The sequence below is a fragment of a genome, unplaced genomic scaffold (genome assembly GCF_019419815.1).
Source record: "Pyrus x bretschneideri cultivar Hongxiangsu unplaced genomic scaffold, Pyrus_bretschneideri_v1 Contig53, whole genome shotgun sequence".
Taxonomy (NCBI): Eukaryota; Viridiplantae; Streptophyta; class Magnoliopsida; order Rosales; family Rosaceae; genus Pyrus; species Pyrus x bretschneideri.
This window is the reverse complement of record NW_025999791.1, coordinates 753387-810726: the sequence shown is the minus strand read 5'-3', so window position 1 is coordinate 810726 and position 57340 is coordinate 753387. Positions and strand designations below refer to the sequence as shown.

Sequence of the window (57340 nt, the reverse complement as noted above, 5' to 3'; positions counted from 1 at the left end):
CACAAATATGCATGCATCACAACAAAGATTTACAAGATCACATATTCATACTCAAATTCAGTAACCCTAGATGGAAACAGAAAAGACCTTGAAAAATTATGTAAATTGAATAAAAAAATTTACAATTAATTCGTCTTCAATTGAATGAATTCCTTATCCAGAAAAAAATAGGATGACTAGTTACAAGAAAATTGCTCAATTGGAAAGAAAGTTAGACCTAAATGGAAATATAGCAAATCGGGATTTTTCGTAATAATCTCATAAATATGTCTAATTCTAGATGGAAACAGAAAAGACCCTGAAAATTATGGTAAACTGTTGAATGTGCAAGGTCCTAAGTTGTTAAATGAGAGAAATATTAAGATGATTTCCAATTATTTTAGATCATTATGGTTGTGATAACTATTACTATTTTCTAAATAATTGAAATTATCCTAATAGAATTTGTTGATTATTTGCTGGTGATCTTTTGGAGTGAATTGGTTAGCAATCAAAGATGAGGTTATATGGTCAAAAGATGGGATTGCATTTGCATGCAGCGTGTGAAGCCACGGAGACTAAGTTCATGCAATTAAGGGTCAGTGTGTGATTGTTGTATTTTTTTTTTTTAACTACTTCTACTGTATTTTAAGAATAATCAACTATAAAATAAAGTAGATGAGCTTTTGGTTGTTGTATTTTGAAAGAGTTATGAGTAAGAAAAACAATACAAAATGTTTAGTAAATTTTAATGTAGAATTAATATAATTGTATACAATGCCAAAATAGACATAGTAGTAGGAGTAGGGGAGACAACATCAGTGGCGGGGACAATGGTGGTGGTGGTGGTGATGGTAGCAGCAATGGAGGAGGTATGGAGGTGGTGCTAATAGTGGGATATGGTGGTTGGGGTCTAGAGGTAACAATGGTGATAGGGGCGGTGGTATTTGGTGGTGGAAGTTGTGGTTGTGGTGGCAGTGGTCGCGATTGCGGTGGGTGGCAATGATGGTGGTGATAATGGTAATAGTGGCAGTTGTAGTTGTGGTGCCAATAGTGGTGGTTGTGGTTATGATTCTAGTGGTGGCAACAATGATGGTGGTGGTGGCGTTGCTGATGTAAGCTTAGTATTTGTATCGGTAGGTTGTAGCAGTCACTTTAATCTCTAAAGGATAAAAAGTGTGCGTGAGGCTAAATAATGTCATTTAAAAAAAAAGATATTACAACAATTGAAAATATTTATTAAAGGCTCAACTCCCCTTTTTATTAAAGCAACTTTTACAAGCGTTTGGGAATTGGTTAATTTACCTGATGAAAGAAAGCCTATCAATTGTAAGTGGGTACTTCGTAAGAAGTGCAAATCAAATGGTACCCTAGATAAGTTTAAGGCTCGACTTGTAGCTAAGGGTTATACTCAGAAACCCGGTATAGATTTTGTGGACACTTACTCTCCAGTTGCGAAGTTTACATCCATTCGTATCCTTATGGCAGTTGTTGCTAGAATGGATTTAGAACTTCATCAGTTAGATGTCAAAATAGTATTCTTAAATGGAGATTTGAAGGCAGACATCTATATGATTCAACACAAAAGATATCATGTCAAAGGACATGAAAACAAAGTCTATAAATCAAGAAAATCATTGTACAGCCTTAAACAATCATCAAGACAATGGTATTTAAAGTTCCACCAAGCCATTATGGAAATTGGCTATAAAATAAATCCATTGGATCATTGTGTTTACTCTTGAAAGTGCCAAGATAATTTTTGTATGTTGTCACTATATGTAGATAACATCTTACTTGCAGGTAACTCTATAGATATGATTGAAAAGATTAAGTCATATCTGGGATCCAAATGTGAAATGAAAGATATGGGAGAAGCATCTTACGTTCTAGGAAATAAAATTACTAAGGATAGAGATGCCAAAACACTCTATTAGATCAACAAAACTATCTAGATAAAATATTTAAAAGATTTAATATGCAAAATTGCAAGCTAGTTAGTACACCTGTTTGTAAATGAATGATGCTTTCCAAAAATATATGTCTAGTACAGAAGCAAGACATCATTGATATGCAAAATGCTCCATACGCCCAAGGAGTTGGAAGTTTGATGTATGTTATGACCAACACAAGACCTGACATATGTCATGCAGTTGGATTGGTAAGTAGATATCAATCTAACCCTAGAAAGCAACATTGGATAGCAGTAAAGAGAATTATTAGATATTTAAAAGGCAACCAAGGTATGAAACTTTGTTTCCGATTAAATGATTTGGATTTAGTTTGTTATTGTAATGTAGATTTTGCAGGCGACTTGGTTGACCGAAAGTCAACAAGTGGTAACATTGTCTTGTTTGGTGGAATGACTATTTCTTGGTTACGTAAGAAACAAGGTTGTGTTACAAAGTCTACCATGGAAGTAGAATATATATATCTTGTAGCATAACAGTAAGTACTGCAATATGGGCTAAACTATTTATCGATTATACCTAAAGAGCCCGTTAATGTGTTTTGTGATAATAAGTCCGCCATCTTTCTAATAAAGAGTGGAGCAAATAGTTCCAAAGGAAAGCACATTGATATTAAATATCACAATATACAAGATATAGTGGAGAGAGGAGAGGTAAAAGTCGACTACATACCCTTCGAAGAGATGGTGGCCGATCCAATGACTAAGGGATTGTCTCCGGAAAAATTTAGAGAGCATATGACTACAATGGGTTTGCAAAACATGTAGATGTGTTATAGTGTGAGATGTGCGGCAGGCATCGTTGTATGGTTTTAGGGACGCTTGAAACATGGACAAGTAGATGCGACTCTATCGGGTTCTTTAGTACTTGGTCGGTTAAAGATAGAGGGCACTAGCGAGGTAACCAGGTTATAATAAATCATCTTGAAGTAAAATTCGTAATAAGCTTCAAGAAATAATTTATATAACACTGTGGTGTATAGTGTAGGGCTAAGTCATCATTTGTAACCGGGTAGGGATTGTTTTTCCTAGTTACTTGGATATGATGCCATTTTACTAAAGTGTAAAATGTTATCAGATAAAGTGGAATAGTGCGCACTAGGTAAAGAAGTCACATATCTAATGTTACATTGAATTTCTTTATAAGTAATACTCTTGAGAAACAAATCAGAATAGGAAACCATTTATGTCATCATAATCAAGTGGGAGATGTTAGAATATGATTATGATAACATGGTTTTCACAGTATGTGTAATCATGTGTGAAGGTACACCATAACATTGGTGTACTAATATACATATGATTGTAGTGAAATAAGTTAATTAATTAATAAAAGAAATAATATAAATATTTATTTATTTAATTAATTAATTATAAAAGGATATGAACAGTTGTATTTCAACGTGAAAAGTTACAACTTCCCCTGAAGAATACAACCCTTCCATAAAGGTTATTTCCATCTCTATATATTTGTCAAATCCTTTTCTATCAGATTCATTCAATTCCATACTCATTCTTTGTTCATATCCTTCACACCATATTGTGATCGATAGTCTAAGCGACATCCATTTCCGATCTTGTGAATTACCCAATTTGTATCATGTTTTCCTCTCTTCCGCTTATGAATAAGTGCCTAGTGTTTATATGCAAAGAATTAGACTTGATTTGAATACCTAAGGCCAACTCCAACCGATTCAGCCATAGGGGCATAAGGCTAAAAATAGCTCGAAATGACACGAAAACTGTCTCCAATCAAGGGCTAGGCCAAAGGGCTTGTGGACCCCACCAGGCCAAAACCACCACATCAAGTTAGCAGGCTAGCCATCTCCAGCTAGCCCGATGAGCCCAGCCCACTTTTTTTTTTTTTTTAAGCCCAGCTCTTTTTTTTTTATGGACGAATGTTTTTTTTTTTTAATTTCTAATTGTTTTTTCCTACACCATTTTTCACATCCTTTTCACCATTCATACTATCTTACCTCATTTTATTTCAATTCTTTAGATTCTATTCTCTTCCAATAATTTTTCCTTTAATTTGTTCAATAATTTTCAAATGGCCACCTCTTTCAATAATCTTCCAATATGTCCAAAAATCTTATTTTAATATGGCAGATTAATTTAATTAACTATATTAATTCAATTAAAATAATAAATTATATTTGGCCTATGACCTTGTGGCCCCTCGGTTGGAGATGGTTTTTTGTCACTGTGCTATATTTGGCCTATGGCCTTTTGGCTCTTTCGGTTGGAGATGGTATGAAACATGGCCTGACATTGTTCATTAAAATGTAATTTCTTGGAGGGCTATAAGGCTAAAGAGAGCCCTCTGGCCCTTATTCGATTGGAGATGGCAAATCCGGCCAGAGGGTCACAGGGCTAAAAATAGCCCGAAATGACACGAAAACCGTCTCTAACTGAAGGCTAGGCCAAAAGGATTGTGGGTCCCATCGGGCCATAATTGTATAATCAGGCCAACCGGCAGGTCCGAACCAGCTAGCCAGCCTCGGGCCGGTCTAGAAATTCAAGTCCAACGACTACTTGGCACCAGCATGACGCCAACTAGCAATAGCTAACTGACGTCATTCTGCCACCAGGTAGCCGTTAGATTTGAATTTTTTTTTTCACAAAATTAAAAAAAAAAAAATCTAACTTTTTTTTTCTATAACTACCTAAGCCATTAAACAACATTAAAGAACACAATATCCACCCTAGTACTAGTTGGGGAAGTTATTCAAACTTAAACAACATTAAAAAAAACATTTAACAACATAAAACTTAAACACCTACTACATGCTTTTTTTGGCCCAAAGATGTGCAACAAGATCTTGTTGTAGGTACTTGTTTGTGGCACGTGAACATATCATCCGTAGGGTTTGTAACTGCTTGGACAAGTGTCGCCCACTTTGGGTAGATGTCATCTGCTAAGTATTAGCCCATATTATACTGAAGCTCGTTGATGTAGTAGTCAAGTTGAGATTATTTTCCCTCCATCAGGTTATTGAAGAGGGGTGAACGCCCAAGAACTGTAAAGTCATTTTGGGATCCTAGGACTCCAAAGAAAGCATGCAAGATCCTTATGTCAAACGAGGCAACCGCCCTTAACACAATAGTTGGCATTCTCGATCTTCTGCAAAAGCCTCATTGCCAATGCATGCAATCTAATGACTTTAACATGCCCGAAAAGCCACGGTCTTCAGCTTTGCCAAGGAGTCGATCCATATCTGCTTGATTTGGTTCACAAAGGTACTTCTCTTTGTAAAGCTGAATAATTGTGTAACAGAATTTAGCAAGATTATCAAGGCATGTAGACTCAGACATTCCGTATGTATCATCCATCACATCAGCTAGGGAAGCATTGGCCAGCATTTAGAGTGCAATAGTAACCTTCTAATGAGGTGAGAAACCAGAGCGGCCTGTTATGTCCAGTTTCTATCTAAAGTATGGATTGACATGCTGGACATCATGAAGTAAACACTCAAAGACATGACACCTCATCGGGAAGTGACGTCTGAAATCCTTTTCTATGTACATCGAGTTGGGGTTGAAGTAGTTGTTCATCAGAGTCTCATGCATTTGTAAGAGCAACCAGCAATAGAGCCACCCCATTGAGGTTGTTCTTCAGTTGGCTCACACTCTATGACCCCAACTATGGCTGCCATATATGATGTCTTGCGCCATGCTTCATCTTCTTCATTAGACTCCTCATCTTCTCGTCTCATCTACACCTATTTATCTTCCAATTTAGAAGTGGATGAGAACCCCCAGTTGGAATCCAAAGAGGATTCAAAGTTGAAATTCATTGCAAACTTGAATTGGAAAAGATATTGAAGAAGGCAAAGCTGAAGGTGTGTGAAGTATAGCCCAATATCCACCCTATTTATGGACATTGGAAGCTAAAGATAAAAAGTGTCACGCAGATAAAAATCCTATCTAAAATTTCCACAACCAATTACATCTCAAAATGTGACACTCGAAATCCTGTTTGAAAAATTATTGAGATTAGATATCGACAAGAAATCCAGAGAGTTACTTACATATCGACACATAACACTTGAAATCCGAGATGTAAAATTATTGAGATTCCATGTCGACAAGAAATCTGTCAAGTTACTCACATATTGACACGTTGACATGTGACACTTAAAATCCAAGACGTAAAATTATTAGGATTCCATATCGACAAGAAATTTGCAAAGTTACTCACATATCGACACGTGACACTCAAACAAGAAATCTGCAAAGTTACTCACTTTAGCAATACATGTCACTCGAAATCCTATCAGAAAAATTATTGATATTCCATCTCAAAAAATTATTAAGGAAGTTTAATTTAAGTAACCATATTAATTCAATTAAAATAATAAATTATGTTTGGCCTATGACCCTTTGGCTCCCCGATTGGAGAAGGTTTTTTGTCACATGGCTATATTTGGTCTATGACTCTTTGAACTCTCAGTTTGAGATGGTAAGAAATATTGCATGACACTGTTCATTAAAATATTAATTTTTTAGAGGGCTATAGGGCTAAAGGGAGCCCTCTGACCCTCCTTCGATTGGAGATGACCTAAGTGGAATATTAGATCAGCCCTGCTGCTTTGTGTGATATCCAACATGTGTATATATATACAATATGTATATATGTACATATACTATATATATATATATACACACACGCACACGGCACCATCACAATGCAATGATGCATTATTGCTTTGATTATTTATACTTTTTTTTCACACGGCACCATCATTGCCTTTTATATTTTATTTTTTTTCTGATTTTCCTCTGCACTTCACGGCTCTTCATCCATGATTTCGGAAGGAGAATTTTGGACGGGAAACTAGGCACGAACTCAGGCACAAACTTGACCTTCATTTTCTTCCTTCAATAAATTGGGCAAAAACTTGGCGACAAACCCAAGTTCTTCCGTAATCGATAGATTGCCTTTCCAGGAGCGAATATCCGACGCTAGAGCGTGTCCCCTTCCAGCAGCGTGGAATACCAAGTGCACCTGACAAATGGAATGGAATCGATAAATGGTGCTGGCTGGCTGGCTAATTTTGGCCAACCCGCTAGCCTGATGTCTGATTTTTGGCTGGGTCGAGTCAACAAGTTTGTTGGCCTAGTCCTCGATTAGAGACGGTTTTTGTGTTAAAACGGACTATATTTTGGCCAGGTTGGTTGGAGATAGCCTGAGACCATCTCCAATGGGATATGCCAAAGGGCTATAAGCCAATACACACCCCCTTTTGACACAAAACCCATATCCAATGAAGTGCTGGACCCAAAAAAATTAGGATCCACTGGGCCATAAATCAGCCAAATGGCTAGTGGACTAGCCAAAGAAAGCCAGCCAGCCCGAAATTTAAAAGCCCATTTCTACTCCAACGGTAACATGACATCATCCTAACCTCATGTAGCCGTTGGAATTTGATTTTTTTTTAAGACGAAATTTAAAAAAAAATTAAAAATTCTAATGTTATTTCCTATAAATACCTAAGCCATTTCTACACCATTTCATACTATCTTACCTCATTTTATTTTAATTCTTCACATTCTATTCTCTTACCTCTTCCAATAATCTTTCATTTAATTTTTTAAATAATTTTCAAATGGCCACATTTTCAACCAAAGGAAAGGCTTGGACTCGAAAAGAAGATGAAGCTCTTTGCAAGGGTTATAGATACGTCTCGGAAGATAGTGTCAATAGTATTTCTCAAACAAGTGAAGGCATTTGGACTCGTACATCCAAAAACTACTATGAGTTCTACGAAGGCACCACTCCACCGAACCCCAGAAATCACGAAAGTTGTTCTTCACGATGGAAAAGACATCTTCATCCAAGGTTGAATAAATGGCACAAGCCGTGATAACAGTTGAAAAGAGGCATGAAAGCGGAGCCAATCTATACAACAAAGTAAGTGTTTTCACAAGTTCTTTTAAATATTTAATTATATTACATTTAATTTCATAAATTAATTTCCTATAATATTTGTAATTATATTTTCTAGGAACGCCAAGCAGAGCAATTGTATATGGATGACAATATGAAAAAACCCTTTTGTATATGGATGACAACATGAAAAAACCCTTTACTCATCAAGGTTGTTGGGAAATTTGTAAAGGGTGGGTGTTATTTCAAGATCCACCACAAGAAAGATTTGGTCATATGCCAGTGTTCGGAAATGTTTCCTCAAATCAATTGGGGATGAAGATGTATCTCCTACCATTGAAGAAACAAGGCTAGAAAATTTGTCTCTAGGTCAATCTTCCATACCTAAGGCTATGAAATGAAACAAGGCTAGAAAATTGAAGGAAAATGGCAAGGAAAATGAGGAAATGGCCTCCTCATTGCGATTAATGGTGGAGCAAAATGTCATTGCCATGGAAGAAAATAAGCGTAAACACAAAGAACGGGTAAAACAAATACAAGAAGAGATGGATGATAGGATCATGGAAAAAGACAATGAATTATACTCCAATGAGTAAGGCATATTTTGATAGAAAAAAAGGGAAATTATAGCCCGATAGGAGTTGTTTACAATATCCGACTATAATCCAACAATGGCGGATGAAGATCATTATTATAATTAGTTATAGTCTTTAATATTTATGTTGTTGTAGTCTTTAAATTTAAGTTGTTGTAGTTTTAATATTTAAGTTGTGTACTCTTTAATATTTAAGTTGTTGTAGTCTTTAAATTTAAGAAGTTGTATTTCAATTAAATTGTGATATTTGAATTAATGTCTAAGTTGGTTAACATTAGGGCTGGTTCGGGTCGGGATCCCGAACCAAAACCCCCAACCCAAATCCCAACTCAAAACATTTCGAGATGAGATTTTATATCCCAAAACCTAACCAAAATATGCAATTCCTGAAATTCGGGATACCCAAAACTGTTTCTGGATTTCGGGTCACTTCAGGAGTGGGCCTTGAAGCCCAAAATGTTGGGCTTTTTAAACTTTTTGCAATTTTAAGCTCTTTAAACAGTGAGCCCACCCTTTTTTTCAGGAAAAAAAAAATTCACAATTGCAGGCTTGCAACCCCCTACCGGAAGCCCACCTGTTTCACAATCACCTGAATTCAATTAAATCAAAGTTCACCACAATCTCATCTCACAATTTCAATTTTCATATGAAGCAACAACTAACAAGTTAAGCTTAAGTTCACAATTGTCTACCAAACTAGTTAATTTAAAGTGCATGCAATCAAAATTAAATAAGTTAAGTTTTACAAGCCAAACTTCCGAAAGAATTTAGATTAAGTTACAAACCAAAAGCAAAACATAGTTTATAAGCAAAAAAGTGCATGCAACCAAAATGACGCTTAAGTAAGTTCATCCACTTTCGCCTCTTCGGCCCCTTCCCTTTGTTAATGAATGACCCCTTGTCGTAGATGGTGGACCCCTTCCTCTTATTGATAATTGAATCCTCTTTCCTCTTGGTGTAGATACTCATGAAATGGGTGGTTGCGGAGGTAGTGATGGGCGGCGTTGAACTTAAGGTGGTGGAAGAGGTGGCATTTCACTTTGTGTGGGATTCTTCTCACTTCCCAAATTAGGCAACTCTAAAACAATAAAACCAATAAAACACAAAATATATTTAGAAAGTGAATGTATAAATTATAAAACTATAAATAATGAATACTAAGAAAATAAAAACATGAAATCAAATACTTCATTTGCCCTTCTCCAAGTCTTCAAGTTCTTCGTAGAACATGAGGTCGTCAATTGTAGGCTTCTTGTAGAAGGACATTTCATTCCCCCTTAGCTAATCACTTGTACATACCAAAGCCTCAACCGTTCTAGGTGTTAGGGAAGCTCTAATGTGGCCCACCTTACTTTTTTTTCCGTTGACCCACCCTACTTGCTAATGTGGCCACCGAAGGCATCTGCCGTATGTCTAATTCAACACTATCCTCACCTTCTTCTTCCTCTATTTCTTCATCTATTTCTTCTAACCCTATATCAGTATCCATATCCGGATCATCATCATAATAATCTTCATAGTAATCCGTTCGAATGTATTGTAGCTTTCGTTTTACTAAAACCGAGATCCTAGGTGTACTAGTAGATTATGATTAGCTACCATTACTAGACCCGTCCATCCTAACAATGCACAATAATATATCACAACCACAGTTCATCATATATTTAATATTCGTATATCTCATATTCATATTAATCACTGAGCAATGAGCAATTGAGCATATATTAATCACTGAGCTATTGAACAATTGAGCATATGTTAATTACTGAGCAATGAGAAATTGAGCATATATTAATCACTGAGCAATGATTAAACATATAATTCATTCATTCACATAAATATAATCAAACACTGCAATTTCACTGATTCATTCACAAAAACATAAACATAATCAAACACAAAAACATGATCAAACATTGATTACAGATCCTATTTCCACCATTCCCTACAATTGCAGGTCTTATTTCTACCATCCCCTATAATTCGTGCGGGACTCTTAAAATTGCAGCCCACCCATCCCGTTACAATTCATGCAGGTCCTATTTCCAGTTTTCCACTATCCTCTATACTTTTATTCTACAAATTCGTGCACCCACCCACCCTAATCTTAATTTGAGCCTAATCCGATGAACCCACAACTTCGTGCACCCGTGACCCCAACCTTCCAAAGGCTTGCAGGTCTTGCACTGCACCCACCCTAATCTAAAACCCCCTATAATTCGTGCAGGTCCTATTTCCCCATCCCCTATAATTTTATTCTACAAATTCGTGCACCCATCCTCCCAAAGGCATGCAGGTCATGCACTACACCCACCCTAATCTAAAACCCACAATCCTCAAACTCTCACACATTCAACAAAATACTTAGAAATCAAGTTAATCAACATGAAATTTGACCCTAAACCCTAAAGAACAAAAGCCCAGTGAAAATCAGAAACCTGGATTTTGGGACTCGATTGGTGTCGAATTCGTGTCTTCCTGCGTCTTTGTGTGTGTGGCCGAATGAGCACTGTTGAAGTGGACGGAGGAGCGGCGTGACTCGATGGAGGAGTGGCTGGAGCAACGTTCGAACTAGTTTTTCGAGAGAGTGAGAGTGAGCAACTGAGAGAGAGTATGAGGAAGTGAGAGGAATACAAAAGACCTAACTCACAATGGACGGTTGGATTAGATCTTAACCAATCTAACGATCCAAGTAATTTCTAATTATAAATTAAAAATAAATATATATAATATTTGGTTCGGGATTACCTAACATTTCAAAGATGTGGCTAAATCTCAAGCCGAAACTTTCAGGATCGGTTTGATTTCGGGTACCGAATTTTTTGAGAAATTTGGTTCAGGCATTTTTCAGTCAAATTTTGGAACGAGTTTGAGACAGTTCAGGATTTTCGGGAAAAAATTCCACCCCTAGTTAACATGCAAGATAATGTCCAAATTGTGATCTTTGGTTAATGTCTAAGTTGAATTAATGTATTTCAATTAAATTGTGATCTTTAAGATTACGTAAAGATAATAAATATGGAGAGTTACTCACTTTAGCAACACGTGTCACTCGAAATTTTATCCAAAAAAATTATTGAGATTATATAATGATAAGAAATCTAGGGCTTATTCATTTAGCGACAAGTGGGACTCAAAATATGTCCAGAAACCTTATTTTAATAAGGTAGTTTAATTCAATTAACCAATAAATTAAAGAACAAAGTTAAAATAGTAAATTATTAAGAGGGCTAAAAAATAGCCTCCTTTGGTTGGAGATGGTAGATAAATATGGTTTGACACTATTCATTAAAAAATAATTTATTGCAGGACTATAATCTAGACGGAGGCTAAACATAACCCCTTCGGTTGGAGATGGCCTTACTCCTCCTCGTTTATGTTGCAGGTGCGCTAACCTGTGGCCTAAAGTCAAGTGAGTAAAGAGAAGTTGTTGGTGATTTTGGTTGCGATTTGTTTGACTGTTTTCAAACGATTGTGACCAATGAAAGAACCTGTCTTGGTCTAAGGTTCTTCATGCCTTAGGTGCCAGGACCTTAGAATGGGTGTTGTTTGTGAAAGTTGAGTGAACGAATTTAGTTGTTGATGTGATAAGATAAGATGTATGAGAAGGTGAATCGCATCAACCCAAACAAACTGGTCGAATGAACCAAATTGATAAGTAATTAAATTACAATACTCTAATTGCTAAAAAATAAAATGCGAGAAAGTAAATTTGCATTGAAATAAATTGCAAGATGCGAGAAAATAAATTAATCCAAGCGTGAGAAAATAAAAACTATGGTAAATTGCCAGACACGAGAAATTAAAAAATAACTTTGAGTGAGGAAATTGAAAACATTTTATAACAAGAGAGAACAAGCTACAGTATGAAAGGCTACATCTGGAAGGAGAAATAAAGACAAAAGCACGGGAAGAAAGTAAAGGAAAAAGTTTCTGTGTTTAGTCAGGGACCTCTAACAATGAACTGAGTGTAAGCTGTTCATAGTTGTCTGTTACGGTTCTACTCAACCTTGATTGTCTTCATCAGCCGTGATTTGTCTCTAAATTTATACATGTCTGACTTTGATACGATCTCCAAATTTCACGCTGAAGATTTGAATTCGAAAACTTTATTCATATGCTCCATTATAAACACTGATTTTGCTAACCTCTTTTTTAAAACACGAACGGTAAAAAGGTTGAACTGAGCCTATCTGACTCAAACACAATGCACGCTCACTCAACTCGAAGGCGACGCATACTCACTAGACTCGAAAGCGATGCTTTTAAAAATAGATACTGATGCTTTGTTCGATTTTGAATACCATCTAGAAAGGAATAGAATCAATAGATGCATAATGTTTGTCAGCAGAATGAACAATGATTTGACTTATTTGAGAGAAGGGTTCTGAAGCAGACCTTGCTCAGTGCATATGTATCGTTTCACTCATTCGAGTCGACAGAAGCATTATGATTTGTAATGGTTTTGCGGCCTTCGCATTCTAACAAATAGAGATTTATTCGGTGACTTGTCTGTATTTCTGCATTTGTCGATTTTGATACTCATCTTTCTGATTGTTTATGCTTTCAGGGCACATGCACAGAGGGGAGACTTGGCTCCTCAAGCATTGAGGAGGAACTCCTTAAAATACTTTCATGACTATTCATAGAATTTCTTGCTTATGATTGGAACGATTCATATTATAAATCACTCTACAAAGATCATCTCTACAACAAATCAATAAAACTAAGCCATTTAGTCATCAAACTGTATAAAATAGATAAACGGATTTGGTAAAAGCATCATGAATCATCTATCTGTTTGCTAAGATATATAATATGGACTGTTTCGATTATAAACATGAAGTTCTGTGAATAGGCCAATAAGTATTTTGAGGAGAAGCTCCTCCTAAACCTTAAAGCTCTTCTCATATGAAAATGCAAGAAAACATAAAAGATAAATGCTTGAATTCTGCCCTTGAAAGCGACCAAATCCAAACCAAACTTTAATTCTGAGAAATTTTGTACAAAAGTTCCTATATTAATTCTAAATAGAAGAAACAGATTTCCAATTCCAGAGACAATTGGAGGCTGTTTTCTGGAAATTAGGCTTGTAGGTTCCTCACCTGTTCAATACAATCAAACACTGCCATACATTACCTACAATCTCCTTTCCGACAAAGTATAAGCTTTGATGAAATGGATGGAGGAGCCCAAACGAAACATATTTCCCTCACGATAAATTGAAAAGAGAAAATGAAGTTCAAAAAAATTAAGTGGAGGAGAAGCAGCACCCACCCTTCCTAGAACCATCCCCATCTGGACCGGGAACAATAATTGCTGTTCCTTTTAGGAGACCTGATTCTCCGCCATCTAGGTCACTGGCAGCAAGTGTCTTCTTGCTCATTATCCGGTATATCTCCCTTAGGATCATCAAAAACGCAGTTTCAACGTTGGTGGCTTCAAGAGCGGATGTTTCCATAAAAAATAGGTTTTCTCTTTGAGCAAACTCCTGTGCATCCTCAGTTGGCACTGCTCGAAGACTCCCCAAGTCACATTTGTTGCCGATGAGCATTATAACGATGTTCTTATCGGCATGCCCCCTCAATTCCTCCAACCACCTAGCCATGTGATCAAACGATTGACGCTTGGTCATGTCATAAACCAACATTGCTCCTACTGCACCTCGGTAATATGCGCTCGTGACTGCTCTGTACCTGAAGAGGGACTAGAGGGGATGAGTTTAGGAGGGTATGACATTGCAAGTAAAATCAAACTCCCAAGGAAATGAGCACAAACTATATCTTCAAATGGAAATCAACACTATATTAAAGAAACCAAAAAAACAAGAGCGTCAAAGTTTTATTTCCTTTTCAAGTTCTCATCCCTTTCATTGTGAATGCAGCTTCATCTGTCATGAATTTCATAACTTCCACACAATCATAAGGTATGGATATATCCATTTGCAGTTGTCATTTAAGTGATCCCCCTTCATAAGAGATAAGCATAAATATGTTTCGTATTAACATCTACATCGAAATACAGTCACACCTGATAATAACAAGAAACCAATCCTAGATAAGCAAACAATGAGATCTAACTCAGTGATCATTCCATCCACACATAGTGGGTTAATAGAGTCCCAACAAAGAACAAGTGTGCAACTTGCATTTTTGAACATATAATGCATAAAATCGAAGACTTGATAAAGGAAACGTATGAACCAAGGGTTACTTACAAACCTCTAAATCTATACATATAAATTTGTATTCGCCCATTTCACTAATACTCTTTAGGGCATAATATCTGTCTCAGACTAGGTTTCGAATTTCCCAACATTGCAGCGAGATGAGTTTAACTTACATCCCTGCACTGTGCCTAAAGAATCATTCTATATCTTTAATTTTTTTTAACTCACAAAGTATTCATATTTTTCAGACCAAGGGCTAGACCAAATTTTTACAAATTTTTCGATCATCACACACTGCCTTGCATTTTTTTGGTCAATCGTAATTTTGTTTAAGAAAATTTAAGGTTGCCATTGAACAAAAAATCCAAAAACCTAGAAATGAGCATGCATTATGATTGGTAGAAAATAATCCCATTATAATTTTCCCATCAACATCTAAATTTCAAAAAAAAAAAGATCTTGTAGCTATAACAAAAATATTGATCATTAAGGCATGCAATGTCGCACCTTTCTTGGCCAGCCGTGTCCCAAATCTGCGCCTTGACGGTTTTCTGATCGAGAACAAGTGTTTTCGTTTGAAATTCGACCCCTATCGTGGCTTTCGAGTCCACACTGAATTCATTTCTAGCAAATCGCGCGAGCAGCTGTGTTTTCCCCACCGCCGAATCTCCAATCAACACCACTTTGAACACATAATCAATCTTCTGGTTATAATCTCCGTATAAATTCGACATCCTAGCCACAACCGGGCTCCCAACCGATTGATTCTCAACCCCACAGTTTGGAACATAAAATAATAAAATTACATGAATTGATGATGGTAAATTTTTCAGATCATTCATGTGGGTACATTTTATTGGATCCACTTGCAAATGAAAAGCTTGTGCTGGCTGCAGCAGCAGGGGTTGGGGTAGGTTGGGAAAATTAGAGAAAGAGAGGGGGAGAGAATGGGAATTGTGGTAAAATTAGGGTTTGAGAGGAAGAGGAGAGTTTGTTGGAGGGTGGACATTGGTGGTATTATCATTTGTGGAAGAAAGAGAGGAAGTGAGGAGGAAGAGGCGGGGAAACCATCGGCTAGTGCGGGTCCCATTAACGGTTTTTTAAGTTCATCATGGGGAGAAATTTTTAGTTGTCATGGGACACAGATGATACACCACGTGTTTTAATGTAAGTGGTGGAAAATTTTAATTTTTAAGTTATTAACCTTTTAACACACATATCACACCATTTATATAGAGACACGTGGTGTACCGTCTCATGTGACGGTCATACTGAAAAATCTCCCCACTATGAGAAGAGTTTAACACTTGCTGGTACAATAGTTTCGGTACAAGTGGCTGGATCTAGGTCGTTAGTTCAGTAAACTTTTTATTGTCAACATAGATTCTTCGAGTGCTTTATTGGTAGCACAGCTGGTGTAAGAGGTTAGGATTAGTAAAATGTACAAAGTTCGATTCTCTTCTAGATATTGCAATCGAAAAACATGATTGAGTTACATAATATTTCTTCTCATTTGTCAATCTAACTACAAGTTTTCCTGTTCTTCTCTCTTCGTGAGAGTTCTTCTCACCGTTGTGTGAGTGTTCTCTCTTCTTGTCAAACCTTGTTGTAGTTGCCGGGGCTAGCCGTTGCCAGGTTCGGTAGCATTCCACCCTTGTTCTCTCTTTTTTCTTTTTTCATTCTTTCCGGTTCCATTTGCTTCATTGTCCACCTGATTGCCATCTCGATTGTTGTTGTCTTTCAAATTCATTTCATCTTTCTAAACCCCCACATCAAATCCCTTTCTCCTCCACTCCTTGCGTCCATCCATGTCCATGTTTTTCATCAATCCTTCTCATTTCGATTCTCCCCTTTTCTTCAATCATCTTCCTATTTTGCTCCATACTTCATCGTTTCTACACCAAATCCGATCTACATACACTTCTCTTCACTATGCTTTGTTTTGGTGCTTTTGGAACGTGTGTAAAGCTGCGGCTGGGTGTTTGCACCAACACCTTCACTTTGTTTGCCTTCATTGACTCTATCAGTAATGGGTCACCTATTCCTATTGGCTTGCTTCTTTCCGTGGATGCAATTAAGGGGTGTTCGTTGCAGGATGCCATAATCCCCCTCTTCTTCACTTCTGGGGAGCTGATTTGTAGCAACCGTTGGGGATGTTGGCTAGCGGTGGTTGGGAGGCACTGTTCTGGCGGCATCGTTGGTAGCAGGAGGATAGGTTTGTTTTGGTGTGTTTCTATTTTTGGGTTTCAAAGTGTGTTCTGAGCCCTGTCTTTTTTTTCTTTGGGGTCCATATATTTTTGTTTTGTGATTTTCATGTAATTGGACCTTTTGTGTATATTTGCTTTATTATACTTTGTTGACTTTTGCCTTGAAATGCTATTTCTAGTTTACTAAAAAAAAAAGGGATTTTTTGAAATGAGTCCAAAGTAACTAAAAATTGGATCTATTTCAAAAGTCCAAAATCACTAAAAATTGGACCTATTTCAAAAGGTAGGTTATAAAATTGGACCTATTTCAAATTTTCCCAAAAAAAAAACACTACAAGTTTTCCTTTCCTCAAAAGACTAAAGGAAAAGCATAATTTATAAACAATATTTGGAAACTCAAAGTTTTAAAAGAAGTCCTCTTCATAATCTTTTATACTTGATTTATATAATAATCGGTCATTTAGTCAATAAGTGTAGCAAATAGATTGACGACTTATAATACTTTTACTGATTTAACATTATGTTTTTATACAATTCGATGACTAAACTGTCTCATATTTTATTATGTTTACTAAAATAATCTTTACATATTGAATTATAATATACACGGTTCTGATCATAAGCTCAAAATATCGTGAATCGAACACAAATTTTTTTTAGGAGGACTTTTTTAAAAGCTTGGGTAGTCATGTATTGGTAGTCATGTATTTTTCATAATATAATAAGATTCCAAATTTGGGAAAAATAGAAATCAACATCTTCCAACATAAATTACATTTCCCTCACAGGGCTCGCGACCCCCTTTATCGGGTAAAGTCCATGCTCAACAAATTGCAAGGTGGGCAATCTAGTAGTATGTTCTACTTATGAAATTAATTCTTAGAACTATGATCACTTTTGATGTCTATTACATTGGATGACTGATCAGATTCAATATCTCAACATTATAAATGCGAAAAACTTTCTAAATTTATAAGTTATCCTAATAAGATGACATGATCGAGAAAAATAAGTTTTTTTTTCATAAATAATCAACCTTCTACTTTCAATCGAATAAAATTCGAAAACCCGTCCCCCCTTAACATTGGTTGAATATAATGGAGTATACAGCTCTAAGCACCAAACGAGCCGATCGAGAGCAGAGTCATTACCTTCTTAAGTTCCGGCAAACATAACTGTTCCTTTGTCTCTTCCAAATAAGGACAAGCAAACTCTTCAAGTCCTATAAAGTCCTTTTCAAAACAGGATAAGGCTCAGTATAAAAAGGCAAAAGAAGTCTGTAACCAAATAAAGAGACATGCACCAGTAATTTAAGTTACGTCAACTTCCAGAATTTTGTAAGTTATTTCATTATTCATCTCATCACAATGATCTGAAATTTCCTTAATTACAGAAAATCACATATTTATAGTTGTTCTGGATGCAAAAACAACATATATTTTTTCATAAGTTCGATAGCTTATTGTGGCAAATCTCATATTAAATGCAACATCAGTATATATTTGTGAGCGACATAACGAGTTTAATATTTAATTGTCTATATTTATGTAAGATATACAATAAGAAACAATGTAATGAGTTTAAGCAACATAACGAGTTTGATATTTAATTGAATATTGATTTCACATAACGAAATGTCTAACTTAACTAACAAAACAAATATTGATTTCATGTTCCCGCTTTTTCTTCATGTACTCATCTTATTGTTTCAGTTCCGTAATTCTCGTTTGATCCACAAGCAAGAAAAAGAAGTGAAATGCATGGAAAAAAGGGGAGTGCGAAATGACTTACATAAAATGATATGCAAACAGAAAAATTGAAATCAAAGGATTTCATTATTCGAACATGTCCTGTACATTCTTGTTATGTTTATTTCACATATTAATTATGTGATAAGAACTCAAGCTGCTCGTTTAGGTTACAAGACCTGGTCCCCTCCAGGTTTGTGGTGGAAATTCTACCAACCTTCTACATCACACCCCATCAAAAACTACATTATCTAAACAGCTCCTTCTACCTATTGCTTTGGAGTTCTTTTTGGATATAATTTCTAGTTGAACTTCACTGCATAAAAGAGAATATATTATGTGGCTTCAAACTTTCAACCCACTTCCCCCATCACTTTCCTGATGATCTTATACAGAAAAGCACGTCAAACGACCTGATTCGACACCGGCTTCTGCATGTTTAAGCACTTGCAGTTTGCTCTAACATCGCTAAGCGTCTGCAAAATAATAAACTTTTGTGAGTAACAACTGATGATGCTTTTTCCACAGTGCAATATTTCTCGATTTAACTTGTTTGGTACCTTGAACTGTTTCTGAAGATCTTTAATATAATCAACTGCCAAATCGAGCATGTCTGCCGTGTTGGTTTGCTGCCAGGAATTTGAAAAAGTTGAATATCATGAGTTTCCGAACACAATTATTAGAGAATTGATTCGAGGCTAAAATGCTTATGTGACATTCTACCTTGTCCATGTTCGGGACGAGGTCTTGTAGTTTCCTCATTCGTTCACTGATCCGTGTTCTTCTCACCTGTAAACAAACTACCCCTTAGCGTCATCTATGTTCGAGCAAAAGACTAAAACGGAAAAACCACAATGAAGTTTCATGGTGGATGTACTAATTAAATGTATGAGGAACAAATGTGCTGACTAACAACAAATTTTAGCTGGCTGGCTACAGATAAAGGAAAATATTTACTCTTTCGGCAATGCTTCGAGGATGAGTGGCACAACCTCTCTTTGCTCTAACTTTGCAAGGTACAGAATCTTGAAGTTGCAAGAACTTTTCCATGGCAATTTCGGCTGAAGTTTTTGGTAAACTCAGGTGATGGGACAATACATGAAACCGGTTTTCAAGCTCTCCGTTCTAACCATGAAAGTTTCTTCAGAATGAGTTAAATATGCAACAAAAATTTGAGGAAATTCAAACAACATACACCAATTAAGTACCTGATCAACCGAAAATAATTTCCCATCATGATCTTGGTCTCTTCTCATGCCACCTAAATTCTCTGGAAAATTCGATGAGTCATTCCAAGTTCCAAATGGGAATCCTGTAACATAAAATCGAGGATCAGCGCTGCAATCTCCATTAGTACCATGCATTGTAACTTTTTAGTGGCAACATCATCTGCAATTTACTGGAAGATAATAATATATCTAGCCTTCTAATCCGAATCTATCAGCTGTTAATCCGGATCAATTTCAGATTTCCTCAGTAAGAAAACACAATATCTAGCTTAATTCGCTCCTCCGCAACATATTATATTTCGCGGTGCTCTTTCCAACTAAGTATGAAGTTAGAAAATCAAACACCCCATAGATTCCCATCTAACTTTTCAATACCAATCAAATCCTACACATCCATAGACGAAAGCAAACATTTTCAGAACAAGTTTGTTTGACTGACCAAACTCAAACTTCCACACTCCCCATTATTACAAATAGCCTATAAATAGTAATTAGTTTACAACTATCTAGAGAGAGAGAGAGAGAGAGAGAGAGAGGAACTCATTCTCTTTTTGGTAACCAAATTGCAAATGTGCTTCTCAAATCAATGTCTGTCTTATCTACTACCAAAAACCAAAATAAAAATCTCCAAAACTAACATACTCGGATATCGAATCTACGATGCGAACAATAGGAATCATACAATGATATGGTAAAAAAAATGAATGCAGCTTCAACGGTCAAAGTATTCAGAAACTAAAAAATGATAATCACCTTCGAATACCCGAGTTTTAATATATCTACTCGTAGTTTAGATTAGATTAGATTACGATATCGCTCAGATTAAAAAAGTCATAAGCTAATGAAAGACGGAAGAAAACACAATACCATTTTGAAGAGAGGTGTTGGAGAAAAGCCCAGCAGGGGAACTACTTTGTCTAACAAGATTTGAATTTGAATGAACTGACTTGTTGGCCGGAGTGTGATGACGCTCCATTGGACCGGAACCCGCCAACCCATATCCGCCATTAAACGAGCTCTGCCTCGGATAATGAGGGGGCAGCAGCCCAGAATACCCTCCCTGTGAGTTCATCCGGATCGCTGACACCGCCGCCTTCGTTGATGTCACCACGGATTTGTCGTCAAATTCTTGAAAACTCGACGGCCAGGAATCCGAGTCGTTGGTATGGCTGTAATTCGCGAATCTGGAGACCAATCTCTCGGACTCCGAAGAACCCTCAATTGGGTTTTTACTGTGAAGCCCCAAATCGCCGCCGTCGGCGAAATTGGCGAGGAGGGAGCGCGGAGCAGAGCGAAATCTGAGCAACCCAGAATTGTGTTGGTGGGTATTTGAATCCATGAATGGCGGTGCACTGCTTGCTACAGTGGAAATTTGAATTAATGAGGTCAAGGTAGAATTTGATGCTGGAGGACCATTATACATACGCTGCTGCTCTCAGTGCTCACGTAACTTTTCCTGGAAAATTCTGAGAATTGTTCTTCTTTTTTCTTTCACTTTCTCAGAGAAAATTTTTTAGCTTTGTTTTTAAGCAGAGTGGGATAAGATCTTGTGGAAGAAGCAACCGGAGGGAAAAAAGCTAAGCTTGACCAAACCGTAAGCCACTGCAACAGAGAGAGAGAAAGTAGCTAGAAGTAGAAGATAAACAGGGACCCCGTAATTAAATGGAACCTTGAGGTCTGTATTGCAATGGAAGTGGAGAGAAAAAGATGCAGACTTGCAGGTATTGTTGGGGCGAGAGAGAGAGATTGAGTGCAAGCCTCAAATTAGCTTTTCAAAGCACTGAAAGCAAGGAAGATATTAAGCTGAGGAGAGAGGGAGAGAGAGCTTGTTGCTTCGTCTTCTGGTCTGTGGTACGAGTGCGGCCAATGGAAAAGTACAGAGTGCTATCAATATCTGATCTCTCCACCTGACATTTGCTTTTGTTGCCTCTTTTAGTAGATTTGTACTTTAGTACTTACTATTTGTGGGTTTTCCTCCTCCCTTTTGTTTTTACATATCTTTTAGTTTTCATTTTGAAGAATGCAACAGTAATTTATACGCTCATTTTTTATTGATACACGTCCAATTCACAAAGAAAAATATATTAAAGGACAAAAGTAAATTTGATACGCAGAAGGAGAGATGTAGGGCTGGTTTGGTATTGCTGTGCTTTGAAAAAAAGCTGCTTCTGCTGTGCTGTGAAAATAAGCAGCTGTGAAATAAAGCAGCAGAGTGTTTGGTAAACTTTTTTGTAAAAGTGCTTTTGAAAAAAAAAAAGCAGTATTATAGTATTTGGTAAACTTTTATGTAAAACAGATGTGAAAAAAAGCCAGTTTTTCAAAGCTAGGTTTTGCAGCTTCTTGTTTTTGGCTTTTTTTCACCCAAAACTGTGAAAAAAAGCTGAAGCTGAATGTTTACCAAACACAAAAACAGCTCCCAGCTTTTTTTGATACCAGCTTTTTTCACAATCACCTCAGTACCAAACCAGGCCGTAGTGTGCTGGATTAATTTATCTTCAAACAGACATTTACACAGGTTCACAATACTTATTTTTTTAGGTTGTGTGTGGTAGCCAATAACCTTGAATTCTACCCCTTGTTTAATTTTTGTCCATGAACTCTCGTATTAGTTTTCCTCATTTTTTAACTTAACTATGCGTTGCATGAGTGTATAGTGGTCTTTTCATGCCAAAAAAAAAAAATATCTAAGTTATTTAAAAAAGAGAAAAGGATGGCTCATTAAGGTTAAAGATAAGTTCCTCCTCAAAATGCCTCATGAGATTCCCAAAATTTCATGCTTATTATCGAATCGTTCATATTATAAATCATTATATGAAAATCACCCCTGCAAAAAAATCAACTAAAACTAAGATATTTAGTCAATCATTAAGGAGTCTGATCATAAGTACAAAGTTTTGTGAACATATCACGAGGTATTTTAAGGAGAAATTCCTCCTCAATCCTCAATCCTCAATCCTTGAGGAGCCCAATCTCTCTTTAAAAAAATTATTTTCATGTTTTTGGATGAAATTCCTATTTTATCCCTCAACTTAACAAAAATTACGAAGTTAATGTAAATGACTACTAGTGCAACAAACGACATATTCAGATATGAGAGAATCTATTAGTAGATCATTCAGAGACGAAGACTAAACTCGTGATATAGATCAAAGACCTTTGCTGATATAGATCAAAGACCTTTGCTAGAATAGGATAGTGCGTACTTTTGTTATAAGGTGAATTAATTAACCAGATGTAAAAAATAGCTTAGAGAATATCGTTTCATTCACTCGTTTGTGTAAAAAGAACTGGTTTATATTTCTGACCATGTACAGTTTAATTATTTTAAAGCTCAATCCATGCTATTACACTTTATAAGAGAAAAAAAAAATCATATGTCACGAGATAGTTAAGTTTTATCATATGCTTAATGACCATAGATTCTTGCATGGGAAATCCTAAAATCAGTCAATGTGTGTGCTTGGCTAATATGGCTGACACACCCCGATAGGAATCAAGACGTGTTGGCCGTCACGTGAAGATGACGTAGCCAAAAGTGAAAGTGATGTAAGAAAATAGTGCATAAATTAAAACCGAAATTAGAACTTAATTAAACTAATTCAGTGAGTATGCAGTAGTGGTTACAACCCATAACTACAAATATTCAAAGCATAGATAACATAAGGGTAAAGTAGTCGAACGAGAGAAGTACTTATTACACAACTAGAGATAAGTTCCTACGTTAAGATGGAGATATGTCAGAACCACCAACTGTTCCTCGTATACCACATAGATAAATCAGCTAACTAGGACTTGGAGGGGCGAAAAACAGAAGGGTGAATGGGCACAAAAATAAGGGTTTATAAAATCCATTTATCTTTCAATCATACTAACCCCTCGTTGTAAAACAAGTATAATTTCCAAAATATCATACTACATATAAGTATGAAAATCAAATGCATGCCCAATGTAAGTCCAGAAGTATGCCACAGCAGATATTCTCAACAACAGTATAGACATGATTATGTGCTGTAAGCTATACTAACATGTCAGTCGGAGTCACCTAATGTGACATGTATGACTGCACCTATCGCTCATCAGTCATATGCTAACACACGAGTCGAAGTCACCTAATGTGACCTGTACGACAAGATTAGGTGTAATAATAATTGCTCTAGTGCTACGATCACGTGAAGACTAGAGCTATGCACGGGTCACCTATGAGTCGGAGTCACCTAATGTGACTTGTACGACAGGACTAGCACCTACTTAGATCCAAGATGAGCGTGTGGTACGGGAGGTGAACATACACGTGAAGGACTATCCTTAGCCCTGGGCAGGAGTATGAACACCGGGGTGTAGTAATGATGAGCAAACTATATGTAAGCATGCCATAATGATTCAACCATTCAATTCATCACATAACATTACCTGGACTTACCTGCGCGTCCTGCGTTCACATTAGCATTTCAAACCATTCACATTAATTACATGCAGGTAATATGCATATGGATATGCCATGATGCAATATAAAACTCAACCCATGTCATAGCATTTAGAAAAATGTATAATTCATGGCATAAATGCATAAAACCATTTAAAAACATTTATGTAAACTATGAGGTATATACATAATATACTAAAACAAAATGCCCACTCATTGGTTTGTCGTAGGGTCGTAGCCCCCTAGTCTTGCTTGTCCACATACGTCCTCAGGGTAAGTCTCCCCTATATGTGAAACAACTAATAAAAATTACTTAACTAACACATATATGAAAAACTAGGAAAAACGTCTCATAACTTGCTCAAACGGAAGGTTTGAATATACCAAAATGTTCTACTCGAAGTCACGGACCTACACGTAAAAACCACTCGCCGGCCAGAGGCCAGATGTGCCCTCACCCGCCGTCCAACCCACGACCACACGTGAGGCCACGCACAGGCACGTGCACTGTAGGTGACTGACGAAACAGAGGAATATTCCATCAGAATTGATGGAATATTCCATTAAATAGTAAAGGACGTTAATGGCGTTACCTGATGTTGTTAGAATATTTCATCAACTGAATATTCTCCTTCTTCTCCGGTCGCTCTCACCGTCCACTGCCGCCGACACCGCCATCTGCCACTTGAATTTTTGTCGGAAACTGGAAAGTTTTCAAATCTTTGTAACTTTGCCATTTCTTAACCATTTTTCACAATTTTTATATGGATTTGAAGCTCGTGACAAGGGGAACAAAATCATACCTTTTGAAAGTCAAAAAATGGTCGAAGATTGGCCTAAAAATAGCTCGATAGCTTCGGCCAAAAGTCAACCTCTTGAATTCGCTTGTTTCGACGCCAACGACTCGCCAAAACTAGTCTAGGACCCTTAAGGAGTTGCATAGAAGTTTTTTTGAGTCTGGAAACTTTGTAACTCAGCTGCGATCACGTCAACACAAAAACCACCGAGTCGGAGCTTCCGAGTTGCTCTGCGTTGACCACTCAAAACTCACCCAACGCACGATCTGAGGGTACGGTTAAGTTCTTGGTGACAAAAGGAGTCCAAATACGTGGTTTTCAGGTTCAATCTATGAAGAAATGGTGGTGGTCTTCTTTGTTGCAAAGAAGAGCGAGGTACGGGTTTGAGAGAGAATGAGATGAGAGAGAGAGAGAGAGAGAGAGAGAAGTGATGGTTTCTGATTAGGCAGAGAAACGGAGAGTATGATTGGGTGCCAGAAAGAGGGAAGAAAATTGATTGGTGAAAAACATAAGGCAGGGATCAAATTTTAAAGAAGTAAAAAGATAGGCTTTTACAGATTTCCCACAATAAAAGCAAATCAGAAAATCTATCCGGAATAGTGTTTCTAACACTGATAAAATTAACGTACACTCGTAACAGCATATATAGTTTAATTACAATAGCGAGAAAATAATTTAAAACTGAAATCACGTCCACATTACTTTGATAACAAGGGCAGAAATGACAATTCACATACTCGGGGAGAAATTACAAAGAAAATTAGGGTTGGATCGTCACAATAGCAATTAATAAAAATAATTGTCGAATGCTATCAACCTTCTTATATTGACTTTCTCCTACTCATCTTATATTGTTGAACGATGATTCAAATTGTCTATTTTCTAAGGAATCCTTTAAAGACAAATTAACTAAATTCAATATCAGTTAATAATCTAATGGGTATCCAACAAATAACTTAATGAACCATATGTTTCAATTAATCACTAATACAATAACAACGTTAATTAAACTGTTAAATGATTTTTAATTCGGTTGATTCTTCTCTTGTGGTTGTTAGTTTGTGAGGTATGGGAGAGATGGCTTTGGCATTTGGCATTTGGCATTTGGCATGGATAAAGGGCCATAACTATGACGTGAACATTAGTCCCGTGAGCACCAGATTCCGCGCTGCATCTGGTTCTTGTCGTCGTATTCAGTTTTGGCTTTGGCTTTGGGTTTTGCCTCTAAAATTGCAGACGCCGCCTTTCCGAAAATAAATCTGTTGTTTGATAAATGCATGCTCTCTCTTTCTTTTTCTTTCTTGTTTTATATCTTGGTGTTTGCTTAAAATATAATATACTGATTCCAAAGCTTGATGCTCATAGTTTGGAATGCTTTCCACATTGTTGATCATAAGATTTTTCGCTTATTATAAGTGAAAATAAGTGTCATTAAACTATTGTATTAAGTGATACTTCATTTCTACTTGACTTGGTAAAATCACTCATTAACAGTTAGATGTACCATAATGACATCTAAATATTATATATGACCATTAGTAGAAGATTGTATTAAGTACATGAATCTAGTGCAATTAGTTTCTAAAAATAAACAGAGATCTCAAACTCAACCTACATGAACTCAATGACTCATGTGAATGCGAAAATGGTAATTAGTTGTGAATTCAAAACGATGATACCTAATGTAAAACTATCGATGTGCTAAAAAAAAATGATGATACCTAATTATGAGTAGACAATTTATGGTAGCTTAGCTTTGTTATAGATGACTTAGCTCGTTGTATAATAGATATATATATATATATATATATCTTGTTTCTTGTTAAATAAAGAGTTGGAATTTATTCCTCTATGACAACAGAAGCATAAGCCACTCTTAGTATGAATAACATTCTCTCCTATGAAAAGTTTCCCCATGAATATCTTTTGAGAAATGCTAAGGGGACATTTTCAAAGTGGGACTCTATGGACTCTCTGTCACTTCACAATTTAAACTTAATTCTCAAGCCAATGTTGTTAAACATTATACAAAAAACATGAGGTGACAGAATTTCTAGAGAGTCCCACTTTTCAGAAAGTTTTCTTAGCATTTCTTATACCTTGTACACAACAATGTACTACGTGATGGTGTTATGAGTTAGACCACACAATAGGCTAATCTGAACTAATTGGTATCAAACTCATCATTTATGAGTCGAATCTAAAATTTCTCACTTACAAGTGAAAATGAATACCAATAAACCGTAGTATTTTGTAGCAGTATAGTAAGTTCCATCTGACTCTTTATTTTCCTTTTAGATTATAAATTCTCAATATTCTATCTATTATGTTGTCCCTTGTGAATCCTTTTGAGTTGAGTCGAGTCGAGTCCAATACAAGAATATTATCACATCATATATACCGTATTCCGATTATTGATTAAGCAAGAATTATTGTAAAAATAAAAGGCAATTATCAATCGAGATGGATACCCTAAATGGAATATATCCAATAAGTGCTTAGAAAAGTGACTAAACACCTAGAATTGGAAACAATTACATATACCTTGGGAAGTGTTATTGGCACTCTAAAAATCTCATTCTACACTCCTCACAAGTGTATTTTTCTTTCTAAATATAGAAAGTTTGGAGTGTAGATTGAGAATTTTGAAGTGCCAATAACAATTTCCTATATCTTATTCCACCAATAATATGATGAATATGAAAATTACATTTTCAATTTAGATATAGGTATCGAATTCTTTATTTTCACTAAAAGAGTCGTCAATTTTTAGATATTTCAAATAAGGGGATCAAATTTTTATGTTTGGTAAAAGAGTCGTCTAGTACAAATCTACTTGTTATTGTTTGTGCTTCCTCTTTTGAAGAAATTTTTTGCTATAAGTAGTGCAATCAGTTTCTTAAATTAGATAGAGTTAGCAAATTCGGTCTACGTTAAATAAATGACTTATGTGGATGCTAAAACGGTAATTAGCTGTGAGTTCAATATGATAATACCTAATTAAGAGTAGACAATTTGTGGTGGCTTAGTTTTGTTATAGCTGAGATGACTAGACTCACTGTATTATAGATATCTTGTTTCTTGTTAAAATAAGAAGTTGGAATTTATTCCTCTATGACGACAGAAGCATAAACCACTCTTAGAACATCTCCAATGGGAATCTACAAAGTTGTCATTACCACCGTATGTCCCTATATATGAGGACGATAAGACTTCCAACAAGGTAGTTGTTCCTATAGTATAAGAACTCACTGGAGTACCCCAAAAAATCCTCACATATGGGGACTCTATAAGGACCCCGTAGTGGTGCCCAAGGTTGATTTTGAGTGGGCAGAAACCTCACCCACGTGGGTTGCACATCAGCTTCTTTCACTCACTAGACAGTTGCGTCACGCATGACCCCACATCACCTTATTCTTTCTTCTTTTTTTTCAACCGATGGAAAACCAACGGTTTAGACAGATTCTTGGTTTTTTGTTTTTTGTTTTTGTTTTTTTTTTCTTCCTCCTTGGACAAATTTGCACATACAAAACAAATAACACCTTAGGTCAAGGCCAAGAGCCTCACGCGCCTCATGATGAATTAGGGGGGGGCTTTGGCCGAAGAACCTCCAATGCCAAAGTTAGAATTTTGAGGGATTTAGAGAATTTAGCAAGAGAATTGGAATTGAGTTTTGGAGAGAATGAAATAATATTTATAGGGGTGTGGCCGGCCCCTTAGGAGGAGGAGGACCGGCCACTTGGTTGGTATTTTGGGTGAGGTTCATGATTTGTAGCTAATTAGGAACAATTGAATAATAAATCAATTAATTAGCTAATTAATAGAATAATTTCCTAATTGATTAGCTAATTAATATAATAAAAGATGAATGATTAGGAGTTACCTTGTGGAGAGGATTTGATGAGGATCGATGAAATAAGTTTTGAATTGTTACCTATTTTGGGCACTTTTGACTTGGTTGAGAGATGATTGCCCACTGCTAGCGCGTAAGAATCTTGGTATGCCTCAAGGGTAATTTTGTCCTTTTTACCCAAAAATCCATGTGTCGCCTTGTGATTATTTTTGGCTCCACAATATTGTTTAGTCCGTACATTTAGAGATTATACTATAAGGACCTTTTATTGGAGACAATATTCTTTTATAGACTCGAATATTCTTTTGAAGTCGTTAAATAAGCCCTCAAAGGTGGTGGTAGAGTTTGGAGATGCTCTTACTATGAATTTTACTTATTCTTTCTACTTTTGTGAAGTTTTAGTTATTCCTAGATTGTTAATTGCTAGTTTCGCTTTTCGATATGGATTCATACTTGGTACGTAAAACTTTGCGTTTGAATTCAAGTGGTTTTCTATCAAGAGTTTACGATGAAAGCCCTTAAAACTTCTCTTAAACTGCTATATAGGAAGCAGAGGCTCTGCTAAAAATCACCAAGATAATGATAGAGAGAAAGAGAGGGAGCATCTTAGAAATATATTAAGCCTACTGAATAACATTATCTGCTATGAAAACTTCCCTCTGAATATTTTTACACAAGTAATGTTAGGGAAATTAAATTTCTAAACCAAATTTTGTAAATTAAATTATGTAAATGTTGATGATTGGATTATTACTTAAGTATTGATTAACGTGTTTATTTCCTATTGGTGGTGACATATTATTTTATTTAAAAATTTGATCTCCTTAACATTATTTTTTTTGCACAACAATGCATTTAGTAATGGGTTATGAGTTAGACCGCACAATAAGACAATCTTGATTAACTGATATCGAACTCATCATCTATAAGTTGAATTTAAAATATCTCACTTACAAGTTAAAATAGATATCAATAAATTGGAATATTAATTAGTAGTATCAATAAGTTCCAACTCACTCTTTATTTTCCTTTTGGGTTAGAAATTCTCAATATAATATCTATTAAGTTGTCCCTTGTGAATCTTTTTGAGTTGGATCGTGAACAATGCAAGAATATTATCACGTCATATATATCGTATTCTGATTATTGATTAAGCAAGAATTATTGTAAAAATAAAAGGCAATTATCAATCGAGATGGATACTCTATGTAAATTGGAATACATCCAAGAGCTTAGAAAAGGGACTAACCACCCAGAATTGCAAGCAACATTACATATATCTTATTCCACCAATGATATAATAAGTATATGAAAATTACATTTTTCAACTTTTTAGGTAGTTCAGATATAGATATTCAAGAAAAGAGTCGTATGTTACACATCTACTTGTTATTCTTTGTGCTTGCTCTTTTGAAGAATTTTTTAGTCTAATTACTTATCGTTCTTTCAGATGATATCATTACATGTTATGATGTAAATGAACGATGTAACTATATTTTTATAGATTTCGAGTGTAATGACATTCATATTATTCATGTAAAATGACCTTCATATTATTTATGTAATGTTACTACATCTTATGATATGAAATAATGACATAATTATGTTTGGCCATTTTAAAACAATCAATTTTTTGGGTGGAATGGTCAAGTTATGTGACTTTGTATCGTTACATACATGTCAACACCAAGCATAGAAAAACATGATGCCCGTGATGTGTACTTGTCAGATGAACCAAATTCTTATTGAATTTGACATGAGTGAATGAAAGAGCTATATCTTATAGACCTAAGGTATGATATTAACAAATAAATGCACATCTTGTTATAAAACCATATTTGCAACACCACAGTCCCATTATAACGCAAATTACTCATTTTTGTGATGTAATTATATATTATAACGTGGATGAACAACATAATTGATACTTCATGGATCTAAGATATATATATATATATATATATATATTTATGAGACCTACGATATATTATTAATGAATAAATGCATTTCATCAGTTGATTCGTATCATCACATGATCTAACATTAGTTATTTCGTAACATCATGTGATATTCACGTTGAAAACTACTCACTTTTTGGGAGTAAAATTCCAATGTTCAAAGTAACTTTCTCGTTCTTTTCATTAAACAGATAAAATGGATTTAAAAAAAAAAAAATTAAACATTAAGATAAGTAGAAGAAGCTAGATCATATGCTGTGAAGGACCACTTCATGAAAACCTTGTTGGATGGAATCAAGATCTTCGATTTACTAAACTATGCTTATATAAAGTTGAATTACGCCATCAAACTTTTTTGTGAGTTTATTTGTGGTCCCCCTCTCCATTGTCTCTCGTGTTACCTGTGATATTTAATCATAATAAAAGTAAAGAAAGTGAACCAAGAAAAAATAAAAAAAGTCAATTAAAAAATTAATAAATGATAGTGACAGATGCAAGACGACGCCTTGAGGGGGCCACAGGGTAAATGCACTTTTGTGTGGAGGGCAACAAGGCCACGTGACGCAGCATTTTCTTCAAGAAGTCTGCCCTATTCTTTTTCAACTTTTTAGCACACAACAAAAAACATCATAAATTTTTCGAAGTAGGATTCCCCTTTTATTCTCGCCCTTTTATCTCCTCGGTCTCACATTTTATTTTTTATCTTACTATTTTTATGAAAAAAATAATATAAGATGTTAAAGTGATGTAATCGTAAATATTTAATTAAGAAAAAAAATGATATAGATTAAAAAGAGAGAGAATACTCCTTTATATTTTTCTATACTTGAAAAACAAATTGGCACATCATGTGTTATAATTTAAATTTATGGTTTATTTACAAGAATAAGAATTCAAATTATTTTGATTCTTGATTCCATTCTTTACAAAAATATGAGTAAGAAAATCATTTTACTTCTTAAATTTCCCTCGTGTGTTAGTTATGTGTCTATAAAAAAGTAGAAAAGCATAAGTTTTTCTTCGAAATGTAATCAAATATTTGAAAATCAAGAATTAGATGTCATTTAATATTACAGTCTAGTAGTATTCTTCTTCACTTGTAAGTGAGAGGTCTTAGGTTCTATTCTCTCTAAACGAGAATTTGAATTATATTATTGCTAACCTATTGTGAGACTTAGCCTACTTCTCAGCCTTTTAGTATAGATAATATCGTTTGTTTAAAAAAAAAAACAATCAGATCGCCTAAATGGAACTAATTGATCCGATTTTCTTTCCTAACTTTTATTATTTTTAAGTTTTCCATTTTTTTTTTTTTTTGGTTAAATAAATAAGGCAGAAGTGGAGAAGTGAGATATTTTTCAGTATCCTTCTTTTTATATTATAAGATATTTTGTACCAATCTGTGTCCAGAAGTAAGCTGAACGATCCACCCCACCTTACAAGAAAAAGCCAATATCTTATTAAAAAGGGCTTTTAATTTAAGCAGAGTTTGCATATGTGGTGGTTAGAAAATCACTTATTCAGTTTCTGCTTCTGGGAGGAGAGAATGGGATGGTGGGGAGTCCCAAAAGAGGCATGAACTATAGAAATTAAAATGGCTTAAAAGTTAAAACCCATTTGATTCAGTGATTCCCATGTCTTGTTCAGGAATGAGGATATATATATATATATATATATATATATATATATATATGTATAAAGCCATTTCTGTTTAGGGAATCCATTAGATTTGGTGACATCCTCTATCTAGATTTTGTGTTTATATTATCTCCGCTTTTGCCAAACTTTAGCCATCATTGCCCTAACAAACAATATTTTTGACACTAAGAGGTGGGGAAGTGGACTAAACTTCATACTGGGGCTAGCCATATATGTGGTTTAAATTTGCTTTTGGCAAGAATCAAACTTAAGATCTCTTACTTACAAGTGAAAATGAATACCACTAAATCATAATACTGAGTGACAACACATGTTAAGTATATAAATTATTAAACATTGTATGTGACTAGCTGGTTTAGCAACAATCGTTTTTAATTTGGTTTAAGTAGCTCTCAAGTTCAACGCATTGAAAGTTTGGTATTCAGTTGTGAAACACCATGACTTCTTGTAGCTGAGTTAATGCCTCGTTGGAGAAGAGAAATATTTTTCATACATTCTTTCTGCACACATTCTTATAAAGAAAAGAAAAATGTGTGTGTATAAATTATGAACTCGTTTGAAAGTGCTTTTAAAATGGTTAAAAGTTCTTCTGGTGAAAATGTATTTTGAAATCCTTAGTACAAATGCAAGTAAATCCTAGAAAATCACTTAAAGTAAATGTTTTTAGAACCCAAAAATATTTTTTCTAAAAACGCTTCTGTTCATTTTAAAAGCACTTCCACACGAACCTTATGTTTATTATGAGAATATCTTTGTAAATGTTCTAGCGCCTGTCAAAAAACACACATAATGCATTGCCCTCCCTACCCACGTCAACAGACTTACATTACAAACTTTTTGTTATGACAAAAAAAGCCTTTTGGGCTTTGTATGATGCAGCCTCTAATTTTGGATAAGGCCATCAAGCCCGTTATTTGCTTATGATTTATGAACAATTTTTCAATTAATTTTATTTATTTTCGATATGTTGTAAATATATTTATTTTTTGTCAAATTATATTGTGAATTTATTAATTTAGCTACATTTTACACCTTTCAAGTTTACGTAATTTTTAAAATAGACCATAAAGTTCTATTTTTTTTTTTTCATTTAGCACCATAATGTTTTAAAATTGTATCAATATATGTCTTTGCTTGGATTGATCATTCATTAACTTGATGATGCTATGAGCGTGAGATGCATATGCAAGCTAATGTGTAAGCCACATTAGCACCATATTGACAAAAAACTTCACCGACTTAATGAATGATTAGATGTTTAAAGAGGCAAAAAGTATGAATTGATACAATTTTAAAAAAAAAGTGCAATTCGAACTCATGTGATGGCATTTCATGAGCTTATTATGAACCTTAGTTATTTACAAGTATAAACAACAGTTATGTTATGTGCTACATCAGTTGGTATAAAAAGTTTACGACGATAGTTGGTGCCCTTTAATAGTCCACTCCATAAAATAAAATAAATGTCCTTTACCCTAAACCACATTAGCAATTAGCAAACATAACGAAGAACACAGGTGCTAATCAACATTAACCATTCGAAATTTCAACCTGAGCAAAAGCAGGGATTGAGAACAGGGCAAAAACAAGTCCTAAAGAAGAGAAACAAAGGGCGAAAATACTCTTCTCGTCCCGTTCCACCAGAATGCCGGCAACCTAAGAACATGTCGGTCCCTGTTGAATTCATCATCTTCACACAAGCAATAATTCAACTACACAACACATATGATACATCCAACCCATTAAGCTAATGGATTTCCTAACAGTGATCGACTTGACAAAAACACTGAAACGCCCATCTGAGACCATTTTCAGCACCATAACAAAATCCCGGATGAGCAGTGTCAGCTTTACATTCTGTTTTCTCTCTTAACATTGTAATTTGAGGCGATCAAGACTCTCGGAGACAGTTTTCATCCTAGGACGCAGTTCGGGGTCGAGCTCAGTGCAATTTAGGGCAATGTGAAACGCTTCAACAACTTGCTTCTTTGCATAAACTTCTTGCAGAAGTGCAGGGTCTATGATCTCAGACAAGGGGCGCTCATCTCTGAATGTCTTCCTGACTAGGTTCTCAAGTCCCTTGCCACCATTTTCGATCCCCTCATCTGGCAACCTACCAGTCAGGATCTCCAAGAGCACAATTCCAAAGGAGTACACATCACATTTCTGAGTGAACTTGCTCCTAGAAATTCGAGCCTCGGGTGCCAAGTAAATGGTTGAAGAAGTTGGAACAACCAAACCAGAGGCCGCAATGGATTCGTTTGAGTTCTGTCTTCTGGATGCTGAAGTGGTGAACTTTGAGGTACCCAACATAAGACGTGCCAATCCGAACCCGGATATGTAAGGTTGGAGATCATTGTTGAGAAGGATCTTTGTCGATTTAATGTTTCCATGAACATACTTTCGAGTGCTGTGTTCGTGTATGTACATCAAACCCCTTGCAGTCCCCTGAGCAATTTTTAACCTTGCCGTCCATGGCAAAGGCGGCAAAGAGTTGGATGGTCCCCCTGCAATAAATTACATGACCACACAAGTTTGAGCATATTTGAACATTTTATGTCGCTATATTGCATGAGAAAAACATATGTTAAAATATTTGGAGGTAAAATCTTCATCAACTGAATGTTTCCTTGTGCAATAAACACACAGAGAACTAACTTCCGCACACCCGTGTTCATTTTTGTCCCTCAACTCTCATTTGATTTACTTAGTCCCACAGCCAAAAAAATAACAGGGGTGTGAAAATGGCATACGAAAATCACTTTCCAAAGGACACAAAACAAATACCGTATATATGTGTAGACTGTTTCAAATTATAAAAATGTTGCTCCAGAATTGCAGTGGCCCAAATTACTTGAAATTGCATATTAAAAACTCTGAAAACTTGTCAGTCTTGCTGAAGGAGTCTTAATTAAATAACTTTAATAATAGGACCACAAGTGTATGATTTGAAGCGTGAATAAATGTCTAGCTAACATGCATTTCTGAGGAGATTAACCTATTTCTGAACCAGTTGAGACAAAACACACTGCAATATTTTCAGTGCACAAGCAGTAACACAAGAAAATATTCTAAAGTATTGCACGTCACGGGAAAAATTTCGGGTGCAACCGGGTGCCTATCTCTTTCATCACATGACACGTAAAGAAAAACAGTTATGTATGCATATGAGGATAAGGACGACGAAAAATGATGTCAAACTCAAATGCACTTCAAAATATTGATTGTATATGGCATCTGTAAGGTTTTAACTATCAATAAATGTTGGGACTCTTCGTATCATTGTCTGAAATGTTTTACTTTTTAACTCTGAAAAGATAGCTAGTCTGCCAACAACAGGATGAGGACTTGTTTGGCACGGATATACCGGCATGGTGATATCTCATGTCGCTGATGCAAGGATGTCGAGAAAAAATCTCCTTGTGTCCTAGTATTATTGATAAGAGGACATCGTCGGGACAATATAATCGTGTCATGCAACTTGCATTTCCCGTATAGTAGCATTACTGAAAGCTTAGTATAGAACACAAACAAATTTTCTTTTAACAAATAGTAGTAACTTCCAATGGGCTTGTAACTCAAGTAATTAATATTTACTACACCAGAGGTCATGATCACCTCAACCCGTATTATATTATGTAGATCCCGCTTTACCAAAGATTATATTCAAATAAAAAAATACCAAAGATTTGAAAATAAAATTTAAAAAAAAAAAAAAACAAAAACAAAGGGAAGGGTGAATTTACCATGAAGTGCATTGTACAGGCTGCCATTGCGAATGAAATCAGTAACCAGCAGTTTCTCGTCATTCGCGTAGTAGTATGCTCTCAGGCGCAATATATTGGGGTGCACCACCTTCCCTATCGCCTCCACCTCAGCCTCAAACTCCTTCAACCGCCACGTTGCATCACCCTCGCTCAGCCTCCTCACGGCCACAACCGACGGCGCTGCACCAGGTCCCTTCCCGCCACTCCCGGCGACCACCCTGTACGTAATCCCACTCCTACTCTTCCCCACCACGTACGCCGATGCCCTCAGCAAATCCTCCAATTCCAACCCGAATCCCTCGTCCACCACCACGAATTTGCCATTTTGCCCTTCCCCCTCTTCCACCACCACCTCAGCTACTTCCTTTACCACTTTCTCCTTTCCCGTTTTGCCCTCCTTGGCCCTGCTTCTTATCCGAAACAGCCACACCGATATCGAGACGGCCCCGATCACCACCGAAACGCCCGAAATTATCGGAACCGTCACCGAACCGCCGCTCCGATTTTCCCTCTCTTCCACCCCGCGGACTAGACTCGGATCCGGGTCGATGGGTTTAACATCCTGACCTCCGCTTTTCGAGGAATTAGGGTTTTGAGCTTCCGGGCACGGAATATCCAACGGAAACCCGCAGAGGCTAGGGTTTCCAGAAAACGCGGTGGGGCCCTGGTTCGCCAGCGAGCCCACCTGAGGCACTTTTCCGGTGAGATTGTTGTGCTGGAGGTCCAGGCTCACGAGCACCGGAATCCTTCCGTACGATGCCGGAACTTCGCCGGAGAAATTGTTGTAAGAGAGGTTCAGGGTGCCGGCGAGGGAGGGAAGCTCGGCGAGAGACTCGGGGAGTGAGCCGTTGAGGAAATTGGAGGACAAGTCGAGGTGCTTCAGGGCCTTCAGGGCTCCAATTTGCGCCGGGACTGGGCCCACGAGGGAGTTGTGGGAGAGGTCCAGAGTAATGAGGGCGGCGGCGTTGAAGAGGTGGGCAGGGATGGGCTTGGAGAAGTTGTTGTTGGAGAGGCTGAGTCGCTTGAGCGAGTCGAGGTGGCCGAGCTCGGAGGGAATGTAGCCGGTGAGGCGTTTGTTGGCGAGGAGGAGGTCGGTGACTCGGTTGCGGGTGCAGACGACGCCGTGCCAGTGGCAGGGAGTGGGATCGGATTCCGACCAGGAGTCGAGGATCCCGGTGGGGTCGGTTTCGATTGCGGATTTGAGTGCGAGGAGGGAGAGCCCATCTGGGTTGAGACAGAGGACCACGTCAGGAACCAGAAATAGAGCAATATGCAGCAAAAGAAGCATCATTTTGTTTCTCTCAATTTTTGGGAAATTGGCAATGCCACTCTACATATTTATCATTCTCTCTCCGTGGAGTTGCAGAGAGACTGGAAGAAGAAGAAGAAGAAGAAGAAGAAGAAGAAGAAGAAGAAGAAGAAAAGAAGAAGGGGTTTTAGAGCTTGAGTTTGAATTTGTGGAGAATTGTGTAATTCGAGGGGAGGTTTGAATTTTTCTGACCAGTGTTGTTGTACTACTCAGCACAGCAGCACCTGCAAATCCCCATAATGTCTAACATTTTTTATTTAATTTAATTTTTTTTTTCTTTTATCTATACTCACTTTCTGATTTAATTAATTAAACAAATATCGATCAATAGCAGGTAAATTAAATAATGTATTACAATGATAAATAAATGGATTAATAAATACTTAAGTAATAATTCAATTATTAACTTTTATATTATTTCGTTTACAAATTTAATGCACAAAGATCATGTGACATTTTAATTGGTATAAATAAAAAAAATTAAGTATAAAGAGTACTGACTAGTGACTAACTAAGTATTATTACATTTAAAATATTTGGTGGTTAATCTTTCGAAAAATTAAGAACAAATTAAAACGTGATTAAAGTTTGCCAGTTTCAAACAAAACAAGCAATAGGTGAGGGAGGAATGAGAAGATTTGTGAATTTTGGGATTGGATATACAACTATTCCCCTTGTTATTATTAGCTTATTTGTTTTTAAGACAATGGGATTATGTTATATCATATTCCCACTTGCAATTGTCATTACCGTTGTGCCCAAATTCAAATCCAAGGTTATAAAGGTCAAAGTGATATTGAGAATTTTATGTCTTTGATTAAGTTTAACATCATCACTACTTTCGCACAACTTGATCTAAAAACTAGAAATTACTGAATAATAAGTTCGATACCAAATATTATGTTGCTCAATTAGGCGTCTTAGCTAGGGCCCCCCAATTTATTATTTCGCCCAAATCATTACCATGAAATATTTGTAAGCTTATACCAAATATTATGTTGCTCAATTTAGGCCCCCCCCCCCCCCAAAAAAAAAACACAATCATTACCATGAAATATTTGTAAAAATATAGAGATATTATATTCACATATCCCAAATTACTTATTCAACATCTTTTTAATTTTTTAATATTTTCTACACACCATTAGCACTTGATAAAAAAAATTAAAAAATTAAAAAAGTGTAACAAAAATAATTTAAAATGTGTGAATATAATTTCTCTAAATATAAAAGCTAAGTGTGAAACCGAGGATTTGTTTATTAATTAAATCTCAACCACATCAACTTTAAAATGAACAATTTTGTGAGTTAGTTTTGTAATTTTGTAAGGGAAAAAGAAAGCTTTGTGTTTCCAAAAAAAAATAAAATAAAATAAAAAGGCTGAGTTGACCATGAGGGGAAAGAAAAGGTTTAGCCAAAAGAGGGTGTGTGTGGGGACTGGTTTGTAATTTAGGAATCCAGATCCTTTCCTATCCTTTTTGTGAGGATCTCGATGATCTGTGAATTGTATCCGTTCATCATATATCGTGAGATCAGAAATTATGCTATATATTTTTATTTAAAATTATACACAAATAGTACCTGATAAAAACTGATCGCACGATATACGATGAACGGAAACAATTTATAAAGCTTCAGAATCCATACCAAAGGAATTCCCGAGAGGATCCTGTTGAGTAATTTAGTGATGGTGTCAGAAAATCATTTGACAATGACACTGTTTTGTATTTTTACATATAGGCATGCTTGTGACTGACCCTTCACCATCCACTTTCCACTTTCCACTAACCAAGCAAGCAGGGGTATTTATGTCAATTCATTCTGAAATTTTGACATTCAAAATGGATAGTTGGGACTTGATTATTCTATTCCGCCCAATAGAATCCAAGTAAAAGCTCGCTCTGTCTCCCGTGTATACTGTTTTCTCATGTGCACTCAAACTTTGGGTGGCTGGACAAAACTTGTTTGGCTCATGGCTCGTCTCAATTCAAACTTTCAACAAATCCATCATTTTAGTAGGTGGTTAGATTTATATGCTTTAATCCTCTAGATTTATATGCTTTAATCCACTCTTCTAAAAAATTTCGTCCAACGTTGCTAAAGTGCTAGTGGCTGATAACTGTTCTGATTAATTCATAAGCGTATGAAAATTAAGAAAAAACATCTAGACTTGCTTAGGTACTCTCTTAAACCGTCTAGACTCCCGCCTTGATGCAAGGCCCCAACCCATTGTCCGACTAGCGCTTAACGTCTTTTAGAACTTTGTTTTAATCTCAACACGTTGCAAACTTATCCATTTATTATAACACATAAGGATATGATTTATTATTTATACTCCATAATTGATATGTTTACTAATCAGATTTCACTTGTCCATTTCAAATCAGACAATTGTAGAATTTATTTCAAGACAGAAAAGATTAAAACCTTATGCAGAATTTTCTTGATTGTGTTTTTTTACTTTTTAATATTAAGAAATGATAAACAAAGTTAAGCTTAGTTTCGAGTTAATGACATGTTTATTTACTTTGAATGAGTGATATGATCTAGTAATATTCTTTTACAATTGTAAATAAAAGTTTTAAGTTCGAATATAGTGAATAGCAAACTCGACACCAACTTATTATTCACACTGCTTATTGTAAACTTATCGATGTATTATATGGGCCCTTAGTAAAATTTCAGCGTGTTTCTTATAAAAAAGCTTAAAGAGACACACCTAGAAGCAAACACAAAGATATGAGAAGGATGCGTTGGGCCATAACCCCACCCGACAAGTGAGAAAATCAAAAGTTCAGTTTTATATGTTACCCGAGCCCATCCAATCCCCAAAATCCCAAACCAACCCAATCTTGTTGTTCGGCTTTGCCCAATTAATTGTATTGGCTCTCACATAAGCTTTTGAACACCTACAAAAAAAAAATCAAAAGATAGCTTCCTGACTCCAAAGGATTAATGCTCGGTGTTCATTCCTGTTCGACATGGTTGTCGTTGATTGGATTAACTCGAGTTAACCTCCACATCTGACATGTCATACTAGTCTGTTCGGAATATTACTTTCGTTAATAAATGCATGGAGTAGATAGGCCTTGAAGTGCATAGCATATAATCTTCGGAGTTTCAACGAAAACCCCACGATACTGTTCACTTTAACGAAAAACCACATTTTTACACTAAAAAGTCAATCATGGTATTATTCACTTTACCCTTTATTTTGTCCTTATTGTTAAAACTCAAAATTTTCAAGCCATTTTCATTATTTTTCCTTATAATCTTCCCCGGTAACCAGAACTCGAGAGGGGATGCAAATTGATGGCAAAACTGTGACGGAGAATTTTTTACAACTTCAGATACAAAAGATTGGTTCGACAAATAATTAAATTGAAAACCTCCCTCCCTTGCATAATAAAAGTTAACATAAACCAAAACTGAATATCTTATAATCCCCTGAAGCATGTTATGGGAACAATTGATAAAGAGGTCTAGCAATTGTGAGGGGAAACTATATGCATTTTGCTCCAACGAAAAATGTTGTACCGGAATTTACAAACCGTATTCAACCCTCCATCTGTAAATCAGCAAAAAAATCGTTTGAACTTCCCGAAACACGATCTTTGCTTGCATTTTTCCTTTTGGTCCCTGCAAAAGATTGTAACATCGGTTAAATAATGCTTTTCGATAATGACTAATGTGTTTGGTTTTGGAGCCAAACCGAACTTCTATTTTTTTAATCACGTAAACAAACCTTTGTTCGACTTCGGAGGATTAATATCCATATCCATATCATCACTATCGCTGTCCTCCACAGCTGCCTGAGGCTTTGAAGGCTTCGTCGAACCTTGCAATAACTCATCCATATCCCACAGCTGCGTTAAGCAATTGTCAAGGGTCAATTCATAAAACTACTAAGATCATTACTAGAAAGTAGGTTGAAATCATAAACGTGACAGATTAATAAAAGAGCACTGAGAGAGGGGGAGAGAGACACAAACCTTCAACATCTGATCATGTGCTATGCTGCCCAGAAACTTTTTGTCGTGGGAAAAAGCTACAAAACGAAACAAGACAGCTTGTTAACCAACCACAACAAAATAAGAAAATTGATTTTAGGTTGATGGTAAAGATTCAACAACGAGACCATATTGAACTCAGCAGCAATGAGTTCGCCACCATAATGTATTTTCTATGAATAATAAGCTGTTATATAATGCTCAACAATAAAAGTACTTTGATTACTCAACCCTCTAAAAATAAAAGAATGCATTACCAAGACCCTCAACCGGGTATTCTGAGTGCTCTGCAATAGGTTGGATGACTCTGTTGGGTAATATACCTACGAGGCTGAGAAATTTGTATGAAATCAATCTTAATGCTAAAAAGGTTAAAGAGCAATGAAATATAATGAATCGATTCTGCATGCTATTTCACCTGATAAGTCCAGTTTCAGATCCAGTGATCAACCTATCTTCATCAAGCTGACACAATAAATTTTAAAATGCTTCAACAAACACTCGTACAAAAATGTAAAACAGATATATGACCAACTCACCTTCAACAAAACATCAACAGAATTCGGAGAGAGATCAACAAATCGATCGCTGGAATTCAAAGGGTCATCCAGAAAGGAAAATCAGAAGTGGGAGAGAGAGAGGAGCAATAAAGTTGAAAGTATTGCTTTCATGATTAAAGACAACATATCTTCCGGTTTGTTACCCCCCCCCCCCCCCCCCCAACAATTACGATTTTCAACTTTTTAAACATGATTAAAAATGAAAATAACAAATACCTGCAATCCTTGAAAGATCCCCATGAATACAATAACAGATTCCCAATGTGTGAGCTGCACACCACTTTCCGACCATTCTGACCAACAAAAAGAATGAAAAAGGCATGGAATAAAGGAGAAGAAAAGCAAGAGGGAAAAATATATGATATTGATGAAATCATAAAATCACGGGAAGAAATTCAAAGGGGGAGACAGCAATGCAACCTTCATGATAACCACAGACAGTAGCTCCTCTTCTGAAAATTCAGATTGAGCTTGCACCTGTCGTTACCATAGAACCAAATTTGGAAATCTTTTAGTAATCCACTATAAGCATTGACCTTGTAATTTAGAGCAGTTTTAGAAAGGAAAAAAAAACCTTACTTTATTTCTTCGAAGATTGCAAACAGAAAGAGTCCCATCTCCACTTAACAATGCAAAAGAACACATATAAATGAACAACTCTTGAGGGTTGCATTTGCCGCAAAAGTAAGGGAAATACAATAAAAAAACAAGGGCATGAAGGACTACCTAGTTCCTAGGAGTTTCATGGAATCAGCCGCAAAAGTCATATCAGAAATGTATTCTTCATGAGCTTTGAAAGTATTGCAGCAAGACTGTTGCCTGGTATCCCACACCTGACCAATAAGCAATGTCAAAAAACGACAAACCAAACGAAAACAACGGTAAATGAAGCACAAGCAAAACACAAAATGACCTTAATACAGCCTTCGTCATCTCCAGAGGCAACTGTGGACTCAGTCAAGTTTATAAGCTTATTGACTGCAGACCTGAATTTGATTAAGGAATGTTAGATCATGATCTAAATGAGAATTTCTTGAGAGCTGACTAGTTACAGAGCAGAGAGAGAGAGAGAGAGAGAGAGAGAGAGAGAGAGACCCATGAGCCTCGTCAAGGCGAGCAATAGCAGCACCAGTTTCCACATCCGTTGCAAGAATTGAACAGTCGGGAGAGCCCGTCAAAATGGCTAACATCATCATCCATCAGTAACTTCTTATTAGCACAACTAATTATGATAAAGTAACAATATCAAATAACTAAAAAGTAAAAACTCAATGATACCTTGGCCATTGTTGATGAAGCGAACAGCTCTGCAAGATTCACTGTGTGCATGAACTTCCAACACCCTAAAATCATATTCATCTTAATCATCATCATAGTAATAATAATCATATAAGAATGCATAGAGTAATTAAGAAAAAATAACGGAGAAACTTAAGAAAATTGACCTTTGAGGTACTGAATCAGATGCATATCGGTACAAGTGAAGATCGCCATTGATAAGACCTGTAGTCACCAAGTGCTGCGATGGATGAAAATCAATGTCAAACGCCAAGTGCCCCAAATTTATCTCCATTCCTTTATCACTTTCCGCTTTCTTCCTCACTATATGCAGCGAACGATCAGTGCGTCCTTCATGCAAGCAAATATGTTCGTAGGCCCGTACAACAGTTGCAGTCTGAACTCTAAATTTTCCTCAGTTCAATCCAGTCCAAATTTGATTGCTTTTCTAGTAGGAAAATAGAAACGAAAATGCAGACATTAAAAGCTGTTGTCGAAACCAACCCGAATAGTAGATATGAACAATTCACCACAAAACGGAGATAAATTCAACTAGAATATGTTTAAACTCAATCACAACAAAAGAGAGAGCTTACTGAAGTTGGAAATTTCTAAATCCAAAATAATCAAATAAACTGAGAGTAATCATTTCAACATACAACCCGAACATAAAAATTAATATAGTTCATATCCAATTAATTCCAATCAATTCGGCCTCCAATTTATGCAAAATAATTCAAAATTTTCAATTTAATAAAATAGTAATCACAGAAAATTAAAAAAAAAAGATTATTTCCGAGCAAGATGAAGTATGACTTACACAGTGAAGATTGAGACTGAGAGAAGGAGAGAAGGCGGCGGCGCTGTCTGTGGCGCTGAGACCGACGGAGAGGAAAAGGAGGAGGAAGAGGTGCAGCGGCAGGCAACAGAGGAAGAGGCAGAGGGGTTTTGAGGGGACTTAACGAAGGCACATGACGTAATCACTGGGCTGGGATCTGTTTGGGCTATAATAACTGAAGGCCCACATTCGAATCCAGTCCAATATTTTTGGACTTTGAAACACCCGATCAAATTCGTAAAATGTTTTGGTAAAGGAATCCAAAGAACGAGTCACATTACAAATGAATGGATGAGAAAGAAAATAGAAGGTTTAACAGTTATGAAAGTTAAATCTAACGACTAAATAACATGTAGTACTGTGTGTTGCGGAATATTAAAGCCACACCTTATAAGTCAACTGATTTTATATTAAAATAATTCTTTCAAAAACAAACTCTACTAATATGTGGGTTTATGTTAACTTCTCGTTTTCAGCGTGAGTTTTCCAATTTTGACCTTTAAAGTTGATTCGAGATATAACGGTTTCAATCGCATTAATAATACTTTAACCCAAACCAACCCACCTATTCAACGGGTTTTTACCCAAAAGTAAAGTTTTAATGCTTAAAATCCAACCCAAACCAACTCATACCGAGTAGGGGTTGGCTAGTAATCCCATTCCAATGCCCACCCCTAATTTGGATTAAAACTCTCGTAATAGATGTTATGGTAGTCGACGTTGGCTTCGCCCCACTCTTTTACCATCCAGAGAGAAAATATGAAGTTTACTCTAGCAATAACATGATTCAAATTTGCTTTTGACGAGAATCAAACCAAAACCTCTCACTTAAAAGTAAAGAAGAACAACACTAGACCGTGACAACTCTCATAATAAATGCTAAATTTGAAGTTTACTCTAAAGTAAACAATTTGAGAATGTTCTTCAGCAAAAGAAAAGGATTGATTTATGAATTGTCGAAAACATTGCGAAAAATACATTAAAGGAGAGAGCAGCTGGGGAAAATGCCCCTTACAATACTAGTACAGATCGAAGGACTAACAATTTTCGAGCTCAAATACGAAATATTCATCCTGGCTGGAGAATTTTACCCAGAGACGTATGTGAATGCTAGGTCCTGGAAAAACATTCCTCTGTGCTCAAAATTTCTAAATTCATCAAAGCTTGCACAGCCTGGACTTAATACAATACTGTCCCCTGCAATAATCAGAGAATAATGAAATAAGCTTGATATCTTCGCGTCGCTAAAATTCATAAATTTTAAGGTAAACATATCTTAAAACAATGCTCAATGCCAATCATTTAACGTAGAGATTTTATAACTGGAACCGCTAATACGCAATTAAACAGAAATGGGCTGGAATGCAAATAATAGACAAACAGATTTTCTAGCACTTTTGAGCAATGATGTACGTACCATGTTCTGCCATCCTCCTAGCCCAGTTGACAGCATCCTTAAGATTTACGGCTCTGATGCAGGGAATGCTAAGTCCGTTATCAGACAGCGTCTTCTGAATCAGCATTCCGGAAGACCCAAACTTCGAGACATTGGTGAACAGATAGCATTAGTCAGGCAGAATATTAGAATTTGTTGGTAAAAAATAATCACAAGATGCAGGTAAACTATGTTTCATATTGGAAAACCACTACAAGATTTGAAGGCACAAGCACTGATATTGGCAACTAAGTATAAATCAAGAGGAAACGATAATATACCGTGATTACACATCTCTGGTACTTCAAAGGTTCTATCAGTCGTTCAAAACCATTACACTCTTGTCCATCTAACGACTGCAAAAGAAAAACATTATCATGAAAATTTTAACAGTGACGTTTGTTTGAAGAAAAAAAAAAGTTAGATCACATAAACGAGAAATGTATGTTGATTTTGTTAAACTAATGTGAATTCCATTGGAATTCCTCCTAAAATCTAATGTAATTATTTCATTTACGAGTAAAATTCAATGTAATAAAGTTAAATTTAAAGTGAGAGTCTAATTCTTCAATTCATAATTCATAATAATGATGCAACACTACTAGCACATGCACTAACCATTTTGACTTATCTAATGCGTACTCAAATGAGTATTTGGCAAAGCAGAATAAACAGGGATTCTCACATGAACTTGACGTGTAAAATGATAAAAGAAACTTCACACATTTTCATTTTTACTATAAACAATGTCTCAGTTAATCCATTAATTTAACTCCAATTAATTTTCCATCTTTTCCTCCCCACTTGACTGGTGAACGCGATGTCTTACTCTAAGCTTTCATGTAAGGAAAAAAAAAACAAAGACAAATGAGAAGTATGAAGATTAAAGCAGCATTTAGCAACTAGGATAAATTGTAACCTTCGCAAGGCCCCCAAGTAGAACCACAGACTTTTGTTTCTTTAGATCCATTAGTCCTGTGTATGTTGCTTCCACATTTGTTGCCTTACTGTCATCGACCCAGGTCACTCCATGGATATCCTTGCATACTGCATAACAAAAGTAAAGTAGTGAAAATGATATAAATTTGATCCACGGGAAAAAAGGGTATGCTCCAACTCATTGATTTCATATTTCCAATCAAGATAGAATGAAGAAAGAAACAGCTCACAACTTAGAGAGGTGCATCTGTTTCAACTGACCAATTTGCATACGATGAGGTGGTGCCCTTAATTTTTCAATACATGGACCTATGGCTTCAACATCAACTCCAACATTCAGTCCAACAACAGACAGAGCAGCCACCGCAGCATTGTGAAAGTTGTGTCCCCCCATCGTTTTCATTGCCCCCAATTGTAGTTGTGAATTGACTCCCAATGCAGGCACTTCTAAGCTTGCAATTTTTGTCTCCATGTCAATCTTTCAAATTTTAATACACGTTACCAAATTAAAACCATATATGATATTAAAAGTAAAACTGAAGAAAGGCAGAAAGGAGAAAACATGAATGAAGTATAAATTTAGACTTGTGATGCTAATATATAGATTATGGTTTATGTTTCATTCCAAAATTTATCACCAATGACTTTGAGCCGTAGCTTTCGAAAAAAATTTCCTTCTCTGTTTCTAAAATAAAATGGCAACACTACGAGCATCCAAAATAAGACAATTTTCCAAATTCTTGATCTCACGTGGGGCTGGACTTCTATCTTTATTTCTCCAAATATTTGACATTGATATGTAGACTTATAATGGTCCATTACTTGACAGCAAAGTTCCTAAAATAATAAGCGAAGTAATTCTTACTTTCACACCTGGAATGGCTCCTATCCACGCAAGATTAAGTTCATTCAAGCTTTCAATAATTGCTTCATCTAAGTACTGGTTTCCTGAAATAGATTGCAAGAAAAGCCGTCAGAAACATATACGAAGTCTCATACAAGCAACAACGGTATGGTATCACCGAAATCACAGATACATACACAGACACCAGATGAATGAGGATAAAGTGAAACCAACTGAAAAGGTTCTGGTCATCATCTATTTTCCAGTACTTTTACACATGGTTTTAAAAATTGTCAGCCTCCATGCATCCTATGCAGTATTTCATAACGTTTGTGCTTTGTACTTTCAAAGATGTCCAGTGTAACCAAATAGAAACATATAGAGTTTGAATCAAAGGGATGTACATAACTCTCAAACAAACAAACTGTATGAAATTATATGGGTCCGTTATAACTTATTACTCATGGAACTTGAAGCATTTGCATCTTTCTCTTTGCTTGTAAACATCAACACATGACAATCTACCTGACACAAAGTAGATCTACATTGACCAACCTGCATTCCCTATCCCCAACCTGAGATCACCGGCCTAAACAACAAGCAAACACTCGAATGTGAGAGCTAGGGATCACTCAATGAATGGACTAGAGTGGCGGTCCAAATCTTATCTCAACTGCAAGAATAACTGATTAAGCTGGCATAAGGGTCATTCTCCAAACGGGAAGGGGCCAAAGAAAGATCGGCCATAGGAGTATTCTGGGAGATAATCCAATGGACTTAGGAGACCCTCTTTAAGTATCACAGAAACCACAGCTAATCGGAAAGAGAAATCATCCCAATATCACTTTTAGAAGTAGATTTTCAATCCAAAGAAAGAAAGAAAAAAGTATTGTGGTGATCAAGGTTCATTCTACATGTCAACATCCGTATACCTTCTGGGTCTGCATTGAGGTCATTTTTAAGGAACCTAATAATTTTCTTTTCTAAAGTCAGTTATATAGAAATCTGAGAATTAGTTTCTCAAATAGAAGAGAAAAAAAAAATCTAAGCATTCGACTTCACAGGTTATATCCACTCCTAGTTTAATCTTGCTATCAGAAAAATGGGTTTAGTCATCATGCATGATTTCCAACCCAACCCCACAAATTCACTTTTTCGTGCCTTACCTATAATCTAATAGGAACCTATTAATAAAACAGCAATGATGGGTAAATTGCTGACAATGGATGTCAGAAATAACTTCAGAAAAATTCTATAGATCCAAAATACATTTACCAAGAGAATGACGTGCATACCAAAACAAAGAAGCCCAAGCTTGGCACCAGTCATGTGAAAAAATAACCGGCATTTAGTTTGTGCATAATCCCTCATTGTCCCATGCCTTTCTAGATGATCAGGTGTAAGGTTTAACACCACAGCAACCTCCACAAAAGCATATTATATTGAAGGAGGAAATAAAGTGTGAAATATTTATAAAGCTGGAAGGGGGTGCAACGACGCAAATTTTCAAAAAAGCACTTACAGAAGGGCAGAAGTACTTGCTGGGAATCTCCATTTGATAACTGCTAACCTCCACAACTGCAACCTGGAAAAATGTAGCAACATCCGTATATGTCTGTTAAGTGCCTCCTATTTTCTTCAACAAATTTCAAGTTGAGCCAAAAATTCTCGTTAATCAATGACTTTCAACTATGTTATTGCAAAATCACTTTCACAAACACAGGAACACAATTCACCCAGACTATTGGACACACCTTAAACTTGGGTTTTGAAGAAGGTGGCTGTAAGCATTGGAAAACAGCCTCTGAGAGTGGGTTACCAAGGTTACCCCCAACAAATGTCTCGATTCCAAAATGACTAAGCATCTACCTTCATATGAGAAGAAATTAATTAAGGACTCCATTTTACAACATGATAAATTCATGATATAAGAAACTAAATTTATCCTAGTATTCTAATTAACAACTCTCTTTATTCCAACATAACTTTGCATGGATGCTGCAGCTTCTATAGACAGCAGACAGGGACTTGTGCCAATTGAAAGCAATGCATGCTGGAAGCAATGTCAACTTATCTAAATATTTGATGATTATTCATCCATTTTTGGAGTTTGGGGATTGGTGGAACGCATTTAGGTTGTTATATTGTGAACTTCAGAAATGAGAGCATTTTTCTCACTGTCCATTTTTCATTTGGGCTTTAGATTAAGTGTTTCGGTTCAGATTTCTGTTGCTATCAGCAACAATATGAGACATTGATACTTAAATTACCATGAATAAGCATAAATTAATTCGACCCCACTTAGTGGGATAAGCTTTGTTGTTGTTGTAAGCATAAATAAATAAAAAGAGTAAGATCTAGTACCTGTCCAGCAAAAGTGACTACGGTTGATTTTCCATTGGTCCCTGTCACTGCTAAAATCTTTACACTTTCTGGGAGAATTTCAGCAGCAAAGTCCAACTCAGACATTACCTGCTTTCCCTGCATTTCAGCTCCAAAGAACTCATGACAAAATCTCGGGAATCCACGGCTAAACTAAATAAGGCTGCATATTTCCCTAAATGAGGCATTGTCCAATGCCCTTACTTGAATGAATCCATTCAGAACGGATTACAGAAACAGTACACCATCAGTCCACACGTGTATAACCAAAGAATGTTATGATACATAAAGCAAGGCACGCAAATGTATGTATTTCTCCAAAGCCTAAACTTATTCAAAATTAAACTTATAGGTCGGTCGTCTTCGATTTATTCATTCAACGGTTGAACCAAAGCTTAAACTTATTCAAAATTAAACATATAGGTATGTTGTCCTTAGATTATTCATTCAATGGTAGGCACATATTATGAACGCACTAACTTACTGACTGCAACAAAGAGGAAAGACCATAATTTTGTAGGGGAACTCCAGGGGACACCACAACCCTGTCCGCATTATTAAGTAGCTCCTCATCAAATTCACCCAGGATTGTTTTCAATGCACCTATTCCGTCATATTGCTTCTCAAAGAGCGGATCTTTCTGCAACCAACTAGAACTTAAACCACTAGAAGTATGCACGATGAAGGCAGGGAAATTCGGTGAAATGAGGGTTTTACAAATCCCAATTGCTGAAATGATGACATATCAATAAAATCCAGAACATTGATAGTTTCAGCAATTGGGATTAGTATTTTCATCATTTCAGCCAATTTCTCTTTCTTGTTTATGAATACAAACACAGCTACACACACATACACAATGCAATCAGTGGGACAAATGGATTTTTGGGCATACCTCTAAAAGACGCAGATTCGGGTTCTGATCGAAGGCGAAAACTGAAGCACCTCTGGCAAGAGCAAGCCTGGCCGCAGCTCTCCCAGATTTTCCCAACCCAACAATCTGCAAACACCAAACTTTCTCAGAAGATTGAATTGCAATAACTTAACGGAATCAGAAAGGGAATGAAATAGCTTAGCTTACAGCGACGGATTGGCCTCGAAGGTCCTGTTCCGGAGCGCATGATCGGACGTTTGCTGGGAGTTTCAGCTCCGCGGAGCAATTGGGTTTGGGGCTGAGGGTTCGGATTGCATAGCCATTGTTCAAAGATTGCATCTTCATGCCGATTGAGCGTTTACATTTGTTCGTTCAAATGGGGTTTTGCTCGAATGCGCGGCAAAGTATTATATATCGTGCAGTGATCGGAGCCGTTGGGCGTCTTCCAGATGAACCGGGAAGAGGGTTTTGCTTTCTTCTTTTTATTTTTCAATTTCTGGTGTTTTGCGACATTTTCTTTTTCTTTTTTCTTAGTAATAAATTTGGAAATGTTGTAAAATATAGAGTGAATCATTGAATGTCACACATGTGATTATCCGAGAAAGCAAACAAAATAGATTTTGGTGATAATTGTTGAAAGTTTTAGTTAAAAATGTCTTACAGAGATTAAAAATTTTCTTCATGTATGTAAAATGTTATCGATCAAAACCTTGGTATATAAAGATACGTTTATATCTTCAATAAACGATTAAAATTTTTCTTCATGTATGTAGGATATTGTAGATCAAAACCTGTATATAGAGATATGTTTATATCTTCAATAAACTTGTTTACACACCAAAACCCAAGTCAGCAAATAAGGTTCAACGTTGGTGAACATAAAAAGGAACCGGATCCCCTTCGAATTCAAATGAACTGAGCCCACTAATTAATGAATCTTGACTATTGAAATTTGATCTAACGGCTACAAACAAGGGTCTTCTAAAGTTACAATAATTGTAGTCGTTGAATCAAATTTCAATGGTTTGGATTCATTAATTAATGGGCTCAGTTCCCTTGAATCCAGAGGGGATCTGGTTCACATAAAAAGGAAGTTCAACAAAAAAAAGAAGGATGTTGATGTTGTAAAGGTGACTGGATGGCTGGCCACTAATCCACTTCAATCTGTCTTTATTGGATGGAATGTTAGGTGACTCCACTAATATGCCTTTCACTATGTTGCTTGTGATTTGATTCTATAAAAGCAAGTCTTATGAAACACAACACACCTAAGGATGAAAGTAAGAAGTTCACGGAAGAGGAGAAGAAAAAAGAGAAGAAGAGTAAAGGGGATAATAGAGAGAGTTATTTTGTACTCTTATTATTCTAAATTATAATGGAAGCATCACTGCTGCTCTAAGGACGTACTCCAGTCATACTGACTGTAGAGGAACCTCGTAAATTTTGGGTCTTGTTTTATTTATTCCACTGCACACACCATCGATTTTATAACACGTTATCAGCACGAGATGCTCTTATGTCAGTGGAAAACATAACGCCATAAATTCGGATAAACACAAGTCAAACTTGCGGTACTAGGAGCAATTTAGCTCAGAGAATGAGCACCAAAAAAATCGCATAGTAGAGACGGCAAGCTAGACACAACAAACAGGGAAGATCATCTTGTCCCAAAAATCCATCAACCTTTCTTTTATCACTTTTTCTTTTATCACTCTAACTGTTGATGTGCTGATCCTTATCCCTACTAGACTTGCAATCTCGTCTTTCTCTCGTGGACAAGAGAGATGGAGAGATCTTACAGACAAATAAAGGTACAGCAAAATAAGCAAAGGTATGTCTATTTTTCGTCTTTCCCACCACGCCAGAAGCGCCCCACTGAATTCTGATGAGAATTGAAATTTACAACGACCTGTAGTCGTCACGAAATATGAAAACTCAAACCTGACAACTGGTTTCCAAAGATCCAGGAGAATCTCATCAAACTTGAAAACCCAGATCGCGTTGTTTTCGACGCATCTTGAGAACTCCCATGAATATTCGGTTGTTTGAGATAGCGATGGCAAGAATGAATCCACACAGGCCTCCATCTCTTGTGCCTCCGTCAACCTCATTATCATTTATGTCTTTGTAGGAAGGTTCTTGTTTTGCGATGCTATGTTCTCTAGACCATGCAAGAACAACACCAATCCTTGGTAGCCTTTTTGGATTGAATTGGTTTTGTGTGACCTCTACAACAACCCAGATGGTCCTAGGTTTCGAGACTGGTAAAGACAGACAAAGAAAAAATGAAAAAAAAAGAAGTTTATGGAATGTGTATGGCACCATTTGAAAAAAAAGCAATAATGCATTTGCACCATTTGAATGAAAAATAATAATTAAAAAGGAGGAAATGGGGCCAAAGCTCTTGGAAAGGTGCATTGCACCATGTGAAAGGAAAAAAAAAAAAAACAAAACAAAAGTTTATTGGAATGTTGCAACATGTGAATGAATAAGAAAAATAATAATAATAAAAAGGTAAAGGTTTTTAGATGGTGTTACACCATCTGAAAAGAAAGAAGAAATATATATATATATATATATATATATATATATATTTATGTGAATGATGTTGGTTTAAAATCATTTCACAAGTTCTATTTATTTTAAAGCAATTTATTTATCATGGACGGTTTTACTGCCTACTACTTTAAGTTTTGATTTATGTGAATGGTGCTGAATTAAAACTCTTGTCACAAGCTTTATTTACTTAAATGTAATTTATTTACTATGGCTGGAATTACCGCCTATTGCTTTAATTTATTTATTTTACTTATCTTTTGTTACGATGAGTATATACAAGACCTAAAGTTTCTTGATCAGATCAGAACCTATAGTTTCTTGATCCTCATCAGATAAAATAATTGGACCTGAAGTTCCATCATGCAAAGAGATCAGGCATGAAGTCATTTGATCCTCAAGACATAAAGTTTCTTGATGAATATCGTAAGTTTGAAATGCCGCAGTGCCTTCAACTTAATTGTAATAAAAGTCATAAGAGTCTCAATCTACATACTATTAAATAAGGACCAGAAGTTTCTTATATCCATACTCAAAATGGTTTAGTATAAGTATTTATTAAGCGGATGAAATTGATTACCCGCGCTCTGCTCATGAAAATGAAATTACCAAGTTTCTACATGGGGACATGTCATTTTACATGATTCAATATTAATTCGGTTGAGACATGTTGCCAACCATCAATATTTCTCAGTACAACTCGTGTTTAGGCACCAGCTAAACATTACACATTTACAAGTTTTTGGTTATGTTACACCTGTGCCTGTTGTATTGCCAAAACGTACTAAAATAAGACATCAATACAAACTGGGAATTTATGTTGAATTTGATTCATTATCTATCATTCAACATTTGGAACCCTTAACTAGAGATATGTTTACCGTGCGGTTTGCAGACTATGATTTTGATAAGACAGTTTTCTCGCCATTAGGGGGAAGAAAATAACATCTTTTCAGAAGAACGATGAGAAAATACCATTCCAGAAGAATGATAAGAAAAAACCGTTCCAGAAGAATGAAGAGAATTTGTCTTATTTTGATTCACGAAGCAATCAATATGAAAATGAAGTAGGAATAATTGAATGATGCAATGATGTGTCAATCAAATGCCAGATGCATTTAATGATGCAACGAAAGTGATGAAATCACATATACTTGTTGCAAATGTGCCTACAAGAATTAACGTCCCTGTTGGACAATATAATAAGGCAGTAAATGATTTATTTTTTGCACGCCTGAAGCGTGGCAGACCCTCAGACTCAAAATATTCAGTCATTCGAAAGAAGAAGAATATGGCACTACTGAACTTTTGCATTCCCGAAGCATAACTGTTACATGCCAGAAGCAAGATAGTCGTTGTATGAATACATGTCCCAAAAAGGACGATCCGCGGACATAGGAATGTTGATGTCTCATGCATGAAGCATAGTAGAAATATAGGTTCCAATGACTCAACTCAAGGAAGTGGAGATTACAATCCAAACTCCATAACGCTCAAGAGGAGGTTATGATCCGCATTTTCTAAATTATGACCACCCTGAAAGAGATAATGTAATGCCCTTGAAAAGGCAATGGATATCCAAAAGAAATGAAAAACTTTTATGCATGCGCATGCACATAAGAATATGGGATCACAGATTGATGATAACCAATGGTAATTTTAGTTTTTACAAGTAACTACTAAATTCATCAATAAGATATATTGATATTGAGTCCTGTTCTTTTTCCGTCAATAAAATTATTGGCCAAAACGGAGAAAGGCAATTCCATTACAATTTTGTAAGAACATGGAAAAATAAACCTATATACTTGAAAACAATACAAATAGCCAAAAGATGTTGAACCTAGAAGGTTACATATGGGCATTTATAATTCCGTGAAATACAATCACATGGTACGACACAAGATTATAAACAAGTTCATATGAGTGGAGAATTATATACGAAGGGTTATGAGTCGCCCATATCTTATCTCTATAAGTAAATCCCTCAAATATACATGGAAGCAAGTTGCTCTGCATAAATTCCATAGGAAAATATGTCACGAAGTGTAAAAAATCCCTGAATGATTCAAATTGCTTGAAGTAAGCCTCAAAGGGTAAAGCATAAAATATGTACTCAATACCAATAGATGATATAAATTGTCTTATGATATTGTTGCAACATATTAAAATCTCTTGCAAGAGTTGATGACATTAGATTGGGACTCTTGAAGAGGCTAGAAAGATTATAAAGTGTTGAGAGAAATATTGTTTTGAATTGCAGATCGAACAATATGCCAACATGAATCTTATCCATGATGTTTATTATATTAAGATTATGAGTTGAATACTCAAATGATTTAGACACTAAGAACGATCATTTATCTTCGAGAGGGTAATGATAAATTGATATTTGGTCCAAAAGTACCACATCTTAGTGAACTATATGGTTTATTGTATTTACTTAATACATTGAATGAAATAAAGCTTATATATTGATATCTCTGAGAAATTAAAGATATATGCATACACATGAATTAAAACAAACAAACAGAATGGAGCTTTCACAAAGGTTGCTCATGTGAAGCCTCAGTACTTGGCAATACCTCAGAAGGGGGAGGCACTAGAGATTGATCATGTGGCATCCTAATACTTGGCAAAACACTATAAGGGGAAGGCATCAATTGCCTTCGGAATCTAACCACGAATCTTTGGTGATCATTTTGAATCCGACTTTCGGATTCTTGAAGCTTGTCAAGCTTTTTATTCATGCTTGTCGAGTAATTATTTGAAAGCACGTGTAAAACTCTATTCTCGTGCTTGAGCCATCTGATCTCTTGTTTAAGACTTGTCACCTCAGCAATCAATGATTCAACTTGGCGAATTTGAGCAAGTAGGCGTTGGCCCGTATTAGGTACAGAGCCCATACATTGAACACTGAGAGTCAAGGAGTCTTAACCGGTCGACTTATCATAGCGTTTTGAAAAGGATTTTGTTATCTTTTGAAGTGAGAAGATTCCAAGCTATCACTGTAGCGGTAATGTTATTCTTCATCATAAAGTGCCCAATCGTAAAAGGACCATTAGAAGATAAGAAGGACGGGCGCCATATATTATCCTGACGCTGCTCGTCTGTATCACTCCTAAGGCTCAAGTCTAAACAAATGTTAGATGAGCAAGCCATTTTCAGAAATGATGAAGGAAAAATGAGGTCAAATAAAATCTTAGAAGTATAAGAAGAGGAAAATTTCTACAGGCAACAACTTTCTGAACATACTCTTGAACACAATTGATGTCCCTATAAAAGAAGAGACAACATAGCCACTTGTTCAAAGATCGAAGAGGCACTGCTCTTTGAATTTCAAAAGCTAGGTTTTCCAGAATAATGTTTGTTGGTACTTTTCAGAAGCAATCTCAGCCTTTTGGATATCACGTGCAATTTTGTCAAAGATCTCTGACAAAGTTGAAAACGCGTAAATTTTATTGTTCTAATTACACCATAGTTGCTGACAAGAGTAAAGGCACAGTATCACTACTTGCTATTGAAAAATCTCTATATATATCGACCTTCATTCTCCATAACAAGGCAAACTTGCAAGAATGCCTAACTCTTCCTCATCTCCGATAATGCATCTTAAACAAAGCATCTCGAAATACTCAATTTTCTTCCTCTCCGAGAATAACTCTTCAAAACCAGTCACACCAGAGCAAGATTATCTCATATCATCAGGAACGAAAGCAAGAGTATCTCATATCATTCAATCTCCCCGTCCTTTCCTTTGTCCTTATTCTTACCTGCAATACAATGATAAAAGAAAGTAATATGTCAGAACCTTCACTCAAACTTTTGTTAAGGAATAGACTGCTTGAAACCTTTCCTGATTGCTTACCTAGAATTGCTCTGGAGTATTTATCTTCAACTGTTGATGGAGTTGGGTCTCAAGTCATCAACACCGCAGAATAATTGTGTGATATCCCGTCCCCAAAATTATTATTTTATTTTATTGTTGACGTATTTCGAAGATTTGATTGGAATTAGTTCTTTATTTCTCCAAATTTAAGAAAACGAAGTGAGGGGTACTTTAGTCATTTCT

The 57340-nt window shown here is 36.1% G+C and overlaps 5 protein-coding genes across 11 annotated transcripts; all 5 read right to left on the bottom strand.

Annotated features, from left to right (window-relative positions):
* Positions 1-13390: 13390 nt before the first annotated feature.
* LOC125470867 (ras-related protein RABA4d) lies at positions 13391-15628 on the bottom strand. The gene is made up of 2 exons (XM_048570584.1): positions 15110-15628; positions 13391-14129 (listed from the first exon to the last, which is right to left on the bottom strand). The coding sequence occupies exons 1-2, from the start codon at positions 15442-15444 to the stop codon at positions 13685-13687; spliced, it is 780 nt and encodes a 259-aa protein (XP_048426541.1). The 5' UTR covers positions 15445-15628; the 3' UTR covers positions 13391-13684.
* Positions 15629-18625: 2997 nt separating this feature from the next.
* Positions 18626-21761, bottom strand: LOC103939153 (transcription factor bHLH130-like). Its single transcript, XM_018645448.2, has 6 exons — positions 20654-21761; positions 19766-19869; positions 19515-19682; positions 19281-19346; positions 19118-19186; positions 18626-19033 (listed from the first exon to the last, which is right to left on the bottom strand). Exons 1-6 carry the CDS (start codon positions 21207-21209, stop codon positions 18962-18964), a joined length of 1035 nt encoding a protein of 344 aa, XP_018500964.2. The 5' UTR covers positions 21210-21761; the 3' UTR covers positions 18626-18961.
* Positions 21762-33978: 12217 nt separating this feature from the next.
* Positions 33979-37800, bottom strand: LOC103939828 (receptor protein kinase-like protein ZAR1). Its single transcript, XM_048570609.1, has 3 exons — positions 37675-37800; positions 36223-37642; positions 33979-34983 (listed from the first exon to the last, which is right to left on the bottom strand). Exons 2-3 carry the CDS (start codon positions 37532-37534, stop codon positions 34346-34348), a joined length of 1950 nt encoding a protein of 649 aa, XP_048426566.1. The 5' UTR covers positions 37535-37642; positions 37675-37800; the 3' UTR covers positions 33979-34345.
* A 3061-nt stretch (positions 37801-40861) lies between these two features.
* Positions 40862-44382, bottom strand: LOC103939819 (WD repeat-containing protein 55). 2 transcript variants are annotated; one of them, XM_009349929.3, is made up of 15 exons: positions 44221-44382; positions 43568-43843; positions 43401-43465; positions 43218-43305; positions 43036-43108; positions 42849-42955; positions 42702-42744; positions 42543-42599; positions 42339-42415; positions 42102-42150; positions 41981-42027; positions 41820-41893; positions 41545-41600; positions 41298-41418; positions 40862-41191 (listed from the first exon to the last, which is right to left on the bottom strand). In XM_009349929.3, the coding sequence occupies exons 2-15, from the start codon at positions 43693-43695 to the stop codon at positions 41109-41111; spliced, it is 1068 nt and encodes a 355-aa protein (XP_009348204.2). In that variant the 5' UTR covers positions 43696-43843; positions 44221-44382; the 3' UTR covers positions 40862-41108. The 2 variants fall into 2 exon arrangements, with proteins under 2 accessions (XP_009348204.2, XP_009348205.2); XM_009349930.3 differs by having other exon boundaries at positions 43568-43848; positions 44221-44353.
* Positions 44383-45165: 783 nt separating this feature from the next.
* Positions 45166-51253, bottom strand: LOC103939821 (UDP-N-acetylmuramoylalanine--D-glutamate ligase). 6 transcript variants are annotated; one of them, XM_048570454.1, is made up of 13 exons: positions 50920-51252; positions 50734-50838; positions 50323-50567; positions 49821-49937; positions 49211-49321; positions 48979-49041; positions 48752-48878; positions 47478-47560; positions 46874-47090; positions 46591-46720; positions 45955-46027; positions 45656-45776; positions 45166-45435 (listed from the first exon to the last, which is right to left on the bottom strand). In XM_048570454.1, the coding sequence occupies exons 1-13, from the start codon at positions 50957-50959 to the stop codon at positions 45326-45328; spliced, it is 1542 nt and encodes a 513-aa protein (XP_048426411.1). In that variant the 5' UTR covers positions 50960-51252; the 3' UTR covers positions 45166-45325. The 6 variants fall into 6 exon arrangements, with proteins under 6 accessions (XP_048426411.1, XP_048426412.1, XP_048426410.1 ...); XM_048570455.1 differs by having other exon boundaries at positions 46874-47059; positions 47486-47560; positions 50323-50478; positions 50920-51251; XM_048570453.1 differs by having other exon boundaries at positions 45955-46029; positions 46593-46720; positions 50323-50478; positions 50920-51250.
* Between the last annotated feature and the right edge of the window lie 6087 nt (positions 51254-57340).

What these genes read in the sequence shown, in the direction of transcription:
- LOC125470867 (XM_048570584.1), bottom strand. Translation starts at nt 15,444, where the DNA reads ATGAATGATCTGAAAAATTTACCATCATCAATTCATGTAATTTTATTA. An exon ending in GACACGGCTGGCCAAGAAAG is followed by an intron (nt 14,130 to 15,109) that starts GTGCGACATTGC and finishes GTCCCTCTTCAG; the next exon opens with GTACAGAGCAGTCACGAGCG.
- LOC103939153 (XM_018645448.2), bottom strand. Translation starts at nt 21,209, where the DNA reads ATGTATAATGGTCCTCCAGCATCAAATTCTACCTTGACCTCATTAATT. An exon ending in CAACACCTCTCTTCAAAATG is followed by an intron (nt 19,870 to 20,653) that starts GTATTGTGTTTT and finishes TTTATGTTACAG; the next exon opens with GATTCCCATTTGGAACTTGG. An exon ending in ATCTTCAGAAACAGTTCAAG is followed by an intron (nt 19,034 to 19,117) that starts GTACCAAACAAG and finishes ATTATTTTGCAG; the next exon opens with ACGCTTAGCGATGTTAGAGC.
- LOC103939828 (XM_048570609.1), bottom strand. Translation starts at nt 37,534, where the DNA reads ATGATGCTTCTTTTGCTGCATATTGCTCTATTTCTGGTTCCTGACGTG. An exon ending in CCTGTACAATGCACTTCATG is followed by an intron (nt 34,984 to 36,222) that starts GTAAATTCACCC and finishes AATTTATTGCAG; the next exon opens with GGGGACCATCCAACTCTTTG.
- LOC103939819 (XM_009349929.3), bottom strand. Translation starts at nt 43,695, where the DNA reads ATGGAGATAAATTTGGGGCACTTGGCGTTTGACATTGATTTTCATCCA. An exon ending in GGATCTTTCAAGGATTGCAG is followed by an intron (nt 42,151 to 42,338) that starts GTATTTGTTATT and finishes TTTGAATTCCAG; the next exon opens with CGATCGATTTGTTGATCTCT. An exon ending in CTGTTGATGTTTTGTTGAAG is followed by an intron (nt 42,028 to 42,101) that starts GTGAGTTGGTCA and finishes TTATTGTGTCAG; the next exon opens with CTTGATGAAGATAGGTTGAT.
- LOC103939821 (XM_048570453.1), bottom strand. Translation starts at nt 51,057, where the DNA reads ATGAAGATGCAATCTTTGAACAATGGCTATGCAATCCGAACCCTCAGC. An exon ending in TACTTGGGGGCCTTGCGAAG is followed by an intron (nt 46,030 to 46,592) that starts GTTACAATTTAT and finishes TTTCTTTTGCAG; the next exon opens with TCGTTAGATGGACAAGAGTG. An exon ending in TAGGAGGATGGCAGAACATG is followed by an intron (nt 45,436 to 45,655) that starts GTACGTACATCA and finishes TGATTATTGCAG; the next exon opens with GGGACAGTATTGTATTAAGT.